Source organism: Momordica charantia (assembly GCF_013281855.1).
Source record: "Momordica charantia cultivar OHB3-1 chromosome 1 unlocalized genomic scaffold, Mcharantia_2.0 BLBB01000001.1, whole genome shotgun sequence".
Lineage (NCBI taxonomy): Eukaryota > Viridiplantae > Streptophyta > Magnoliopsida > Cucurbitales > Cucurbitaceae > Momordica > Momordica charantia.
In genome coordinates, this window is record NW_028275157.1 from 19419259 (window position 1) to 19478798 (window position 59540).

The following is a 59540-nucleotide window of genomic DNA, read 5'->3' on the forward strand; positions in this document are numbered from 1 at the left end:
AAAACCAACTTTTAGGTTTTACCATTTTTTTTCTCTCTTTTTTTACCCTTTAATTAAAAGGTCCCATCTCCCCTTCGATTCGGTCTGCATCACATTTCAGCTTTTTTTTTTCTCCTTTTCCTTTTTGTGAAAATGACTAAATGGTAAATATGTATCTATATATATATAAAAGGAAAATGATAATTTATATATAATCTTTGATTCAACGAATTAATGTACCTAGAAGGTGGGAAGTTCAGTTCGAATCGTTCTATATATTGTAATAATAATAATAATAATAAATAATAATAATAATAATCTTTTTTATTTATTGAAAAGCTCATATTCTGTTTGCATTCATTCAATTTTAAATTAGAAATTGAGTCATTGCAATTAGACAATTCTTTAGAAAGCAAAATCTAATATTATTGTTTGCTGGACTTATAATAACCTTATTCATAAAGGTAAATGATAAAAATGCGAAATACAAATTATAATTGATATCTTAATTTGGCTCCCAAGGGACGGTTTCTCCGTTGACAATACATTGAGGTCTTTTGATTATATCGACTTAGATGTTTCAAGTTCGAACCTTTACATGAGATTAATCCAAAAATATTTCGAGTTCAAGCCTTGAGGCAGGTATGGGTGCTTCGGATATAGGGGAGCAAAACTCCGACTCTCAATTATAAAAAGAAAAAAAAATCTTAATTTCATATATTGATAGCTTAATTAATTCCATGATATGATGAAAGAAATAAAATAATGAAAATTTTTAATGAGTAGAAATTTATATTGCCCGATGAATATAGCAAGATGGTTATGTTAAGAATTGTATAGTCTATCACTGAGATAGTTTGTAAATGTATAGACATATAAACATTCCAGAGCTATTTTAATGTTTTTGTGGATGGATATGGGTTGGATTTTTTTTTTTTTTTACTATATTTACAAATTTAAAATATTGTTGTTATGTTTACAAATAACTGAATTTGTGTTGTAAAAAAAGAAAAAAAAAAAAGACGTGTGTTTGGCGCCCCTAAAATAAAAAATGTTGTCATGCCAATATATTGATTTGAATACAAATCTTTGATATTTTTTAAGGGGTCACCAGTAACCCTTTTCTTTTCTTTTCTTTTCTTTTTTTTTTCTCTCTTTACATTCTTATTTTATATTCTTGGAAAACTTTGGGGTGTTTTATATTGTTTTTCTTATGTTCTTAAAAAAAAACAATTTGCTAAACTATTTAATAACTATTTAATTTTAAATTTTACAAAAAAAAAGGAAATTAATATAACAAATATGGGGTAGGAAAATTTAAACCTTCTAATTTAAGGAAATGAGTCTATGTTAAGCTAGGCTCCTTTTGACTTTAAGTTTTACAAATTAAACTAAACTTTTATATTGTGAAAAATTGACTTATTGGAAATTGTTCAGGAAATTATGCTCAAAAGTCCAATGCTATCAATGTCCAAAGCTTATCAACTACTCTTTAGACTCAAAAGTTTATATATTCAAAGAAAATAAAAAATTAGTCAATATTTTGGAAATATTCACTAAATTTTAAAAACTAAAACATAAATTTGGAAACTAGTTTTTTTTTATTTTCAAAATTTAACTAGAGTTTTAAAAATATTTTTAAGAAATAAATGGTTGAACAAAAAAGAGCCAACTAAACTTGATTGTCATTAAAGAAACAATTAAAAAAAAAAAAAACATGCTCATATTTCTAAGTCAGTCTAAAAATTCAATTTTAAGAATTTAAGAAACAAACAACTAAATTGGGAATTAAGCTACACAACTTTAATTTTCTTATCACGTATTCAAACATCAATTAAAATATTGTTTTATAAATTTACCCATAAAAATACATATTGAATATTGAAAGATTAAAAAGAACACATCAATTTCAAATATTTTATTCCAGAAATTATTTTCAAATAAAGTTTTCGTTTTCTTTACTTCGTAAATTTACCGAATAAGTAAGATTAATTATCAAACATATTTTTATTTTGTATTTAAAAAAGAAAACCGAGTCGACATCTTTTGATGGAAACTGTATAGTGACGTGAGGTGAGGGCGCGTGAGGTGGGTTACAATAAAACGAATGGAGATTCCAGTTACGTCGACCGTTGTGGGGCCCATTCTGCCTTTTTTTTTTTAATATTTTAAAATTTTGGGCTACGCATTTGGTTGCTCTCGAGCCATGTGCTATGGGGCCCAGTGGGCACAGTTGCATGTGATTTGCTGCAGCATACAAAACCCCCATCAAACGACACGTGTACATTACCTTCTAGAAGCCTACTTTCCGATTCTACACCAACTCCCTCCTTCCCCCCGGACATTCCTGGACAATTTAAGAAATTTCCTTTCTCATCGTTTTAATTTCTTGGGTTTTTTTCTTTTCCTTTTTCTTTTTACTTTCACTCCAATTTTAATTTCTCAAATTAAAATAAAATTTGATATTAGTATGGTTTTTTTCAAATTAGTATGTTTTTTCCTTTGAATTTATGCTAGGTTCTATTAAGGAAAAGATTGATGTATTAGTAATTAACACGTGAGATTGTCTAATATAAACTACATATTTTTAATAATTGTCATTTTGTTCATGATATTCAATAATTAGAAACTCTTTTTTCATTGCGAACATGTTTTTCTTCCTTTGCTACTATTATGTTGACCTACTGTATGAGAGAGATTTCCCTATTTAACAACACAAAATATTCTAACTAAAATGGAAAGGCTTACATTCAACACGAATTAAAGGGGGTGACCTATAGAAACCCCCACTTCACAAGTATTAGTGTAGCATGTCAGTTCATGGTATCAAATCAAGACTATCAAAATTGGTTGATGAAAATTATATGGTTTGAAAACAAGTACTGGAAATATTGGAAAACACATGAATTACCAAAAGCAACTTTGAAGGAATGAGGGATGATAGAATCAAATACTTATATAGTTTATAGATTCATTTTGTGAGTGTTTTGATTATAATAATTGTGATAAATGTTCCTTTTAGTAGTTTTAAGTTAATTTCATTGAGGTATTGAGTTCTCTCTTCTTCAATTTTATTTGAAGAGTGCTTGAAATTTGTTAAATTGTTACGCATAATCTTCTCACGAGTATTTTCCTATCTTCACTATTCGTTCTTCAATACCGTTGTTTGCAGAGATTAGGTTGTAAAAGTCTGGAGTGGTCTAGAGCCACGAAATTAACTAACAATAACATGAATTAAATTTCATGTCTAAAGGTCTAAGGAATGATTGAGGTTGATATCTAATAGAAAATACAATTATCGTCCACTTTTCTAAAGTTAGATGCCTCATTGTACTAGATAATTAATCTATAATATAGGTAGCTACCTTTCAAAAATATTAGATATACCTTGTAATTTAAGATATAAGAGTTTTTTACAATTAAATATCAAAATATTTCAATGTGTACAAATCCCACATCTCAATTCTTTAAAAAACTCTCATTTCGCATTGTCCCTAAAACTTAAAAAAGAAAAAACAAATAAAATTATATATAGAGAGAGTGGACACATTCTCTCCTTTTAACATCACTACCCTACTCCTACTCCTCAGGTTAAAATATATAAATTTAAAAACAAAAAATGATGCAAAAGGATTCTCAATCTTTTAAAATAACATACAAATTAAACCCTACATTATAGTAACAATTAAACTGTCCAATCGTTGCTTGCGAGCTCATTTTAATTGAAGCGACACGTCACAGGAATTTAAATTAATGGGATTAGGATTACTCAATTAATAATTAATTAACGTGAAGCTCGAGACGTCTCCATTTCCTAATAATTAAATAATTTCTTTCTCCCTCCCAGGAGGGAAGGGGAAAAAAACTAGGCTACTGCTAGTGATCAAATAGACCCCTAGAGCATATCTCCCGATGCCCTCAAATATTCTACTGCTTATTCGGTGGTTTATAGTTTTTAATCACTAAATTAATCCTCTTAATAATTGCAAATTTACCTACGTCATCCTTATGATTTTTATACAGGAAATAAAATAAAATTCAGGTTATCCACTAGGTTTACGTGTTCATTTAGCACTCAGAATTTTGTAGGGGCTCGGATCCCAGCACTCGGATTCGATGAAACAGCTTTTCATGCAACCAACCAACACTTACCACGTCATCACCTTCAAATGCTCAACTTTTGTGGGAATTATTTAAAAATTATAACGAATCAACTACTTTTATTTCATAGTCTCTCTTTCTTTTTGTTTTTTTATGTTATTAATAAGAGACTTATTATTACTAATTAGAATAGGATGATATGAGGTGAGTTAAGTTTTTACTAACATCAAACACCACTTAAATTAGAAAGTTCTAAGTTAAATATAAATGCACGTGGAGGTGGAGGATTGTCAATTGGGGCGGGGACAAGGAATAATGTTCTTCCTATATCTTCATTATCATGAAATTTATTATATTAAAAATACACATTTTATGGGAAAAAAACACAAATAATAATAAGTTGTGGTTGTGAAAAGATGGTTTGAACCAGTTCTTTGGGTCGTGGAATTTAATCTTGAGCTGTAAAGTTGTATTTTAGCAGTACGAAACCGTGGCGTAAGGGAAACAATTGAAAGGGAAAAAGGGAATCTTGTTCAAATGCACGTAACCAAAAAGTCCACCAAATATTCATCAATTCACTTCTGACTTTTATTTGTTTTTTGAGATTTTTATTTATAGCTGCCCATATATTTATTTATATATATATTTAAGATATTATAGCTGTCTATTAGTGATAGCTCGATTCACAATACTCTCTCTCATCTCCATTTATATTTTCATCAAAAAATAAAAAAGTGCTTCATAATTATTTTTTTCATTTTCTGTCTCTATGTTATCATCCACTTCAAGAATAATAATAATTCTTTTTCTTTTCATTAATAAAGAGAAATGGTAATGGATTTTCTTTTTTTTTTTTAATGGAGAAATGGTAATGGATTACTTATCTATAAAAACACATCATAAATAATTTAATTCTCAATTCTGAAATCATAACATTTTTGGTAGATAAATATGCTACGGGCGACGGTATTAACTATTCTTTAGAAAAAGTGAATAAATTACTATATATGCATTTTCCCATTGCTTTATTATTTATTCGATTCTACATCATTTGTCAACATAATGATTAAAAAAGATATATTATAATACATTGGTTAATTAAAATCATTATTTAAAATCATTTGTCAAATGCAATAGAGGATTTTTTTAAAATCAAAACATAAATAATTAATGGCAAAACGAGCATAGGAGTTATAATTGATATATATTTCCAACCAAGAGATGTGTGTTCAATTCCCTACCCACATGTTGTATTAAAAGAAAACATAAATAATTAATTATTTAGATGATTACATGAAGGTTGAAATTTCTCTTTTTTATTTATATTATAACAAATCTAAAAAGCTTCATAAAATAAACTTTTATCATTAAAAGCAAACAGCGATAATATTTAACAATTGTTAATTGTTTTCTACGAAATAGAGAGTAAAAATTTGGGAGAAGAAGAAGGAAAGGAAACCCAAATACATAAGAAAAATATTGAGAAAAATCTTAAACTTACTAAATTTGGATTTAGAAGAGAGCTCTGAAGTCTGATCTACTTCTAAATTTTTATTTTATTTTAGTTTCCCTTTCTCCGGATAATAAGAAGATCTTATGACAGAAACCTTGATTTGATTTGGTTATTAGAAATTAAAATTAAATTAATGGATTAGAAATTTAATTGCATATATATATATATATAAGAGAAATGGAAATGGAAAATGGGGGGCCGGCGCTACTTCAACTTTATTGAAAATTGAGTTTTATTTTTGTCTTTTTCATTCGTGGTGACAAAACCTTATAATAAAGGCAATCAAAGCTAAATTTTATTTTTAAAAATAAAATTATGAATTAATTATAAAAGAAGTTTCACTAGTCAGCTTATCTATTAGGCTCGGCATAGTAGCCAGCTGTTTCAGTTTGCTTTTTAACTCTAAATAAATATATGTCAGTATTAATTAACGAAAATGTTATTATTTTTATATTATATTATATACCCTTCAATATTCAGTGTTATGATATTATATCACAAAGTTTCACTAGATTTTACATTTATCACGTGCATTTTATTCCATCTTCTTGACAATGATTAGTTTACTTACTTTGTACTACCTACGTTACATAATTTAATAATGTCTAATTAACCCTCGTTAAACACAAACATTTTCAACTTTTATTGCATTTAAAATTATATTAAATAGTTTATTGCCCAGATTTATTGGGTCATAAAAATCAAAATGAATGTTTGGGAATATTATACTTATTTATGTCAACATAATATTACAAAATAAACATATGATTTGATATATAAATACACTGTTAGGGATAGCTTAACCGATGAAGTTATTTTGTTAACAAAAATATATAAGATTTTTTAAAGAATAATTTGATTTGCAAATGAGGAATTCCAAATTACCTGTAACTGTCTAAATCGAAAAATGAGGCAGAAATAATGGAAAATAAAAATATCTACAAGGACGAAAATAGGAAAATCACCCCAACTCTACTATGCTAGGTTGGCACTACAATTGTATGTAAAAATGTGAATAATAGGTGTGTTTTTGGAGAGAATAATAATGAGAATGAATATTTGTAATTTATTGATGGCAGAGGTATTGTTTCTCTGTGTCTGGTTTTCCCTTTGTGCTTCGCCATTCTGGTTTATGAGAAAAAGGACAGAGAATATTTGTGAAAAATAATGTCACAAAAAACCTAAATAGTTGTTTACTCGGACAGACAGCATATATGAGATAAATCTATTTTCTTTTTCTTTTATGGTATTTTTGGTGCGAACTAACCGAGAAAGGACCACGAGGAGGGTAAACCGAGAAAATGAAGTAAAATCAAAATATGTACTCTATTCCATTATTTTATTTTTTTTTATATATTTTTGTTTACAATGTGTAGGTTGGAGAATCGAACTCACAATCTCTTGATTGAAGATATATGTCAATTACTGTTGTATTGTATTTGCTTTGGCATACTATATTCCACGTCTAAAAGTAGATTGCTTTTAGTCTCAAAGCAAGTTGAATGAATTATAAATAAATTGATAAATATATGATTGCTAAGTTAAGTTAGGATTGGATAGATGTAGGTTTTTTTAAGTTGAACAATATGGAGTGGAGATTCGAACATCTGTGGAGAATGGGTCGAGAGAAATAGAGAGGAGAATGAGATAAAGAAAGAGTATAGTAAATAGTTGAATGACTATCTAAACCAAAACTATGGAGTGAAGTTTCAGAAAGTGGATAAATCGATGTAAATATTAGGTAGGTCGATCATCGCTTTGCTCATCGCCCACGTGTTCTCTCCCATGAACTGATTAATTTGGGTATGCAATCGTTATGGGAAAGACAGTATTTCGATCGGAGGAAATTTCAATTAATGATCCATTCTGTCTCTCCATATAGCCAAAATACATCCAAATGAAAATATCAAAGTAACTAATCACTTATTTGGAAGACTATTTGTAGTTGAAAAGTTAAAGATAAACTCACTATTAACTAATCACACTTCAATTATTCAAACATGTTTTGCCCTCTAGCTAATGTCAATGCTAAAAACAATATTATTTTTGAAAACAGTCTCTCCTGACAAAGTCCCTCAAACCCAACAAACGACATTAAGTTAACAACCCAACTAATAATCAATCAATATACAAACCCATTGAATAGAGCTTTGACCTAAACGAATTAAGGACCTCTCTCCTTCAGTTTCTATAGAGGGCTAAAAATCTTGCCACAACATACATCAAAGACTTTTGGGGACTAGGATTTAAGATGCCATGGCCCAAACTTCACCCACCCAAAAATAATATATTCAACTTTTTGAAAACACAAAGAAACTCCTCTTCACTTGTATATTTTTGTTGTATGATAAATTAATGATGGAACAATGAATGAAAGAAAGTTAGTTGTTGAAAAACAAGTTGCAGAAAACAAAGTGGGTTAAAAGTTTGAAGACGACAATGGACCAAACAATGCGTAGAGGTGATAATTAAGAGAGTATGCCCCATTGGTTTGGTAAGAAAAGTGGAGCCCATGAGGCTCCCGTCCACAAAAATATTGAAAATTCTAAGAGATGAGATGGCCAATGGGGTCTGTATCTGAACACCATATGAAGTTGCTGTCTATTTGTTTGAGTTTTAGAGTCATGGAATAAATTATGAGATTGAGAGAGGTTTCAATTTCAACTCTCTCTCACTACTCATCATATTGCACTGCACCCACCCCTCTCCTTTATGCAACTAGCAGTTCTTTTGGTGCCCATTTTCATGCTCAAAACTGTAACATAAAATCTCACTTTTTGCACATTCCTCGAGCGAATAACTTTCATATATGCCTGTTAAAATGGAGAAAAAAAAAAAGCAATGCTTATTTTAGGTTCAATTACGAGTTTCAATTCTTGAACTTTTGAAGTTGTGTTTAGTACTTAAGTCTCTATATAATTTGAAAACCTTCTTGAATTTTCAAGGGTGTATCATCAACTTTCAATTTTGTATCAAATACCTTTCTATCACAAATTTTATTAATTTAATATTGATAGGCATGATGACTAGGAATATACGAAGATGGGTTAATTTGAAACAAGTACAAGTATATGTTTGGTAGGACAAATGTACACAAAGGATATTGAGTTCTAAATGGCAGTGTGGCTTCTCAATGGTACTACTATTTCTTTCAATTTGAGCGTTTTTATCGAGATCTTTTTTAGGTATATTTCTCACATACTTGATGAAATGATAGAAACCTCTTAGAAACAATTTTTTTTTTTTGAGTCAAAAGTTTACTTCTAGATACAAAATTGAAAGTTTGAGAGTATATTTATTTAATTACAAGTTTAATCCATAAAATTCTTGGGTTGTATCTAATAGGTTCATAAACTTTTAAAAATAAGTCCTTGAACTTTAATTTTGTGTCCAATAGATCCTTAAATTTTAAAAAATGTGTTTCTTGAACTTTTAATTTTACGCCTAATAGGTTCTTATCATATTCGAAAATTTTTAAAATCCTAATAGACAAAAAGATTGAAAGGTCGTGGTTTTATTTTTGTGTCTAATATAGATCCATGAATTTTATAAAATGACAAATATGACAGGGATCTATTAGATACAAAATTGAAAAGTCAATGACTTAGTACACACTTTTAAATTAGATCTATTATATATCAAATTAAAAATTAAAAAAATTATTAGATACTTTTTAAATTTTAAGTACTTTATTAGTGTAGAGACTAAGGTCGGAGAGAATCCAATGTTAGTCTCTACATGGTATCAGAGCTCTAGGTTTCTTGTGCCCATTAGGGTTTTGATGCCCATTAGGGTTTTGTGCCCATTAGGGTTTTGTGCCTTAGGGTTTTGTTCATTGTTATCCAACACAACTCACCGCCGATCACCGCCGCCCGCCACCGACCACCACCGCCGCCGCCGGTCGCCGCCGTTTGCTGATTCGCCAACGCTGCTGTTTTCCAATTGCTATTCGTGGGTTTCGTCTCGCCGTTCTTCGCACCTTCGTCGCCGCTAGTTGCCGTGCGCTTCCGTCACCGCCAATCGCCTTTGCCCCTCTGGTTGTCGTGGGGTAGCAGTTAGGGTTTCTGGTTCTAGAAAATACTTGATCCGGTTCAAGTGGTCCAGTTCAACCGGTTTGGTTTCAAGTGGTTTGGTTCATCAGGCTCAAGTTCGGTTCGATCTGATTTGGTTTGGTCTGGTTCTGTCGTTTTATTCAAATAAGTTTGTTTGTTTGTTATGGCTGAGAAGAAATCAATCGTGACTTCTGAGGTGATCCCAATGATGTTAAAAATCACAGAACACAAGTTGATTATTTGTCTAACAAGTTGGGCATGACTAACATATATACACCAACTTGAGGGGAGTGTTAGAGTATAGATATTAGTATATTTTATATTCTTATATTAATATTAATTTGTCTTTTACCTTCTCCTTATAGGATTAGGTCAACCTTGTATATTTGTCTATAGACTTTAATAATGAGAATATAACATTGGATTCTCTCCAACCTTAGTCTCTACGTGGTATCAGAGCGGGAGGTCCTGTGTTCGAACCCCTGCGTTGTCGTTTCCTCCCCATTTATTATAATTTCCACTTGTTTTCCAAGCCCACAAGTGAGGGGGAGTGTTAGAATCTATATAAATGAATTAAATTTACCCAAGCTTTTGGATTGAGTGGTGGTTTGTTTCATCCTTAAGAATTAGAAAGGTGGGGAATACTAAATTATTAGTCAAGACCTACACTTATATTTTTAAAATATGAATACTAAATTAGACACCATCACAAAGATTAGAGGTCTATTAAAAACTTTTTCAAATACACGAAAACAAAATTATTAGTTATATTCAGATTTAGACTAACTGTGGTTAGTTGTAATTAGCTGTAAACACCTTAAGTTAATTAGTTAAATATGGTATTAATTGGGTAAATTCAGTTAGTTAATAACTATAGAGAGGTGACCTCATTATGAGGTGAGATTGCGAGGGAATAATATTGACTTACTTTTCCTCTCACATTACATAATTCTTCTAAAATCCGGAAAACAAACTTGTAATTGTTTCGACCACATGCTACATTATTAATAAAGCCAGATATTATTTGGATGTAGAAAAGATCCTGTCTGTTTTTGCTGACAGAAAGTTTTAGGTTAAAATTAAAAATGATGTCTTTGATAAAATTTAAGTCACTACTCACTACTACTACTGCCACTAGCAGTCCACAGCCATGCTTCTGTGTATGCACAGATCCCTAGAAGCATCTTCACCTTTTTTTTTTCTTTTTGTTCATGGAAATGCGTGCAGTTAGCGTGGAGTATGGGGTGCAACCAAAAAGTTGTCCCAGTTGGGCAGTGAATTAATATGACGACAGATTTGGGTGAATCCGAGGACTTGGGGTTTCTTATCTTTTTCATTATGGGGAGAAGAGCAGTAATTGAAGAGAAAGGAAGAGTTTTTATTGATGGGTTTTGAAAGAAGGGGAAATTATGAATCTTTGTTTGTGTGTGACTGTGAGTGTTGATGGTTGATAGGTGAATTTGAAAGTGGATTGGAGATGTGGATTGGTGTGGTTGGGGGATGGGCCCAGCTTGATAAATATGCACGAGGGAGGGGGAGGCTCTGCTTCTGCTTCTGCTTCTGCTTTTTGGGTCATTTCAAAGGTTTTGTCCATTTCTGTGTCGGGTCGCTGTACCTCTTATCACTGCCCTTTCACAACTCATGTCAACAGTTTCTTTCATATCCTTAGCAACTGCAAGATGCCACCCAATCCAATTTCTTCTCACTTTTTCTTTTTCTTTTTTTTTTCTTTTCTTTTGTGCTGATCTAGTGTTTATATCAAATGATGAGTGAATTATCAGAGATGGTTTATCTTAGCTTGCAAAGTTCTTTTTGGTTTTGCACTTTCTAAAGTGTTTGAACCAATAATTATATGGCTGTTTCTATTTTTAATATGGAAATTTTGACGGTTTTTAGTTATGTAGTGAGTTGTGAGTTGTGCATATGGCGGCTGTGGCAGATTGAGGGTTAAAAAAACGCTCTTCTTTGTTTCTTCTCTTTCTCTCTGTTTTTATTGCACTGCTTTTTACACTTGTATGCAGTTATTTTTTCTGTTTTTAGCTTTAATTTTTCTTTTTAGTTTTTAATTATTCGGTGTTCTTTCTTTTTTGTCTCATCTTTTTAGATTTTCTTTCTTTTTTAATTTTTACTTTACTTTATATATCTGTATTTTAATTGTTTCGGTTTCTCATATTTGGGTTACTATTTCTCTCTCCTGCGATCTTGAAGTTTTCTCTTCCTTCCAAGTTTTGAACTTTGTTAACCTTTCCCTTTTTAGTATTGGCTTCTTTGTTTCTTTATTCTCTTCCTTGGGCGGTTCTCAATTCTTCCAGTAAAATTATTTTTCAAGATTCTTTTCGTCTCCCCGCATTTTAAAAATATTTCTGGACCTGAGTTCCCAATTCTAATCATTTAATTTTGTTTTTAACTTTAAAAATATAAGTTATAATTCACTCTACCTCTCCTAGGCCGTGTATATATTCCTCTATTTGTAAAATTTGACTAAGAATTCAAAAATGGTTTTAAGAAAGGTGAAAAGCATACAAAAAATATAACATAATTTTCAGAGGTGGGAAAAAAAAGTTATCAAACCGAGAGTAACTTTGTTACATAGAAAAATGAATAAGAGAATTTGGTGAACATTTTATGGACCTCCTTGGCTACCGTCGCCCCCTAATTTTCGGCATTCTAAGAAATCTCTTCCACGAACTGCGAAGAGAGTTTCATATTCGTGCAGAGAATCCAAAAGACGATCACACAAAAAATATCTAAGAGATCCTTTGCCAGTGGCTGACTTATTTAATGGGTCATCGTCAATTATATGAAAGATATCCAACACAATCGAGAACATTCATATCAAGTTCTTTCGTTGTCTAGAATTTCAACCTACATTTCCTAAAACACGACTTCTTTCAATTACATTCAGACATCAATGTCAAAATATCAGAAAGAGATATACAATATAATAGTACTGTTGTATGGCATCTGAGTTCTGAACCAAAACTTGTGAATCAAAATCAATGCTGATGCAGCCAAGACATAAACCTTTGCAGTTGCAATCTCTGATTTTCGGGACCATGGTTGTTTTACTGGTCCGGGAGCGCACCTCTATGCTCTAGTATTCTTCCAAAATAGTTGCTTATATACGAATGTGTCAGTATAGTAGGATAGTGTCACAACTATCTGTTCATCAGGATATGATCCAACTGCAAGTAAAGAACTCAACCGGTACCATGGAACTGTACAGCATTCTTTAATTCTGAAACCTAAAGGGAAAAAAAATGGTGTCATCTAGTTCTCAATCGCTCAATTCCTATTCCATCCTTGGAACTCTTCATTTCCGTCCCATCCTCCTCGTCGCTATAACCCCCGTGATCTGATGGCCGTTTCAATCTTTGAAATATCTCATCAAGAGACTGAGATGAATCATGCCGAGAGAGAGTATTTGTTTCTGGAGATTGTTGCATGGGAAGAAACTTTTTGGTTCCTATATTAGCCTTGAAATTTTGGAAACCCATCTTCATTGATTCCCACTTCGAGGCCAAAACAGAACTTGTCCTATCATTAGTGTTGCTAGACTCACCTTCGACTGCATCAAGTAAGGTAACCTGGGCAGAAGCAATGTTCGCCACCGGCTTTGTGTTTAATGATGATTGTCTGATTTGTTCTCTAATTACAGCATACTTGTTGCTCATGGCTTCTCTGCTAGAACCATATTTCCGACCATCATCAGTAGAAGAAGATTTTGACGAATTTCCATTCATATCTTCATTTATTACACTGTTTGTCGCCCTCGTTTTGACATCAACCAAATCCTGAATATTTAACTTCTTGATTAGAAAAAAGATTAGACCAAATTAAGAATTCTTCAAAAGAAGATGCATTTACAGAAAGAGAGATCACCAACGAAAATAAACTGCCTATATTAAATAATGTGAGGGTTTCAGTTTCTCCTAAACATAGCATCACAATGACATCAAAATATAGTTCACAAATTTACATGAAGAATGCCTCGAGAAAAAATATGTAAATGTACGTACTTTGCTATTGCTGCCAGACTCCAAGTCTATGCTGTTGAAATTCCTAGCTAATGGAATAACGTGCTCACCAACCATGCGCCCTTGTTCAAGCCAGGATCGTTCTGAGGCAATTAGATGGGAAGATTAACTTTCAAGAATGAAATAACGAGAAAATAAGGATCTGACAAAGCAAAACAGACAAAAAAATCACAGCTCATCAAAAAAAGTATATCACCAACAATATTCAATGACTACCTTTCTCCAATATGATGACTCCTGAAGGATCAAAACCATTCATATCATCTACCTCCGACTGAAATCTAAATCTCTTCCAGCTTCCGAGAAAATCAATAACCCGGTTAAAGAAATTGCTGGCGACCAAAAGGGTGTAGATAACCATTATAAGCGGGTAGATCCTGTTAAAATCTTTTCCAAAGAAAGGGACAGCGTCATCAATTTTCCCCATCCTCTGCCATTATAATTGCACAATATATCAGGTAAACTAGTGAATATGATCAAGGACACAACAGAACAACGCCACAGTCACAAAGATTTTATTGATTAAACGTTACAATTACTAAGCACCCAAACTAGTAAGTGACGAAGATGATAATTAGGTGAGACCTCACGTCCCAATATTAAATCACAACTGCAAAAAAAAACGTTGCAGTAACAAAAACATAAAACGGTGATTACCTTTTCAAAAACAGTTTCCACATTCCCACCAAGGCGAATGAGATTGAGAAAGTTGAAGGAAACTGGTGGAGCATACCTGGCAACCATCCTAGCAGAGGAATAAACATAACTTGAGTGCTTACTCTGTCATAAAGACGAATAGAAAATTTTCCAAAATGACTTAAAAGCTAAAGAGAAACACTCACGAACAAATCAGTAGCAAGTTCACAGAGCTCGTTTGCCTGGGTGTTAATGAATAAAACATCAAAGTTCCAAACTTGAATAAAGAATAATAAGTGCAAACGCACATATACATCAATGGAACAAAAGCAAAGGCCTGAAAAAAGAAAATAGGTTTACAGATTAGCAGATAAGTCCCATAGAAGCAAAAAGGAATCCGCTGCATATCTACAAAATTATGGTAGGGAGAAAATGAACAGGTAGCAGTCAGGTCAGATGATGAGGATACGGATCCTCGACTGAGTCTTAAATAAAATTTCAGGAAAACTGACGAAAGAAGTTTGTTTCCAAAAACTACCGTAGGAAGATTGCAACTTGCAAGAAAATACACACAAAAAAACTGGAAATCCGAAAAATATTCCATTTTGTTCTTATCATAAATATGTCTGCGGATATATGTTCCAGATAGATTCGTCTACATCATACTGAGAAATGTCAAAATAGTTTAAGTTTCCATCCAGTTTAGAGATCATTTAACCTACTGTTCTCTAATGTATTTAGAGGTCATAACAGGTAGGTTGTAATTGTAACTTGTAATTAGATAACGTTGCTGCAAGTCAAAGATAACAACAGTCAAAGTCGTATTTTTTTTATTTCAGTTTCTATCACCAGTTTGAAAATCAGATAAGGAAAATGAATCATGCCTCTTTTCATTTTCTTCTCACAAATACCCCCAAGGAAAATCACTTTGACACACTGCACTTAATAAAAGAGCTCCATGCGACTCGACTATACATAATAAACAAAATGTGCATAAATATTGATTCGCATATCCTATTTAACTGCATGTCCTGTCAATCACACAATGAAAAATATGCACACAGTAAAAGTAAATGCACTGCTAAGGATGATGATCTACCTGCACAAGCACCTCCTCCCGTCCTACTGATTTAATGAGCATTGAGAAGAGAGACAAATCCACACTTGGTAATAGGGTTGCCTCGGCTAAAAGAATTGCAGCAGACATGATACCAAGTATAACAGCCAAGACTTTCTCAAGATGCTTTCTTAGGATGCATCGCCACATAAACTCTGCAGATCACCACCTTACTATAACTATTCATTATTTAGAATTTAGAGTATAAAATATAATCATTTACTGTTGCATGATATCCAATGAAAACAGACTGGCGAATAGTACAAGCCAGCAAGCATGGAGACTACTTTTAAGTTTGAGTATGTCAAACAATTCCACACTAATTTGCAAATTTGAAATGTTGAGTTATTTGTATTCATTTTTTAAAAATTTGGATGTACAGGGATGCATTTTTGTGGTAATGCAAAACAATCTTCGTCGAGCCTTTCCTTTAATGGTTGGGGGAAGCATTTCCTTATCTGAACTTGGCGGCCAAAAAACGATCCTTTTGAAAGGTCCAGAAGTTTCTCTTTTGTCATTTTTTCATCAATGCTGGCCCAGTCAAGGAAATCCACAAAAGAAAACAAAATTGAAATACATCTAGGAATTACTAGAGCTCGCCACTGAGAGGAAACTCTAGCAGTGAGAATAACTAGAACTCCAGTACTCACTCCCATTAGCTACCAGATGCAAACTAATCTTTTCCTCCCATCAAACCTCTCATTTATTTACATTTCAGGTATAGCCTAGCTAACCCCACCTTGTATATCTACCGCACAACATTGCATGCAACAACTCACAGCACTAACATGGTTAAAAGTACCAAAATGCCGTCTACGCATATTCTCCACGTGCTTCTCCAATGCTTCTTCCATTGCACATACATCAAGCACATTATAGGTTTATCATTGCGTCCGGCCCAAAGTCACACTATGTTCTAAAGGTGAAGAGATGAAAACCATCTAGGTCAAAGCATCAAAAGACCCCCATTAGCATCAGAGTGGGACAACCTCTTCAACTTGACTAGCATTTCCGCCCCATTTGATTGAGATGCATTGCACTGAAGGATGTCTACTTTTTTAAGGTTAGACAAGCACAAAATCATTCTTATCTTTCCCCACCTAGTGAGAAGCCCCAATGGAGCTATGTCAATGATTTATTCCACTGGTAGATCTCACATAGTTGCACAAATGTGGTGATATCTCTTCACATTTCATCCCAAAAATAATCCATGGCTAGCTGTTTGCAAGTCTTGAATACCCGCTCATGGATGGTAAGTGCCCAGGAGCTTAGCAATACAAGATGCCCCTCTAGATACCACCAAGCATCGTTTTCAAGCAATAAAAATTCCATCCCACTAGGATTTCAGATAGGCTAAAGGATGAGTTTAGATTTCAAATTTGATGTTAGATAAAAATGTCTGTTGTAAATTGTAATGCTCCATTATAGTTCTTCTCCGTTGAAAGAATTCTCAATTTGCAAAAAAGCACAAGCTGGAGAACCATCTAAACGAGAAAGGCCACCACCTTATTCTCAATCCAAGATTTGTATTGAATCTCAATTTTCATAACCAAGGAGTTTGAAGATCCATTTAGAGGCATCCAACAATTTCTAACCCAGCAAAAATTTTACACTTAGTACAAACCCCTGCCCTAATAAGAGCACCAATACTGGAAGGCAAGTACCATTGTCATTTTTTTCCTTTCATAAACCAAGCCTTTCCTTGCTCATTGACTGAACTTCATACATATGCCATGGAACATTGTGCCCAAGACCACCCTGGTTCCCACTCCTGAGGTCTCAGCCACCACAATAAATGTTTGCCTAAAATGGCAAAGCAAATGTAACTCTCATGTTTATCTAAAAGGATACCTCAACCTTAGTGTCCAATGAAACTGCTCTCTTTTTAACCATTCTGAGTGCCCACACAATACACCCATTTTCAAACTTCCGATGATGCCCCTATTCAAAGTAAGAAATCACTCTAATTTCTTCAAGGTTCTTAGGGTAGGCAGCTAACCTGTAAACAGCCTTAAAAAATGGAACTCTAACATATCTCAACAACAAACAAGAACACACAGTTCATGGTCTCCACGACCAAGGCCAAATGGCCAATACTTATGAAGGACGACCCACTAGAAAACGGGTTATGTCAACATTTAATGATGCTGCATAATTCTATAAAGATGACATCCACACGCATTCTGAAATGGCATTACTATCTCATGTGATGTGAAAGAAAACACTAAAGAAAGAATGAAGTTGATGCATTTTGTATTTACCAATTGTATCAAAGATCAACCCTAACTTCCCACTTCGAGCAGGCCTGTGAGTTGAAACATATTTCCTGAAAAAATAACATGGCCATTATGGAGGTTAAGATCTGAATCCTCTGTTGAACAGCAGACAGGCTAAAATAAAAAAACCAAAGTTCGTAATAAGGGGCAAACCATCCAGTTGACGAGCGCCGCTCATAATTCTTTATGGTGTCTTCAAGTTCAAGAGCCTTCATAACATAGGCCATATATTGGCTACAAAAAAACAAATAAGATCAGGAAAATATGAAACTAATTGGTGATATCTATCAAGCAAAGTCTTGTCAAATAAATAAATAAAACTATCGAGCAATCAATAATAACAGTTCTTGCTCTTTCAAAAACAAGTCATTATGCAGAGGAAGCTAGAATCCAAACTCCAAGAATGACCGTCATGGTAAGCATACCAATAATTATCAAACTAGAATCTAAACCCCTATCCAAAATAATAATAAAAATTTTAAACCATTATGTGCAGAAATAACTACATCCAAAAAGGGTAAATATCCAAATCAACAATTTATGGTATGCTGCATATATAAATTAATAAAAAGAAGTTGCAATGCTACGGGTGGTTGATAGTAAGATTTATTTCATTTTTAAGATATCTCACACATAAAGTAGTAAAATGGAAGGAACCAAATTGATATTTGTGCTGAAATGACTAACAAATTACAAAATTGGAAGAGAAATTTTTAAGCCACTCCTAACTCTCTCAATTCCAAGCTACATGAAATACTCTTCCAACACTTGTGCAACCTCCTACCTCTAACATACTCTAATTATAATTATATCCGTTCTATCAAAGCCCTTACACCTTCCCTCTAACTAACAATATTCCTAGGGCCCACACAAAAACCCCCCTCCTTATTGCTTACATGGTCCCTCCTGTCTCACACGCTTACACGTGTATGGTATTTAGTGATTTGAAAATCACTTTCATGCAACCATGACCCATTCTTATGAAAATGGAAGGCCTACAAACTATAAGGCTAAAAGGCACTGACTAAGCAATGAGAGATACAATAAAGCTTCACTCATACTTTTCTTTTTTTTCTGGAAACAAGTACGGAGCTTTTCATTTTATTATTATTATTATTTTTTTTTTTTATAAAAACAATTTCATTGATGGTATGAAATTAAAAAAAGGTGGGGAAAAGCCTGGTCAGAGCTTTTCATTAAGGAATTTTTTAGTTGTTTTGGTATTTTTCTTGATGCATGCTTTAACATTTTAATTTCCTAAAGAGCTTTTCATTAAGAAATTAAAATGTTAATGCATGCATCAAAAGAAATACCAAAACAACTCAAAACCCTCCTAATTTCCCAAAATGCAAATCACTCACCCACCGTGAAGAATCAACAAACCTTCCCAATTTTAAACAATAACTGAAAAGGAGTAAGTGGTCAATATACCTTTTATAACGGTAATACTCCTCCCTTGCTCTGCGAAGATGACGCCTGAGTGTTGCCATTGATTTCTCATCTGTATCGTAGTCCATATCATTTTCTCCTAATCTTCCACCTTGTGGTTTGAAAGATGGATCTTCCCTAAACTGAGTTACGGATAGAAGAAAATAGTGTAAGGAAAACGCTGGTTAAGATACTGACATATTTGGAGTGAATAAAATAATGAATTAGATTTTACCATTTGAGTTAACATGTTGTCAATAACATTCATGTACGGTCTCAGGGGATCACGTTTAGACATCTGTTTAGATGTTGCTTGAGCAACCTATTACATAAATGGAAGATCAAAAAGAGAAAAAAAAATAACGTTGTACCTTGCAAATACACCAAATAAATAAAATAATACGATCTAGTTGCAAATTGCTATCTATGGGTACTGCATCTGAATGTATTTACATAGGCAGCCCACATTCCATCCACCCAAAGTCTCCATGATAGATGTTATGTTACTTTTTCCAAGTACCAATTTCAATTACTTGCTCCCCAGTCCCCACAACGGAAATGCGCAGCCAATTGATATATGGATCATTCATTTTACAACATTTTTCTTGCAACATAAGAGAGAGAAGAAGAAAATAAACTTCTTCTGTAGATCTACAGCTCAGTAAATTACAAGCCAAATTTTAGAAAAAAATAGAAAATAATTAGAAAAAGAAAAAGGACCAGCTATAGAAATGACTTTGAAAATAAAATCGTAAAATCAGATATCCAACAGGGAAAGCAAAAATGAAACTTATTAAATTAGAACATCAACAGTAAGTTACGGCCACCATATTAATGAAATAAAAAAAAGTAAATCAGAAAAAATCTTAGTACAAAACGAGAATAAAACCTAAAATCAAATAAATATTAAGGAAAACAATAGATATATTGGTGTATGTCTCTATGGGTGCCTTTGCATGCCTCAGTGTGTGCACGTGTGAAAGAGAGAAAAAGAGCTGTCTGATTTGGAAGTCTTTGTTCAGTTAAATTTTATCTTTCTGTCCATCTGCGAAAGTCATGGGGAGTGGGAGGAGGGTACAACTTACAACAATAGCATTTGAGAGTTCTTGATGAGCATCATCAAGTTTAACGGCCATCTTGGAAATTTTATGGGAAAGAACTTTTTGGCGTGTAGTCCAATCAGCATTTCTCCAAATACTCTTGGGGATTTCGCTCAAACCAAAGCCAAGAAGAAATGCACCTGTTACCAGTCCAAATGTATTTGAACACGCCATAGCGAAACCCAGAATACCACCCATCCTATTAACAGAGAGGCAAAAGAATTTATCCCATGAAACTTTTCATGAATATAACAATTCACAAATTTGTGAGAGCACAAGGTACCCACTTGTAAAACCAAAACACGTAATATAACAAGAGTATTTGACTATTATAAAGGTCAGAATATTTAACTTTGTGGAGAAGACTCAAATTTACTTTCTAGTTTGTTATGTAAAGTTCATGAACCTTGTGGCAAAACAGATATGGTTGTTTGCATTTTAATTCTTGCCTTTTCTGTAGATTAACTTTTGCTGTTTTGTTATTTAAATTTGCATTTTTAAATCAATTATGAAGTATGTTAGAAATGTGTTAATACATAAACATATATATAAATTTAAAAAAGAGCATGTACCGCCACGCTGTCCTTGTCGTAATCTTTTTTTACAATTTATCGTCCCACTATGTCCCTACTTCTTAGTTAGCATTGTCACCCATTCATGTGGTTGAACCAAACTGAAAACTCCCTTGGGGCCCGATCATATAAAAGTTATGATACATTTGCCATGAAGAAAGAAATAAATGAAACAAAAGTACGTAAAAGCCAAAATTAAGCAATAACTAACCAAATCTTGTGCATCATAATGAGGAGAATAAGTCCAAAAAGACCGATTGATCCAACAACCAAATAAAAGACCAAGTTAACATGGATGCTAGTCTTCAGTCTTTCTTTCACAGTAAAGTCTCCAGCATCTTCAAAACCCTGGATAAGCGGCACCACAGCCCTGGTTGAAGATGTGAATTTGGAAGTATGAGGATTACTCTACAATTTTTAAGCGAAAAAAGTGTATATCGACTATGAGTGTGGTACCAGGTAAGTAAAAATGTACTCCAATAGGACCAGCTCCAAAAGAAAGAAATAACTCCAGTCTCTGGCAGATGGCTTATGGTCTGTACACAAATAAGTTATGCCAATAGCAAGAACATGATCATTTTTTGAATCAACTACAACTTCCTCAGAGGAGAAAACTTGTGCAAACAAGAGGATGCAAAATGAATTCAAGTTATCTTTTTGCATGAATAATCGGCAATGCTCTTAATGCAGGAAAGGGGAACCGGTAACACTGAGGACACAACAACCAGCTAAAGGGAAGTACGACCGCCAAAAATTAATAGCGCTAAATAGTTGGTCAAATAAACTAAATACGTTTCTTATCTGTCTGTCTACCTATATACATATATTTGTTACCAATGACGAGGAAAGTAAAGATCTGGAGCTATAATATAACGTTCGTTATAAATTAAAAGCCATCAAATTGATCCTTCAAAACTGCGCCATGAATTCTGTCCGAATAGATGCAAATTTGTAGCCTACAAATCGAGACCTACCATCCAAAACTCCATCAAATGAATTAATTAAGATAATTGCGCAAAACCTAATCACTTCAGCTAATTCCCAAATCTTCTTTAAAGGGCAAATTAAAATTTCCTTAAACCAATTTTCAGATTCATATGAAACGCATCGACATGCCTCAAACTAAATTGCGCCCAATTAAACAATTAACATCGACAAGAAACGATTAAAAGCATACCGTCCAGATGTCCGCCGGGACGAGAATAATGACGGAGAGGGAACAAAACCAGGTATATCCAACAGTGAGAAAGACGTAGCGAGGCACCCATGGGCCAGCAAAGTACTTGAGCGTGACGATCACCATGCCCAAAGTTAAAGGCAACGAGATCAGATAGAACACCCACATGTTTCCCTCCCGAAAATCCTCCCCTCCCCGATGAGTTTTTGTAAATTGAAACAGAAGGGAGAAGACCGGGCGAGACGATGCGAATGCCCGAACCAATTCACAATCACGGCGACATTGTAAGACGAAAGAGCGGAAGCGTGCAGCAGTTGGCGTTGAGTTTCTATGGCGCGCGCGAAAATGGAAGAGTTGAGCTCTCGTCACGTACGGACGGAATCAAAGAGAGAAAACTGGTCAAGGGATCCGAGACACGCTTCCTTCCGGTTTTTTTAAAATGAAAATGAAAAATAAAACAGGAAGAGTTGAACTCCACCTGACAACTCAACAACAAAAATGTGCCACAAACCCCAAAAAAGAAACCCATATGCAATTAATAAATTCCATGTTGCCAATTACATTTTCTTAAGAAAAATAAGAACTGTACTAAAAAAAAAGAATAATATAAATAATAATTAGTTTTTTAACCTTTTAAGTTTTACCTTACCTACTCTAATTATTTTCCTTTTCGTTTTTTTTTCCTCTAGCGCCTTTGAGAAACGGAGTTGGAGTACGCGGCCACGGGTAACCGTCCTTCCAAGTTCCAACCCGTAATTTAGAACTACCCCGATGGGTCGGGCCGGCCATATTTGTTTCATGGCCCATTTACGCCCCGGCCCATCTAAGAAAGTTATCGGCATAAATGGTAACAAATGACCTGCAAATAAGATGTGGGGGATTTTAATTCGATTTATTTACCTTAAATTAATTGGTATCTTTTTATGAAATTAAATTACTTTGTATGCATGTCAAGTTCTTGATACTTACATAATTATGTCATTTTGCAAGTAATTACAAAACTGTAAATAGACTATGGTCAACGTCAAGTATGATACTTTTTGTTCTATAGTATTTACAATTTACTATATTGACAGGCCAAAATTGAGCATAGCTCAAATGGTTAAGACATCTATCTCTAATCAAAATGTCATGAGTTCGGAAAGTTGAACTACACCAATGAAATTGGATAATAGAAATTTGAAAGTAATAAATAAAATCTTAAATGATACTTGAGACCAATCTTATAAAAATTAATGTGCATGTACGCAATGGGTTTATTGATTCTTGAACTATCCTAACCACAACCATGACATGTTATTTAATCATCAACTAGTCTATTACCACAACCATAACACGTTATTTAAACATCAACTAGTCTATTGCTTGCACAAACATTAAAAAAATAATATAGAATTATGCACTTTTTGGTGTTGGCGCAGTGGCAAGATGTTTAGGTGTTGACCCCCAAAACCCAAATTTGAGGTTTCCTATGTCCAGAAGTAAAAAAAAAAACATTAAAAATATTATTAACAAATATACCATTAAGATTTGAACTCAACTTTTTAATATGAGACATAAATATTGTGCTATCAAATCAGTAACAACTCTTAGGATATGATTTGAATCTGAGGAACATAGTCTATTAGAAATAGAGATAATATAATAGAAATTGTGTTTTTTTTGGAACAACAATAGAAATTATGTTCTTATCTCTAAAAATTCAGGTATTTCATTAGTTGATTGGTTATCCTAAATTTCCAATACAGATAAGATGTTAGCATCACCCCATCTAATACTTTTTCTATATGTATACACAGAATTAGTGGCCATTTTTTATCTTACTATTCAACTACATGATTCCAGATGTTATATTGAAAAAGTCCACTTGTAGTTTAGGTTAATATAGATTATCGATTAAATTAATCAAACCTATTGAATTGGTATTTTTGTTCCCATTCGATTTAATAATGTGTACAGTGATGTGGTTTGTTTCCTAAATGCCCAAGATTGGGACCTGCGTTGCTTGCCTTGCCTCTGCGCCACCTTCATAAAGCAACAACTGCATTTATCGTCGTTTCCCCTGAATTTCCATGGCCAAGTGGCAATGTAAATTGGATATATATTTTTCATTAGCTTAGTCAGACTTCACAAGTTATTTTTTCTATCGTTACTATATTAACATTTTTTTCTCATGTGGCGAATTAATAATTTATGTTCAGGCAATGGTATTATATGATGTTTAGAGTTGAGTGTAAGAAAGAATAAATAGATCTATCAAGTAGATAAAATGAAAATGGAACGAAGTGGCGTTGTTGTCAGGTTTAACCAAATTATATAAACTAAATTAAAATTTTTAAAATTATAGAAGAAACTTGAAATTATACCCAACTATTGCACCAAGTTTAATCTGCTTTAAAGAGAAAAAAAAAAAAGAAAATATTTAATTTGTTCTTTCCCGCATACAAATATGAGAAGATATTGGGAATACTTTTCTAGAGTCCTAAAAACTGCACAAACCCTCTCTTCAAAATTGCTGCTTCCAAGAAAGCGAAAGCACCACGCGACACGCATACGTTGGTAAACCTTACACGCATTCTGTATATAATATATTAATATAAGTTGAATAAATATCTTTTCGTCATCTGGTTTCGCCATTTTCCTTAATAGCGTATGATTATTATTATTTTTTTTTAAGACGAGTTAAATGTACGTCGGCATTTCGTTTTTATGTATCTGTCACGAATGCAGTGCACAAGAAGGGTCGGGTTTTCTCGTGAATTAAATTTAGATTCAATTATAATACGACAATTGTAACATACATGGTTTCGTAAACTATAAGATCAAAAAAGAAGTATTACGTGTCACTTCCAAAAGCGTGGCGAAGGGAAAGACTTTCCCCATTCATGTACACTAATCATGTAATTGATGTGGGATAACTCAACGACTATCTATTACATGGCGGTCAAGAATTAGAGTTGAATTAAATTTTATCATAAGTCAGAGATGCATCTCTATCTTAAGTCCCATTTGGGATGGAGCCCCTGAGAATTAATTATTGTTATTGTTTCTAATTCACTTTCGTGGGACTTTGCTACTGGAGTTTTTTTTGTCGTCCTAGCTAGTAATTACTTGGATTTAGGAGACTACTTTCCATCGGCTTGGATTACGTTAAGAAAGTATTTGATGACTCCAAAAACACTATCAACTCATTGTGATCTCAACTGTCTGGATGGGTTACGTTTAAAATATCGAAAGTATGTTGATTTATATATTGGTTCATGAATTTCATTAATAATTCAGTTTTTTTTTTCTTTTATTCGTTTTTTAATTCAACGTAAGATGATCATTTGGATCTCCGACCATTTTAAGTAATTGAGTTATACTCATTTGATTGAACTAAAATAACTCAAATATCCTTTTACTTACCATGAAATAAAATGTTTGTATATATAGTTACTGTTGGTTCTATTTTATTTGATAAATCCTTTTAAATGTCCCTGGAAGGATTGCATAGAGTGAAGGAAAGGCTTTGAACTATATGGTACATCATCTATCACGGAATCTTTAGTTCAAGTCTCATGTTGCTCAACCTGGACAAACGAACTTCGATTATAGAAATCTACCGCGTAAGCCACACGACATCAATTTTTGTTAGGTTCTTGATTTTTTTAATTTGGGATCATTAATATGCCCCCTTAATAAATTGACTACGATATTCTACTATTTTTAACAAAAATATTAAAAATATATAATAGCTTAATACCTACTCTTTCTACCTACACTATAATTTCACCTTTATAAATCATTGTTTAATGGAAGTATATCCTGCATCATATTTGAACAGTGCCATGATTGCTTGAATTGGACAAATTTATGACCCTCCCAATTAAATTGTCCTACCTTCCATCATTACTTACAAGTCAAAATCTAACATTTTCCACAATCAATATAGTAGGATGACTCAACAATAGTGGCAAGGAAAGAGACTGGAGATCCAAGCATTATAATCCATCCCGTCTTCCTTGTATGATTGTCTTTCGTTAGAAATTATTGGGAAATTGAGAACGAAAGAGCACGATTTCTTCTTCAATCAATCATATATTTTAAAATTAGAGATTTTAATTACATAAACTTGCAAGTGAAGTAATGAAACATGAATTTCCAACGCAGCTGTTCCCCTCGTTAAGGGCAAAAGTAAAATCGACAACTTTTTTTAAGAATCGTAAAATGTGGAGGAAGCGCTGGGCATGGGCGTTGTGGACAGTTAAAAGTGAAAAGCGGTGTCGCGCCAAGAAAGCGCCACTTGCAGTCGCAATTCGCAAGTCGCAACCCCCGGGGGTGGGGCCCACCCCCATTCTTTTTGTTTGTCCCGATGCCTTTTTCGCTTTCTTCCAATCCTTATTTAAGAAAAAGGGAGCCACCACACTCAATCCCCCCTCCAATTCGGTGGACCCCACCACCCCACCTCTCTCTCCGCCGCCCACGTCACCTTTTTCTCTGACAACCGCATACATTAATTCCCAGGCCATACCCCATCTTATTTATTTCCCAATAATTTTTCAGTTTCCTATGACGTAAATCAATTTACATTTCTAAAATTTAATTTGTCAAAAAGAAGTCTATATGTTATATGCATTTCTAAAATTTATATATATGTATATATATTTTATTTGTTTGTGCTCAAAATCAGATTCAATAAGTGTAGGCTTTGGAGTAATGGTATTATAAAACGGATCATCAACATCTGTCGGCCTGATCCATATCAAGCTTAGATAAAGAAAGATACATCCATCGACTTGAGGAGTCTGACCACCGACTTGGGAGCCCGACAACCGTAACCACCGGTCGTAACAGTCCAACTACTTTGTCTCCCATGTCTGCCTATAAAAGGGCACTCCACTCCATTGATCAGGTACTGTGCAGATAGAGGTTATGCCAATTACTGCTGAGCTAAGATCGTTTTGATAATATTAGTATATTGATATACATACATGTTACCCCTTTGTTAAATAATAAATTTATTATATTAAAATAAATATTAATTTTAAAAATTAAAGAGCTCAAATGAGTTTAAACTATTTTTTCTCCTAACCACATATCACTTCATCCGTTCCTGTCTTGTTCATTTTCATTTTTCTTCCTTGTCGTTTTGCGAAAATTAAGGAAAATTCTTCCAATGAATTTAGAAAATTAGCTTCATAGGTGGAGTGGTGCCACCAAAAATCATTGTACAATTCTCTATTTTTTTTCTTGTCCATATAATTTGCTTTCATAAATTATTGAATGAAAACCTAATTCCAAGTAACGTTCCCATCAAAATGGGATGGGAGAATTTGTTTTTCCTTAAAAACATTAAATGTTTTAAATGCGTTCAAGTCCAAATTATCCGGTATATTCAGAGTAACATCACAACATTTACATTATAGAATTTTATAATTGTCAACCTTAACCTGACTATTGATAAAACATTTATCTTTAACAAATAAGTGGGAAGGTATTATTCACATTTTCTTACCCAAAAAAAAAAACCTTCCAAAATTTTAAACGAACTTTTAGAAATTCTAAAAATGTAGTTTCAGATAAAGAAATCAAACTTGCATGCTCAGTTAATTAATATTTTTGGCATTATTTCTAAACAGTTGCGCGCGGTATATTTTAGCAATATTTTCCCGCAGAAACCTAGGCGCAAGCATACAGACAAACAACAAATATGTTACTATTTTGTTTTTTTACTCAGTACTAGTGATTTTACGTATAGAGATGAGAGAATACAGGCGCAATATCGCAATGTTTCCACACTAAAAACATACTCACGCGCTCGAGTAGAGAATATTTGTACTCGCCCAAATAAGGATCATATATTGATTAATATCTCGGCGATGGGTACAGGTACCCTGCATATCGGAGCGAGTGTTGGGAACGCGGAAGCACCGGGCAGCCTTCAAATTCCACAGCCACGTTTGGCAGAGGTAGCTCCGGTTCGCTGAAACTTTGAGCCTATAGAAAAGTGCCACGTGTATTTCCTTAATCGACTTGTCGTCTTCTCTCCCGCCCTCGGAGTCAGGCCTCATGGCCATGGGGACCTTAAAGACTTTTGGATATTGGCATTGATCGGAGTGCTGAGTGCTGAGCCCAACCAATATTCCTCCATAAGCCCTCCTTGCTTTCCATGTCTTTATACATACACACCATATGCTTGATAAATTGCCCAACTGAAAAAGCAGACGCCAACCAAATTGAATCATCAGAACACCTCCACTGCTCTGCTGCTGCTGCTCTGAGATTGCTAAAACTTTTCACTCTGCTGCTAATTCGAAGCTGAACTCAAGGCCAATGGAACGCTATGAGATACTGAAGGATATTGGGTCTGGCAATTTTGGCGTTGCCAAACTTGTGAGAGATAAATGGAGTGGCGAGCTTTATGCTGTCAAGTATATAGAGAGGGGTCAAAAGGTAGTGTTCTATCATCTTCAATAACTTCATTCCCAGTTCATCTCGCTCCCTTCCCAACTCAAAGCTCTAGTGATTTGGGATTTTTGCTGTGTAATATGCTGGCGAAGTTTCTATTGATTCTGCGGAAGCTTTTGGTTCGATGGAAGGGTTGATGGTTGTTCTGTTTTTTTTTTTCCTTGTTTTATTTTTGCAGATCGATGAGCATGTTCAGAGGGAGATAATGAATCACCGGTCTCTGAAGCACCCCAATATCATAAGGTTTAAGGAGGTATGTGATTGGAGGTTGTGGAATTGGTTTTTGATGGTTGTTCGATTCTCCACTGTCGTCAAATTTTTCTGGGTTCACATCAGAACGTGTTCATAGTCATTTGACCACCTACCTCCACATTAAATATTCACGGATTCTTTTATTTTTAATCATTGATGGGTCGGATGCAGTAGTGTATTATGGTTTTGAAGAATATGAAAGAACCAGAGTACTTTTGTTATTAAGAAGAAGTTCTAGTACATTTCGTTTTCATTTTACTTTTTGTGAAATTGTGTACTTTTTTTGAGTTGCCTCCCAGGAAGCATTTTTTGATTCTGTGTTTCAGCTCACTTTTTTTTTAGTCATTTTTCTGCTTTGTATGACTGTCATTGGATCTCTTCTTTCTTCTAAACCTTCCTTTCTTGGCTAAGACTTTGTAATAGTTGATTAAATGTTGTGCTGATTATCTCATTTTGTTATGGAACTTTTCTTTCCTTTATAAAATACATGTTTTTGTTAAATTTTTGTTCAATGGCCTTCTTAAAAAAATGCAGGTCCTACTCACTCCCACACATCTGGCCATAGTCATGGAATATGCAGCTGGGGGAGAACTTTTCGAAAGAATATGCAACGCCGGAAGATTCAGTGAAGATGAGGTAAATTAGGTTGCTACCTGACAACTATCCCTTTTCTTCTTTTCCATATTTGGTTCAATAACTTTCTTAATTAAACAAAGCATTTTTTTTATGTTCTAAGCTTGCCATGATTTCTATAAATTGATGAGAAACTGAATTTCTGTGGATTGTAGAGGGTTTACTTTGGATCTGTTGTTTAGCCTAGAATTAAACTTCAAGACGATTTTTTATGCTGTCCCCAATTTACGTAAATTTGGTTTCTTACCCAGATCTTTGGTTTGTTCTCCTTCTCTTTCTTAAATTTGTACAGGCAAGATACTTTTTTCAGCAACTTATTTCAGGAGTCAGTTACTGTCATTCAATGGTACTGGGCTCTACTTGTCTGCCTGGTTTGTTTTCTGATTAGCGGTTTGCCAAAGTCACATTTCAGGCTAATTTTCTTTTCTTTTCTCTTCCTCTTTATTTGCAGCAAATCTGCCACAGAGATCTTAAGCTAGAGAACACACTTTTAGATGGAAGCTCAGCCCCGCGTCTCAAAATTTGCGATTTTGGCTATTCCAAAGTATGAACTTCAAAACAGTTAACTCGTCCAAATTTACATTTGTTAGATAGTTCACTGTTTCTAACAGATTGGTTTCACTTTATAGTCATCGGTGTTGCATTCCCAACCAAAATCTACTGTTGGAACGCCAGCCTACATTGCACCAGAAGTTTTGTCTAGAAGAGAATATGATGGGAAGGTAATGCCAATGCACTATCTCCACCCCAGCCGACCGCCCCCTGTCTTCTTCTCTTGTCTATATTTATTGCTTTCCCACCACCAACTGTGGTCTCCAGCCATTTCTGATCTCCTTTTTAATATTGTGAGTTGCAGATTGCAGATGTTTGGTCTTGTGGGGTTACTTTATATGTGATGCTGGTTGGAGCTTATCCTTTTGAAGATCCCGAAGATCCGAAAAACTTCCGAAAGACACTCCAAGTTAGTCATTGCCTTTCTTTTTCTTACTCTTCTGATTATGTTCTATTTTCTTTGGTTTATAATGTCTTAACAAGCAAGATATCATTTTTTTTCTTACATTACAAGCAGAGGATTCTTAATGTCCATTACTCAATACCACACTATGTTAGAATTTCACTGGAATGCAAGCACCTTCTATCTCGAATATTCGTAGCCGATCCCGAAACGGTATTCGAACTCATCCGCTGTTCATTTTCTATAAACACCCACATCTTTACAGTTTTTCCACCTTTGAGATATCAACCGAGTATGCATTGTTTGTAGAGAATAACAATCCCAGAAATCAAGAAGCACCCATGGTTCTTGAAGAACTTGCCTGTGGAGTTCACAGATGAAGTGTTGGGAGGCATCCAAAGCAATGGGGAAGATGATGCATCACAGAATATAGAAGAGACCTTGTCCATAGTTCAAGAGGCCAGAAATCCAGGGGAGGGGCTCAAAGTTGGAGGGCAAGGGCAGTTTGTTGGGGGCAGCCTGGACCTGGATGAAATGGACACAGACATTGACATAGATGATTTGGAGGCAAGTGGTGATTTTGTTTGTGCCTTGGAGTGCTAGTCCTTGTCAAGAAGGCCAGGCCAAGTTTGGCCAAACAAATAAAAATGGAATTTATGTTGGGTTGGGGAATCAAATTCTCTCACTTAGTGGGATGAGATGATATCATGTGTATTGCTTGCTGTTCATGGAAAGTTTCTATCTTTGTCTCTTTAAGATTGTGCAGAGTCCATTAGAATAGAAACACTGTAAATTCATGTAGCAGCTCTAATAATCCTAATTATTTCATCTTTCAGCATATAACTTATAAAATTTCTTTCATAAAGAGTTCCAAATCAGTATTAAAGAACGCCATGTGACCAACTGTCATAAGTTGCATTTTGATTCTTAAACTTGTACCCTTAATCCATGTTTACTTGAAAAGGAAATGGAAATGAGTGGTTGAGAATCGTTCTTTCATTTTCAAAGATCCCAACACTTTAAAGTGGAGAGCCAGGAATGTCGTTGTCATTCTCTTATTTTGATGGCTACAATTTAATGTCAATAATAATTCTAAACTAAAGTAAACCATACCAATGATCCCCTTTATTCCAATTCTGGTTGTAGAGTATTATTAAACACATTTTCTAAATTTTTATCACCATCACATGATTTTTCTTCTTATTTAATTTATTTTTCCATGGCGGCCAAGCATTTCCACAATACCAATTATAATTTAATATGGGATACGCATCCACTTTACTTGTACCTATACAATACAATTGCCAATTTTCTATTGTTGCAGTTAAAATAAGCGACTGTGACAGTGACACATTGTTTTGACAAACAAATGGGAAGAGAAATTTTCTATCAAAGAGATAAACTTCATTATTTTATATATGTATATAATTTATATAAATGTGTTTAGAACTTATCAAACCACCTAGCATCCCTTATCTCTCATTAATTAATAGTAGTGGCCCCAAGCCCCAAAGCCATTGACTGATCTCAAGACTGAAAAAAGCATCAACAGGATTCCCAACTGCGCAGACACAACGAAGGATGTATATCTTAAAAAGAAAAAGGTTTATTTTTTAAAATTCATCATTTTGATCTGTTGGCAAAATTTTATCACAAACTTACGTACAATGAATATCCTTTAATATATGGTTATAAATATATTGAGTGTTCGTGTTGTGTTGAAATTGTAATAAAAAACAAGATAAAAAGATAAGATGAAGAGGCCAAAAATATAACTTTTTATTTTTTATTTTTAATACGGAAAGGTCAAAGAACGAATTATAGGTATAGTGACTAAAATAACATTTTGAGTAACAGCTATAAGTTAAACCATTAAACCATAAGCAGCATAAGCAGGATAAATAAAGTTGAAGAGAGATCCTTAAGATTAGATCAGCTGCTAAGTGAGCATGAAAATGTGGTTTTGATATGCAACAGCAATACCTTTCTTCCAGATTAGGGAATGATGATTTGAAAATGCAGAATCAAATCAATGCAAATTTATGCTGTTTTTTCTGTTGTTGAGATCTCAATCTTATCTGACATTGTAATAAGATTTAATGAAGTAGGGTTCTGATTAACCACCTCTGGTTCAAACATAAAATAATGACTGGTAGATTGTATTCGATGAGCATATATCTCTTTAATATTATTTTTTCGTCGAAATAACTCAAAAATATTATTTAAATTGAAAGTCAACGTGAACTTAATTCAGTGTAATTGGTACATGTATTTAACTAAGAAGTCACGAATTTGACTCCCACACTCTCAATCATTGTACAATGTATTTGTTGATGCTGTAAATTTAGCCTCCTCGATTCTCGTCAAATGTGCACCAAGCTCGATAATCACGGGACCGAATACCTGTAAAATCGAATAACCCTAACCAGGTGTGACTTCAGTCACACTGGCACTGATGTCAGCGATGAGAGAATTACTAAGTGAAGTACTTAAGGTTTATTTGCCTACCTTGAGGGTTTATCTAGTGGTTTCATTTGTAGGAGTCTCGCCTTCTGGAATCTTCTCATTGAGCTCATCTATCTGTCATCACTGAATCACAGGAATTCGTGGATCGGGACACCTTTCCCAATGGGAGAGGAGAGAAAGTGTGCTCGGCCCGATCAGCGCTGAATCGGGGTCGGGACCGAACCCCAACTCGCTCGATCTGTCGTTGGGTTCGGACCTCTCTGATCTATAGAGGCCCATTTCCTTACCGGATACAATCCCATAACATTATTCAAAAAAGTTAATTAAATTGGAAGAACTATGAAAGACTAATTATCTAGCTTGACACTAATTTTTTTAATTTAAAAATTTTCAATTTTGTAATTTGTATTTTAGTAAATTGTAATTCCATATATTTTTTTCTGTCCGTAAATATTAAGATTTGCGGACTATGAAGATACTTAATTAGTTGACTGAAAATTGAAGAAAAAAATTAGGTCACCTCGAAAATTTTATTAACTTTTTTTTTTCTTGAAATTGGGAGTGAGATTCAAAATTTTATTATCTTTTTTTTACAACCAATGAGATAGGGAATTCGAACTCATGACTACTTGATACAAATACCAATTATCGTTGAATTAAGTTCATCGGGCAAAAACTTTATTCTAATAAAAAATAGTATAATTTGCCGTCACAATTCATGCTTCTTCAGCTAAATATCTTGTTCAGTAGACTTATTACTAACCAATTTTGACATTCAATGACATAAATGATATAATTGGAAAGAATAAAAAATAAAATATGAGAAAAAGTAGAGGCTGAGTTTGGGAAACAAAAAATATATAAACATAAAAGCATATAGTCGATTGAAGTTTAACAAAGTATGTGTTTGGTTTTCCAGAAAGGTATTTGTACAACCTTAACCAAAAAAATAAAAATAAAAATTGTTTATTTGTTCGGTAACCTACCCTTTAAATTTGTAAAAACAGTCTTCGAATCTTTAAAAAAAAAAAAAGCTCAGATTTTAAAAATTGTTTCAAACACAAGAAAAATGCAATAAATAACATTAATTTTGTGCAAATAGAAAACAAGGGTGAACAAAAAAAAAAAAAAAAAAATATATATATATATATATATATAAATTTTTACTATTAAACTCGCTAAAATGAATCAAAACCCACCTTAAACATTATACTTTCAATTTTATATTGAATCAGATTTGAACTTAGAGAAGCCTTGTAATTTTTACCTAGTTCAATTTATGCTAATCTCCTAATCGTTTTAATTTAAAAAAAAGTAATATAAAAATATTTAAAAATTCAAATTTCAATAACATAGTCAAAATTTTCAGAAAAGTAAGTTTATCAACAAAATCAATTATTGAATAACTCTATTAAAAAAAAATCCAACTACAATATTCTTTTTATTTTAAATTGTGAAATTCCACCAAGTTGATATTAAACATAAATTTTATAATTTATTGAACACACGATAATATAGTATTTAGTGTAATCAAACAGAAAATAATTATAAGTAAAAATTACCATGCATATTCAATTTTTAGATAAATATTGCAACAGTAGTTTGAATTTAAGATGCAATTTGATAAAATTGAAAATTTAAGTTAAAAATTGGACCGTTTTACCGAGTTGAAGGTGAAAGTTGAAATTTTTATAACACTCAAAATTATTTTCTAGTAACCACATATTTTGATACCATTTAACGATTTTTTTTAGTACGTCAAATCTTGAAAATGAAAGAAAGAGAAATCAAATATCTTGATCAACTAAGATATAGTTGATAGATAAGTGATAATTATAAAAACATTTTTTTAATATAACATGTCGGTGTGGAGATCAAACTCATAACCTGATTGAAAGTATATGCGAATTATAAAAATATTTTAAAGCTTAAATTGCGAATATAAAAGATTATAAAACAATATAACAAGAACTAAAATTATTGTAAAACTGATCTCAAATGTCACACCCAAATTTGAACGTTGGCGAGGTAGCGGTACAGTAATCCATCCCCCATTTCATGGGAAGCCGAACTTTGATGGACCATTAAAACGGAAAGGGTTAGGAATTCGATTTGACACTTCTTCCAGTGGACATGGATTATAGCCAATCAACACCGTCCTTGAATTAATTCACTCTATTATTATTATTTTCTTTTTCTGGACACACTCTTATTTTAATTATTATTTAAATATTATTTTAGCATGCGTATATTTTTTTATCATCAATTTTAGAATAACGTTATTTACAAATGTTTGTATCCGGAGTTGATTGTTTTGATCATTTCATTTTTCTTATCTAATAATTTTCGATCATAATTTCAACACTACATTATAATTAATAATTTACTGAATTTCAACATGACATTATAATTAATAATTTATTGAAATAAAACTATAAATTTGTATCAAAAAATTTTCATTGTAAATAGAATCTTGTGTTAAAACTTTATAAATAATGACAAAAATTGTATGTTTTTAGAAGTACATGAACCAAACAACTACATGCTAAAATGAATAAAAGTTTAAAGTGTAACGATAGAAATGGACATCTTAATATTATATAGACCAAAATGAAACAAAATTGAAAGCATAAAAACTAAATTAGAATTTAAAATTTAAATCGGTAACTTTATTAATAATAAATGTAGGGAGGAGAGATTGTACGTCCAATCTCCAAGAAAATTAAAATGCCTTAAAAGCTACTATTTAAATATGGGCTGAAATTATAATTTTCAACAATTAATTATTTTTTGTTTGTTGATTTAAGTCCATCTAAGTGAAATATAAATCTTCATAATTCAAACACTCTTCGACAAGTAGTAATGGTCTTGCTTAAATGATTAGAATGGTTTTTTTTTTTTTTCTTTTACTAATTTGTCGTAAACATACATTTTTATAAAGTAGAATGTCATTACAGTTATTTTCAACGAAAAAGAAGTAGTACAGTATTCTCGTACTATTTTTAAGAGGCTTATCACAAATTTTATGTGTTTAATCAGATTTTAACTTATGGGGTCCGTAATTTTCACACAAATGGGTTCGGCCCAGTTTTGGAATCTGTGCCTATCCTGTCATGGCCCAAGGCCCATACACCCAATGGGTGATGTAAAGCAATTGACAGAAATGTCTCCGGTTTAAATGAAACAACATTCCCCATCAACTTATATTTAATACCCTACCTTTGGCTCAAAAACCCTAATTTGCTGCAAGAGAGCCGGAGCAGGACTGGCATTCTTCGGTTGTAGCGAAGATGAAGGTTTGTTTGGATCTATATTCTGATATTACATGCCATTGAAGCGCTGAATTTTACGGTATTAGTATAGACTCATGTTTTCCCCTTCTTTGTTTTCAGTTCAACATTGCAAATCCCACTACTGGGTGCCAGAAAAAGCTCGAAATCGATGACGATGCCAAACTGTACGAAATTTTCTCTATCTACTGTACTGTTATCTTCTCATTCTTAATTCCATTCTGTTGCTGGAAGTGTGAATTTGATAGACTACGTTAACGAGGGCTTGGAGATTACTTTTGTTGGGTGCATTTGGAATTTCGGATGCTTATAGCTGAAAGAATTTCCTAATAGTTTTGAGCATTAGAATTTAACTCTCTACAGTACTCGGGCGTGAATTGTTATATGTTATCGCACTGAAGTTTTAGTTTGTCACATAAAAATGAAAATTTCTCCTGCTAGCGACTATCAACTGAAAGAAGTGGTCCAAACATGTATTTTTTTTTATATGAAACAGACATACATGGAAACACAAAAAGGGAGCAACAGCCTGAGGGCCGGGGTAGCTGGAACCCCCGCCCAAAGAACCTACAAAAACTAGCCTTTTCATTAGAAGTTGTCCAAATATCTATTTATTGTTCAGGACACTAGCTTTATCATTTATGTTCTAATTTTTCCTTATGACTTTAAGCGCAAGTTTTCAGCCCTTGATAGATCCAGAGATTTCCAAACCAATCATTTTGTGTTCATTGATGAATCTTTCTTAACACGTGTTCTGTGATTTGTGAGTTTACAAACTTTACCAAGTTTTCAAATTGATGTAAGGCGAGTCTATTATGTACCTTGAAGGATAAGGAGGCAAGCTGTCTTAATTTGATTTATTTTGTCTACAGTAGTCTGTAATTTTTCTATTGTTATGCACTCATGCTTGATATCGTTTGGGGAATTTCTTGTTATATGCTGAGTTAGCCTGTAAACTGGAGCTTTTTTCTATTGCTGACCATTTTGTCTTCACATTATCCTAAATTGTCAAGCATGCTAATGTTCTTCCCGTTTTTGTAAGTAGGAGTTTGTCCAATTTCCCAAAATGTTGTTATAGGATGTAATTTTTCTGCTTACAGAATATATGGAAGAACTTATAAACCCAAACAAAGCTCAATTGTGATATCTGGCTCACTGTATTGCTTATGGCTTCCAAGCCTTGTGGCTCTATTAGTTTCAAGTCTCTAACGTAGTATTTGCATAGGTGGATGGCTAGACTAGTCATATTAGGACAAGATGATCTCTAAGATAGAATTCTCTATGCCGAAATATCCATTGTAGTTCAAAAAAATTTGTAGAGTCTCATTCTGGTAATTTTTAATGCAGCCGAGCATTTTGGGACAAGAGGATCTCCCAAGAAGTTAGTGGAGATGCACTTGGTGAGGTGAGTTTTCTGTTTCTCCCCTTTTTATTTAAATTATGACCAGGTATTTTGCCTTTCATTCTGTCATGTTCTCAACTTGGAGGATCCTTTGGCAGGAGTTCAATGGTTATGTTTTCAAAATAATGGGGGGTTGCGACAAGCAAGGTTTTCCAATGAAGCAAGGTGTTTTGACCCCTGGTCGTGTTCGTCTTTTGCTCCACAGAGGTAGAATTCTCATCTTACTGGTTCATGTCATAGAGAGAACTGAGTTTGGTTTGTATATGGAAAATGAAATAAAAGTTTGAGTCCTCGGAACAGGTACTCCTTGTTTCCGTGGGCATGGTAGGAGGAATGGAGAGAGAAGAAGGAAGTCTGTCCGGGGTTGCATTGTCAGTCCAGACCTCTCTGTTTTGAATTTGGTGATTGTCAAGAAGGGTGAGAATGATCTACCTGGCTTGACAGATATTGAGAAGCCAAGGATGCGAGGTCCAAAAAGGGCATCCAAGATCCGGAAGCTCTTCAACCTCTCCAAGGATGACGATGTTCGGAAGTATGTTAACACTTACCGCAGGACCTTCACAACTAAATCTGGTGGGTTTGCTTACTAATATTCAGATCCATAATTATCTAGAGGATATGTAGAAACCATATCATTGTCTTATAGTGTGAATTCCTTTTTTTTGTTGTTCATAAAATTTTGATTGGTTTTCTTCTGACTGGCAGGTAAAAAATGCAGTAAAGCCCCCAAAATCCAGAGGCTAGTCACCCCCTTGACTCTACAAAGGAAGCGAGGAAGGATCGCTGAAAAGAAGAAGAGAATTGCCAAGGCCAAGTCTGAAGCAGCCGAGTATCAGAAGCTTCTTGCATCACGTTTGAAGGAACAACGGGAACGCCGCAGTGAGAGCTTAGCAAAGAGAAGATCCAAACTCTCTGGTGCCTCCAAGCCTTCTACCGCTGCTTAGATCTAGTTCTCCGGAATTTTGTCCCGAGTTAGTTGAGCATTTAGCGTCCATGGATCAAGGAAATTTTGTTTGTGGGCTATCATAGGAGATCGATTTGATCATTTACTTCAATTTTGGGTTTGCTTGTTCGACTTTGTGACATTTTATTATTCTAAAGGTTAATAGACTTATTCCGTGAATTGAGTTATATTTGTTATAGACTTCTCCGACTGAAATATAGTGTTCTTTAAATTTTGAATATCTGGATGTTCCATTGATATCATCTGACTTCTTGATTAGATTTCAAACTTCGTTTAGAAAGATGATTAGTAATATTGTACTAACATTAATGCATGGCTTGTATATTTAAAAAGGGATAATATTAGTTGAAACATAACGTTCGTAATATGAAAATTCAATTAGAGTGTGTAATAAGATGCAAAATCCACTCATTTGTCATTAAACCATGGCTGCTCAGCTTTATACTCTGAAATCTAAGATTTGACGCTAACTATCAACCTTAGGAATAATAATGTGTCCACTCGAAATATGCACAGATGAACTTATTTTAGTTGCGATTGATTTTTTTCTTTTTGGTCTGTTATTGGCAAGCAGTCGTGCCAGCTTTTATGATTATAATGTTTATATAATGTTTGCTTTAATTTCTGCAAACCCTTTTTTAACAATTTTACAAATGTGTTGAAATGGTTCTTGTTCATATTCTTTTTTTTTTCTTGCCAATTAGTCTGTTTTTAGGACTAACAAGTTGGAATATGACAATTGAAACTTCCCTAGATTGACTGTATAATTAAAGAACCTATAGTTGTCACACCTACTCACGATGCTATGATTTTACAGGTTTAAAACAAACAATTGTGACTCTGATTTTTCTCAATTTCTAACATTGTTTCTAACAAATTTTAATGTTAATAAGATCTTGTTTATTCTAAAAAATGAGGATTATTCTCCAAGTATTGTCTTCTATAAGCCAGTAAAGAATGAAAACTACTGTTAAAATGTACACAACTCAATTGACTGATGTATTACTTAGTTTCTTTAATGTTGTTAGGTTCATATCCCTTGCCTCTTGTTGAACTAAACAAATAAACAAACAAAAAATGAGGACTCCTAAATTTCTTCTCTCCTATCAAATATGACAGTTGATCTAATTAATTCATTCCCCATAATGTTGTGAGCATGGATTTAGTTAGTGACACAAATTGATGTAATGCCTTAGAGTTGAATACTATATAAGGATAAAAAATCGTAAAAAAGAGGGAGGAGAGAAGATGAAAAAGGGGAAGAGAAAGGAAAATGACTGATTTGAGAAGAAGGGTAAAATATAATTTCGTAAGAGAATGACATAAGCAAATGTCTAAAAAAACATAGATTTTGAAAAGGTTGATTAAAAAAATATTGTCGGTTTAAAGTGCCTATTCCCTCAAATTTTTCGAGAAAAATGAGTGATTTGAGAGGAAGGGTAAATATATAATTTCACCGAGAAAATGATATAAGTAAATATCTAGAAAATATAGATTTTGAAAAGGTCGATTAAAAAACAATATCGTTGGTTGAGTGTATTCCCTCAAATTTCCCCCATTTTTGGGTATAAAATGACGTATATAGTCACAACTCACAAAGTTGGACAGATATCCTTCCGTGTCCCATGCGTCAGCCCATACCATATCCAGAAGAGGGAGTGGCCCAAACGATAGGCCCATTGAACGACGCTTTAGTAAGGTCCGCTCATGTTAGGCCCACCAGCGGACGGTTAGAAATCTAAACCCACTAACCATCGGGCAAAGTGGGCAGAAAACATCGGAATCAGGACCAAAACCCCAAATCGCAGCTCTCCCCGCCGGTTTGATGTTCATGAACGTGTAGTCTTGCTTGCAGCTGCATTCAGAGAGCACAACAGAGCGAGCTTTGTTGAACATGGGAGGTAAGGGCAGAGGTGGCAGAGCTCGTACTCAGAGAAAGCATTTTCGAGAGAACAGAGAGAACGTTTGGAAGCGTCCAAGACCCGATCCTAACTCTGGAAATGACAACAAGGATGGCAATGGCAATACCAATCCGTGGGAACCCTTCGATTCTCAAAGCCCCGCGTTCAACGAGTACTACAAGGTCTGAATTTCTTACACTTTTTTTTAGTTCTATTTGTACTTCCCTTTGTCAAGAAAGCAGTGTCTACGAGTTCGATGTTGAACTTTACTTATTGATCTGCTCTGAAATTTCCGTCGCTTTTATGCCGATACGATTTGTAACCGTGTATGCTTGTTTGAGCTTTCAATTTGAGGTTTTGGAAATCGTAGGAGCAAGGAATAGTTACCGCGGAAGAATGGGACACCTTTATCGAGGTTCTTCGTAAGCCATTGCCCGCCGCTTTTAGAATCAATTCTAGGTAAGACATTAGAGTTTCCTCATTTCATTATTAATTATTCCCCTCCATTCATTAAAAATAAATAAATAAGATAAAACACTCCGCCGCCTGTGAATGCTTAAGTTATAAACGACGGTAGATATCGAGAAATAATATGCTGATAATTTATTTATTTATTTTTCCGCTTAACATGAAATCCATTGGTTCTCTTACCCACCTTATTTGTTCTGTTAACGTTTCATTTCATCTTTGTAATTTTGTGTTGTCGTTATTGTTAACATTTAAATTTCAGTGGACAGTTCTGTGGGGAAATACGAGCCCAGTTGCAAAATGACTTCATGAAATCTCTTAAAGCTGAGGTAGGCGCTGTAATATTTTTGCTTTTCAATAATAATGTGATTTCCTCAAAAAAAAAAAAAAAAAAAAAAAAGAAGAAGAAGAAATAATGTGACGAATAATTTATTTATGATCCGTTATTGTCCCTTTTCCTTCTCTCTCCTGTTCAGGTCGCTGATGGTGACGAAGCTGAGGCTATTAGACCATTGCCTTGGTACCCTGAGAATCTTGCGTGGCATTCAAATTTCTCAAGAATGCAACTGAGGAAGAATCAAGCTCTTGAGAGGTAATATTGTATTTTTATAGTGATCATTTTTTAAAATTTTAATGGAATGGAAAAGAACTGATTTTTCTCTATACATGTGTGCTTCAATTGAACTAATCTCATTGCATAACTGATTGTCCATAAGATGTTGGACGTTGAAAATATTTTAGGTTGCTTATATCATAAAACAGTGACTGCCATGATATGAATCTATAATCAAAGTCATGGATTTTCATTTTGTCTTTTAACCATTGGGTCTGCATATGGCGGTTGCATCAAGTGTTTTGTTTGAGTATGATTTTACTTATTAATGGCTTGAAAGCCGAAGAGGTTTAATTTCTTTATTATATGGCTCATGTGTTTCCAGGAATATCCTTATTGGTTATATATTTAATCTCAAACTCTAGAATAGGTAGTTTTCATGAAGTGGAAGTGAAATGGCTCGTGTTTCCAGGAACTCTTTTGAAAAGATGATTATAAGAAATTTGTATATTATCATAAAATCAGTATTTGTATAAAAATTATTCTGGATAAGTTATTGATTAATGGCTACTCTTCATGGTTCTTATTTTTTCTTGAGCAGTATCATGTATATTTGTTAAAGTAATTTTTAATTTTTGTATATTGGATGTGACCCCCAAGAGGCATCCCGATTGGCAAGGGCTTGTGGTCTCTTGGTCATATTGGTTTATAGGTCTCAAGTTCGAATCTTCTGGTGAGCTTAGTGGAAAAAACTCTTGATGTCTCTTGGGTCTGGGTCTTAGGGCGGGTGCGGGTGCCCTTGCATACAGGGGAGCAAAGCTCCGACTCCCGGTTCTCAAAAAAAAAAAAAATTGTATATATTGGATGTGGTGAAGAACATCAACTTTATGTATGGGGTCATAAAATTGTTTTTGACCAAATGAAAAAATTTCAAAATAGAAATGCATTTCACAATAAATTTTTGATATGGTCAATTATTCATCTGTGAGAATTGACCTTCGAGAAACTCTCTTGATTGAGCCCCAGGATATGCAGGAAACTTCATATGAAAAATTTGTTGAATTTACAATGGGCTGCTGACTTCATATAATTGCTATTGATCAATTTAAAGTTTATAAACCACACATACACATGCTGCTGTGTTGCTGGTTGCTACTTGTTTTTAACTGCTTTAGCTTCACAGGTTCCATGAGTTCTTGAAGCTAGAAAATGAAATTGGGAACATTACAAGGCAGGAGGCCGTTAGCATGGTATGCAACACATCTACACTCCTCTAAGACATCTATCGATTACTTGATATATTAATTGGGAATATTATTGCAACTTTTAATCTTCATTTAAATATCTTATGTATTCTGAACAACTTTATTGCGGCTTCAGGTACCTCCTCTTTTTCTGGATGTACATCCAAGTCACTATGTACTTGACAGTAAGCAATTTATGCTGATTTAAATGGTCATTTTCTTTATTTATATATTGTAGTATTATGATCTCAAATTTATATTGTTCTTGCCTATTTTCCCTAACTGTTTCTTTGCTTTTACTCAGTGTGTGCTGCTCCGGGCTCCAAAACATTTCAATTACTTGAGATCATACACCTGTCCAGCAAACCTGGAGGTCTACCTGAGGGATTGGTTCGTGCCCTCTTTCATTTTTATACTCCTCCACAAGTTTCTAAATTGAGGTTTCTTTAGAAGCCTGCTTGCAACTTTTTTCATTTGTTTGGTTGTTTAACTTTCAACTTATGCTACTTTCTTGTGCTGCCGATTCTTTATGTAAAATTGATCCTTATCCATCTTGATTAGGTAGTGGCAAATGATTTAGATGTCCAAAGATGTAATCTTCTCATCCACCAGACTAAAAGAATGTGCACTGCCAACCTCATTGTTACAAATCACGAAGCACAACATTTTCCTGGATGTCGAGCAAATATCAATTTCTTCAATGCTTCTGCAGCAGGGAATGAATTAAAACCTCAAAATAGTCAACTTAGCTTTGATCGTGTTCTATGTGATGTTCCTTGTAGTGGAGATGGTACTCTTCGCAAGGCTCCAGATATATGGAGGAAGTGGTAGGCTTTAGAATTTCTTCTCCTGTTATTTTTCTGGGATGGTGGATAAAACTCTGTATTGCTTTCAGGAATGCTGGGATGGGTAATGGTTTACATGGCTTACAAGTGCAGATAGGCATGCGAGGTACTCAACTGCAACTTTGAATTGCAAAGTCCATGGTGTTGTTTAATTTTTAGTCTTTGGCTGTATCATCTTTTTGGCATTCCCTTCTGGTTACCACATGTTCAACATGATTCTGAGTTGTTTATTCGAAACTGTGATTGTACTACGAGTAAAATTTGTTGAAACTGAACTTCTGATATAGTCTCTTATCATCAATCAGTTTTTATGGTAATGTAGATTCTACCTTGATTTTTTGTTTTCCCTGGAAGCAATTGTTTCTGATATTTCTCCTTTGTCCAGTTCTATTTAGAGAATTGAAATTTCTTGATGATCTGGATGTTGGAAATCTGATGAGTGATTAACTTAACTTGAAATGATTGCTTGTCATGAAATTGTGTTGATACGTTGATAGCACCAACTTTTCCCACACTTTCATCACTTAGAGTATGATTGTAGCTGCTGTGTGTTTCTCACCCTTCTCCACCAGGCCACCACTAATGTTTATTGTTTTGCTTCTAACTCATAGAAAATCAAAATCTTTTGATCAATTCTTGCAGGTGCCTCTTTGCTTAAAGTTGGTGGAAGAATGGTTTACTCAACCTGCTCAATGAATCCTGTGGAAAATGAGGCTGTTGTTGCGGAGGTAATGTGAGGGAAGACTGAAATCCTTGGGAACATTGTTCTTTTGGATTCTAGAAATCCTTTTCTAAGATATCTTTACTACTCAGATCAGTTAGCTTTTACATGATTTTTGTAATGCAATCTAATATCTGAGTTGGAAAAATATTGATTATAACATGTGATTTGTCCTTGGGTATTTGTAAATTAACATCATGAATTTATGACATGGGATGCACAGGGAAATTACTTCTCGCTGGAGGTATACCAGTGGTAGGTCATAGACAAATAAGAAAATTTTCTAGATTGACGTGATTTATTGAACAACTTTTTAGGTTAAATTTTGTTTAACAATGAAGCAACTTATTCTTCTAAAAGTTAATTGTACTCTTTCTACCTGTCTTCTGTGGCCAAGCATCTGCTGCATGCATATCAGGTTAATTAAGATTTTCTCCTTTCTTTTAGTTGATTCATCTTATTGCAGCTTTTACGGAAATCTCAAGGCTCTCTTGAACTTGTTGATGTCTCAAATGAACTTCCACAACTTGTTCGCCGGTCTGGTCTTAAGAAATGGAGGGTGAGCCCTTATTGTCTTGGTATCTGTTTTCTCGATTGAAACTTAGATCGTTCATAACATATGCATGTACTTTTTCTTGTTCTATAGTTTACATTTTGAATTATTACTTGATAGTTAATCTGTCATTCTTCATACATTAACTTGTAAATTAAAACGTGAAGTGCACTAAACTATTAATGGGGTTCTTGATGCATTAAATCGTGTAGAACTGACTGGTCACCTTCTAATGTCTTAATGGTTTGCTGGATAAATGAAATGAAAATGCCTATTGATTTAATTTAGTGAGGGTGCTGCTGGAAGTTTGCATTAAGATTTGTGGTACTTCCTCCCTTCCCTTTTGCCGGCCTTTTTTTTTGGAAAAGTGAAGGGAGGAAAAAGGAATCCTGATGAAGTGCTTGTGTCTTGTACCCTTATTTAAATTAAACAAGGATTACAAATGGAAATTAATTTCTTGTCAATTTCCAGAGAAGGCTGAATTATGCTTCAAAGTGTCCTTTCGAATTCTACTAGCAGGGACGTTTTGTTTGACCCCTTGTTGGGAATAGGGATGTCTTCTCGTTTTATCCTTTAGGTTGTTTTGTTGGCTAGCTTCTTCCTTGACTGAAAAGTTTCGATCTGTCTCTTATATATATAAAAAAAAGGTTTCTAGTAGTGCTGGTAGGTACGCAAAGATGTTGATTTAGCAAATTCTCTCTCGTTTAGGCATGGAATTGTTATTTTGCTTCTTGTTGAACTCGTGATAGTGAATACTTTGAGTTTTTGCAGCTGTAAACTAATATTTTGGTTTTTCTGTGCCAAGTAATAATTTCCAAATTCACGCCCCCTTGTATATTTTAGTCTATATTTCTTCTTTTTTTTTTTTAATAAGAAACTTTTTTTTCTCTTCATTATTAAGAAACCAAGTTTTCATTGAAAAACTGAAAGAATACCTTTTGTTACCATTTGTTATTTTGCTTGTATAGGTGCGTGATAAGGGTGTTTGGTTAGCATCCTACAAACAAGTTAACGAATGTCGCCAGAGTGTGGTAATACCCAGCATGTTTCCTTCTGGCAGAAGCCGTAAGAACCAAGCTGAAGATAATCATAACTCAGAATTGGGGGAAACTCGTTTGGATGGTTCTACCGGAAGTTCTGTTGATGTAGCTGATGCAGCAGTGGATCCTCTACACGAGTTCGATGAGGAGGTTTGTGAATTTCCACTTGAGCGTTGCATGAGGATAGTGCCTCATGATCAAAATAGTGGAGCCTTCTTCATTGCAGTATTACACAAAGTTTCCCCACTGCCTGGTATGTTGAATTGTCCTACATCTGGTCAAGGCCAGCTTAGACGCACCTGTCCTAAACCTTTCCGGAAATGTTTATTGATCATGCCTTGTCCTGGTCTTTATATTTTCAAGTACTTGATAATTGCTCCATGCATATCTTCTTGTTATTATTTGGCTTTGTGTAATATACTTTTCGTTCATACTTAGTTACTTATGATTACTACCCCAAGTGTGGTTAAGGCCTTTCCCTATGAATTTATATTTTTTTTTATCCCTCCTTGGGGGTTTTTTCAGCTGCTACGGAGAAACCTATTAACCAAAAATCGAAGTCTGCAAATGACCGGTCTCATTGCAAACTTCCACAGGCTATTACAGATGTGGATAGTGTGGACATTAATGCAATAGATGGGATGGACGAAAGCCCATCAGAAGTTGAGATTGATTTGAATAAGCAAGGGGATTACAATTCTGCAGATGAAAAGTCACCTAGCAAACGTCCGGTTGAGGATGTTAAAGATGACGATGGTTTGGACAGCAGTGCAGCAGATGGAATGGATAAGCAGTTGTCAGAAGCCGGTTTGGAGGACAATTTGATTGATAATGAAGTGAGTGAAAATAATTTGGAAATTACTGCAATAAAGGATAAGGCAGAGGAGTCTAAAGAGGCTGATGATGGTGGAACAGATCCCAACAAGAGCACTGTGAAGAGAAAGTTACAGATTCAGGGCAAGTGGAAGGGTGTTGACCCTGTTGTATTATTCAAAGATGAAACCGTTATTGATAGCATAAAGACATTCTATGGTATTAATGAGTCCTTCCCATTGATTGGCCACCTTGTGACTCGAAACAGTGACACTAATCATGTGAAGAGAATCTATTACATTTCTAAGTCAGTTAAGGATGTTCTCGAGCTGAATTTTTCAGTCGGACAGCAACTTAAGATAACATCCATTGGTCTGAAGATGTTTGTAAGTATCTCTGGCATCCATTTAATTTGTTATTCAATTTTTAGATCATTGCTGCTTCACAATGATCACTAGCAGCTGATCAATTTCTTACGTTAAGGCTTACCAAATAGCATAACCATTTTCAAAATAAACTTGTTGAACTTAACATGTTTTGTTTTTGTTTTACTAGTTGCTAGAGGTCATCTGATTATAAGTGCTCGTCTTATGATCGGCCCTTCAGTGCCAAAACCATTTATTCTTTTGTTCTTTTATTTTTAATAATTTGATGAAGTGCCATATCTCTTGTAATTGCAATAAATAGGAGAGGCAATCATCAAGAGAAGGTAGCTCTGCACCTTGTTCATTCCGGATATCATCAGAAGGATTGCCTGTGATTCTCCCATACATCACCAAGCAAATCCTAACTATATCTCCGGTGGATTTCAAGCATCTATTGATATATGAAAGTATAAAATATGCTGATTTTGTTGATGCTGCGTTTGGTGAGAAGGCATCAAACCTAATGCTAGGTTGCTGTGTTATAGTTTTGGGTAAAGGTTTGTAGCCTCCATGCTGTGTAGATTATCATTTTGTTAACACATCTGGGTCCTTGCTAAGTACATCTTTCTCTTTCAGGAAGTAATCCCTCCTCGGACGTTATCAAAGTTGACGAGTCGACTATAGCCATTGGATGCTGGAAAGGGAGGGCAAGTCTGAGTGTTATGCTTACAGCGATTGATCGCCAGGAACTACTTGGAAGGCTTTCAAATCGGCTTGAACATGATTTGTAATGCAGGAAAGGGAAGTTTTCTGATGTTGAATCTAATCTAAATCCTGGATGAAAATGATAGGAGGTGATAGTATTAGGTGGGGTTACTTTAGCAACTTCAATTCAACTGTATAATCTAGAAAAATTAAGCCTTACCATTGTTTCTAGTGTATTCGATATCTAGTTGCAGCATTTCTGTTGATTTTTTTTAGACTTCTGTGATATTTTTAGGTAGGATTTGTAATGCAAAAAAGAGAATGTCGTATGGAGGAAATCCTATAAATTTTTTTGCTATTGTTTTTAATTTCAGGTTCTTTATATTTTTCTGAAAGAATATATAGTCTGTATAGGAGTATTGGCCTTCAGGCTGCACCTTCATCACCCAGTTCTATTATGAAATGGAATGAAGTAATAATATTATGAGGACGATCTCGAATGGATGAAAACTTTCCATACAACTTTGAAATAATCGAAGATGTCTTTTTTGGGAAATAATCTAATTACTTGGAATGTAAGTTTTGTTTTGGTTATGCTTTTTTACGAAAGAAATGCTGGAAAATTAGTTATTATTAACATTAGTCATGATATGCGAATTAATGTTTGGATTTTGTTGAAAGGTTTAAATTGGATTTTGAAATACCATCATCAATTAATTTTTGGGTCATGTATTCATTTGTTTGTTTCAAAACGTGCTAAATTGTGTGTGTTTTTTTTTCTTTTCATGAAACAAATTCAGAAATTGTGCCGGATAGTTTTAAATTTAATGGATGCATATTTTTCATAATGATAAATATCTATTATTTATCGTGTAGAAATTCCACAAATTATTTAGAAATTTTCATTTGTGGACTTCGGCATGACACTAAGATATTGTTATTTGACTAATTTATTTGTCCTTGATTTGCTCTTTCTAATTTATATCATAGATATTAGATTCTACTTTTATTTATATTAATTATGATATAAATGTTATTGAATTTGGTACCAAATTTAAAAACAAGTAATTTAAGATTCAACGAGTATTAATAAACATTTTGGAGACTAAATATAGGATATTTGATGGTATAATAAGAACCAAAAATACAATAAAAATTCATAGACCAAAGTATAATTTAAAAGTAATTATGTTTATCATTTTATCCTCAATTTATTTTCTGTTTTTAAAAATGTTTTCCAAATCAAATGTTATTAAAAAAAAAAAAAACGTTTGTTTTTGTGAACACTCAAATTTTATAAATAAACCTCTTATTTGAAAGTGAATTTGATAAAAACCCTAAATCATATATTTTTTTCTAAAGTTTCCTCAGAAGTACCACTTTATGTTAATTAACTTGGAGCACCCACTACAAAAGTCAGAATAGGCAGAAAACAAAAAGAGAGAATTTGTGCATAAACACAGAAAAAGAATATACATTGTATACCATATTAAAACTTGACCTACGTGAAGCGGTTTCCAGAGGCATGTCAGAGACATTAATGCAATATCGAAACGATCAGATTTTTTTGGTGATCACAGTAACAACTTTTTTTTACCGTTGGAAGGGCGCGCAGCAGTGTGATTACGATCTCAAGACGCGCCGATCGGATTCTTCACCTTCGCCGATCAACTTTGATTTCCCCTTCCCCAAGACAGCTTCCTTATAAGAATATTTCCCCCTCCCCAAACACAGCGTTTATTTCCGACCACTCCGATCATTCTCCTCCCCTTTATTTCCGATCAACTTTGATTTCCTCCGATCGATCTACTCTTCCTTTCTTTTCCTATCGTCCTAGCTTAACTTAAGGGATTTCATGATCGGACCATGGCCAACTACTTGAATCGAAGTGAGGGAATCAATCGAGGCAAAGTGGCCAAGGTGAGTTTTCTACACTTCGGTTTTCTTTTTCCGGCGACTTCGATTAATTCCTCCTATTTACACTCTTTTCCCCCCTTCCTATCGTCCTCAACTTTGGGTTCTTCGTTAGAAATTTCAAGAATCGGACCCGAATCGAAGCGATCGAGAGAGAAACCGGCCACATGAGAAGGGATTTGAATGTTCCGTGAGGATTAATATGGATTATTGGCTTGTTTGGCGGGAGAGTGTGGTACACGAATCTGGCGTTTTCGATCGGTTCAGATCTAGCTCTAGAAGAAGGTATATGTTACATTGTGTTTAGTTCGTTGTTTGGATCATGCAATTGCATGGACTAACGTAGAATATATCTAAAAATAATAAAATTATTCCGAGGTCTTGACGGGGTTTTGTACTTAAGAAGTGATTCTAATCTTTTTCAGTGTTTGCGGTCCAGATTTTAGTGTGAAAAGATGCAGGGGAAGGGGGGAGTGACCAGCTTTTGGTAAGTTCTCTAACTCCTAATTGATTAGGCTTTACATATGAATTTGGTTGATGAAACTTTATGCACCTAAATACATATGAATTTCGTTTTTTATTCTGTAACATTTTTCAGTCACTTTTTAGTTTTTCCAAAATTTTTGTCTCATAAACATTTTATTCTCTAAAAAATTCTTGTTCCTCTATCTTATTTTCTCTCTCTCTCTCTCTCTTTCTAAGTTTTTTCCCTAAAAAATCTGTCCAAATTATTTTAACTTTTTTGTCTTAAAGATTTTATCTATCTTTTTTTAGCTATTTTCACATTTAAAAAATTTGCTCTTGTACTGCTCTGCAATTCTTGGGCGTCTAAATGTTTTGTTTTTAAAATGACTTGCAGTTAATTTTTAAAAAATAGTTCAATTTTCTCCATTTACTCGTCTTTAATTAAAAAAATATATATATTTAAACGTCAATTTCATCCTTTTATCTCTTTAAAGTTTTTATTTCTCAAAATTTTTCTTCTATGTTACTTTTATATATATATATATATTTCCAAATGTTGTGTTTAAAATTTCTGTTTTTTTAATTTTATATCTCAATTTCAAACTTTTTTCTCTTTAGCTTCTTTTTCTTGAAAATTTGTATTTCTAACTTTATGACTCTTTTACTATCTTTCTAAATCTTGTTTAATGATAAAAAAAAATATTTTTAAAAGTTCACATTTTTAAATTTTATCTCCAAAATTTATCTGTTAAATATTTTTGAAAATTTTTTATTTCTCACTTTCAAACTATTTTCTTTTACTTATGAAAAATTTCTCTTTCCAACTTCTTTTCTCTCCAAAATTTATCCAAACTTTTTCCCTCCTAAAAAATTAGTCTACCTTTCCTGATCTTTTTCAAAATTTATACTTCGCGGACCTTTTTTTTTCTCTTTTAAATTAAAATTTGTCATTGACTTACGTTCTCAATTTTTTGTTTTCTAAATTTACTTATAATTTTGAAAATTTAAAGTTGTTTGGAAAAGTTATATTACATTAAAATTTATTTTTATAGTGGTAGATTTAAGGTGATTTTAGAATAATTGATTGTCTGGGAATCAGATATTCATTTCACTTTTTCCTACCCCTAAAACTTAAAAGTTTTTTTAGTACAAATTTTGATCCTCTCCTTGAATTTTTGTTTTTTAAATTTATTTCTTGATTTCAAACTTGTTTCTTATCCAAATCATTTCTAAATTTTTTTGCTTGAAAAATTCTCTTTCGTTTTCTAACTTTTCCTTCCAAAATTATTCTCTATTTCTAAAATATTTTTTGTCTTCCAGCATATTTTCCTTCACTCTCAGATTTCTCTATCTCCCGAACTTTTTTTTCCTTTAATTTTTTATCCCTAACCGACTTTCTATTTTGGTTTCGTTTTTTTTTTTAAATACTTGATACAAAAAACATTTGTAAAATTTTATATTATTTTTTTCAGAGAACTTTAATTTTCACCTGGAAACTATTTTCTCTTTAAAAAAATTTCTTACTAATATTTTACTCTCTAAAATTTATGTCCAATTTTTTTGTCAGAAGTTTTGATTTATTTCTTTTAACTTTTTCAGTCTTTAAATTTTGGAATCTTAAGTAGGTTACAAAAAATTATTCAGAAATTTCACTCTTTTTTCTCTTCAAAATTTTTACCTCTCCTTGGAATGATTTTTTCTAACTTGATTTTCGTTTTTAAACTTTTTTCTGTATATATCTTTCGACATTTTTTGTTGTTTCAACTCTTTTTGCTTCAAAATTTTCATCTTTTCTCGCTTTTCAAGTTTTCCCTTCAAATCATTTTCCTGTCCTCTTAACGTTTTCCACTGATCTTAATTTTTTGTAATATTTTTCTTAAGCCTCTTTAATTACTTATATTCAAAGAAACAATTTTTAAAAAGGTTTATGTTCTTATTTATTTACATTTTTTGTTAAACTAAAAGTCAAATCTTAGATTAGACAAAAAGTCAAATCATCATGTGATTCAAAACTTTTCGCTAAATGCTTTAGCAAGTGCTGTCTTAAAAATAGTTCACCAATTGTTAATTGTTCACTCAATTGTATTACATAGTATCAAGTGTTTTAGTTTAAGTTCTAAGTTTTGTATAAACAAAGATTTTCATTATTCACATAAAATTTGAATTAATAATTTAACAGGAAGTCAAATTCATCATGTGATTGATAACTTTTTTTTTTCCTTAATGGATACATCTTAGTCAAACATTCATTAAGAAAGACAAATGTTTTTATATGCTATGTTCATAGGCTAAAAAGTATTTGAAAATTCATGAATCCAAAATGAAATAAGCAAGCAACTTCAAATAAAAAATTAAATATGAAAACTCATTTTTACCTGTGAGTATTCGAGTCAATTTGTGCGCAACTCGTGAAGATTATATAGAAAATACATAGGTATTGATTGGTCGGGCCTCCATAACAAGAGATAGACATTAAAAAATATAGAGTTCTTACACAAAAACAAGCTAACCATTAAAAACAAGCTATCGAATTTTTAATGGTCGCCAATCAAGATATATGTGCTCATAAACATGGCTGAAATTAGATATGTACGTATTAAAGGAGCTTTAATCCAACAAATTCAACAAATTTAGCTCTAAAAAAATACCTCCCTAGTGTTATATGGATTTGACATGGCTCATCCAATCTTAGAAGAAATAAAGAACCTGCTTGATGAAGATAACAGGTAATAAACTCGTATGGTACACACGGTGTTAAACTTCAGGTTTTCTCACATTCCCATAAATAAAGACAACCTCATTCGTCGTCCATTCAAGTGTATATAAACTTCAGCCGCTAGCAGACTAAAGCATATACATAAAATATACAAATGACCTCAGAAAAAACATCACACCAGTCAAAAAAAATTGCTATAATCAAGGAATGCACCAACCTAGATTGCACCATTTCAGCGTTCATCCAAACAATTCATGTTGAAGTACAGCACATCTTGCTCTTGGCCGGGATTTCTTGCGCTGGGCCCGGGATAACGATCTTCTTACCACTCGCGAGCGATGCAGAGTTGCCATTGCCTTGGTTTTCACCAGCTGTTAAGTTCTTTTTGTTCATGATGTTGAAGATCTCAGTTAGGACAGTCATGAAGGCGCTCTCCACGTTGGTCGATTCCAACGCCGATGTCTCCAAGAAAAACAATCCTTCTTTCTCGGCGAATTCCTTGGCGTCCTCGGTGGGAACTGCACGCTGGTCTTCAAGATCACTTTTGTTTCCTATTAAGATGATCACAATGTTCTTGTCCGCATGGCTCCGCAACTCCTCGAGCCAACGCGGTATGTGATCGAAGGTCTGCCGTTTTGTAATATCGTACACAAGCATTGCCCCGAGAGCTCCTCTGTAATACGCACTTGTAACTGCTCTGTATCTGTTCAATTACTCATTTGGGTTACAACATATAGCTGTTCTATTGCATATTCTCTGCTATTTTTATAAAATCTTAACATAAACTCGAATAGCCAGCTAAAAGATTCATTCTCAGGATCAGATTGCATCAGGGATCCAATCCAAAAGACCAAATAAGAATATGCAAAAAAAGATCCACAGGACAATGTTTATCAACAACACTTCATCAAGAAAACCAATTTTAAGCTAATCTGCTCAATCACATTCTCTTAAGCTAATCTTTAATGTCATAAATCCTCTTAAGAGTACAGACAAACAACATTTCACCAAACAAGTTCTGATTCCATGCAAAGCAAGGGAAAAGCCAGAATAATTTGCCTTTTATCCCACTCCCAACTATTAGACACAGGAAATCCAAAAAGTAGAAAGGGCACCGAATCCAGCCCTAATAAAGATCTAGCGAAACCCTAAAACCCCAACAAGAGGGCAAGAGAAGGGAAGAAAAAAGAAAATACCTCTCCTGGCCCGCAGTATCCCAGATCTGAGCTTTAACACTCTTGTGCTGAATAACGAGCGTCCTGGTCTGAAACTCGACTCCGATTGTGGCCTTTGAATCCAAGCTGAACTCGTTGCGTGCAAACCGCGCCAGAATCTGAGATTTCCCCACCGCAGAGTCCCCGATCAACACCACTTTGAACACATAATCTATCTTCTGATTGACATCCCCATATCCGCCGCCGCTCGCCATTTTCCTATTCTCAGCTCAGCCCAACTCAGCTCACAGCTCCCTCTCTCTCTAAAAACTAAGGAGAAGCTCGAAATCGATCGAGAGAGAAGAAAGAGAGCAGCAGATCTCGCGAGTCCTTTAATAGTCCCCCCCGACTGAAGTACAGAGATCTCCAGCCAGCACCAGCAGGCAGCGGAGTTATTTGAAAGCTAAGGCATCTCCATTACAATAATTGCTAATTATCTCCCAATTTCGGGCTGCGACAATTACTGTGTGGTGTAAAATCGTTGGTTTAAAAGCTCAGCAGCCGTGTGATGGTGCCACGTTTGATGGTGACGCGGATATTGGAGGAAGTGAGACCCACTAGTGTGGGTTCGTACACACCTGATCTCGGCTCCATAATAATAAAAAACAGTGGGAAGGTAAAGAACGGCTTTTTGTAATGATCAAAAAAACCGCAGTCGGCGCGTATGTCTCGCGAATCTTGTCTCGGTTCTTCTTCTTCTTCCTTTATTTGACCATCGAGTCTCTTGTAATTACCCTTCCACAAAAAATGTGTTTTTTTTCTCTCTCTTTTTTTTTTTTTCATTTTTAAAAAAGGAAAAAACTCTCCTCTTAATAATTACTCATGAATTTCCCTCCTAAAAATTATTCCTGATTTCCTATGTGGTCCAGTAATATATAGACAAGTGGATCATATATGAATTATGCAAGGTAAAAAAGAATCTATTTGTTTATATGTCACTGTACCATGCATGATAAAAAAATCCATTTGTTAATATGTTATTGAACCATGCATGAATTTAGGAAGAAAGTTTTGTCCAAGAGTAAGGGATCCGAACTCACATCATATTGGTTAGAGAGGTGCCAATTACCACTAAATAAAACTCATGTTTGGAAGAATAACTTAACATTCCTGCTATAATTGAGTTAAATATAGTTTTGGTTTAAACCGCTTTTAGAAGAATTTGTTAATGTTATTGTAATTGAGTTAAATATAGTTTTGATTTAGATCCGGTTTAAAATGTTTAAAATGTAACTATGTGTATATAATTCTCAAAATTGAAATTGATTAAAAAAAACACTTTTGATCACATAAATTTAGGTAAGTGATTTTTCTGTGGTCCATAAGGTCTAAACTTGACTTTTCCACTTCTAAAATTTAACAAATGTACAAATTTGATCCCTAGACAAGCTTTTTATGGATCTTTGCTAAACTAAAGTATGTAATTAGCTAGGTAAAATTTTACTGGTAGTTGGTGGAGTGGGTCGAAGATTGGCTGAGCCCAGACATGAGATCTAGTGGGCCGGCCCATGTGATTAACCCGAGTACATAGGCCCAGCACAGGCCTGAACCTCGTGATCGCACCGCCTCATCCAAATTGATCACGAAAACGCAGTTGTAGGGTGAAAGCGCTGTCTCATCAGTCATCAGACTGAAATAATTCTGCTATTCGGGTCGAAGTATTTGGGCTTCAGAGAGGGAGTCCTCTGCTGGACTTCGGTTGACACGCGTTGGGATCCGAACGACTACGTGTGAAATGAGTCCTTCTCTGATTCACTGTTGTATATAAAATGGTCCACGCTTCAGATTTCCGGATTACCCTATATCGTGTTGCGACTTGCGACGCTGGTTCAGGCACAGGCTGAGGTAGGTAGCAAGTGAAGAACAGTAATGGAGGAAGAGGAGCACGAGGTTTACGGCGGAGAGATTCCGGTAGAGGAGGCGGATGTTGACATGTCTGCCGCCGATGACGACGCCATCAAGGTCCCCACATCACTCTCTCACAAGCAAATAGATCGATGATCGATGATCGATGTGGTTGTGTAATAAGTAGTTTGTTTTTGTGGTATCTCTGAATTTATGGTGGATGCTGCAGGAGCTGGACGAGATGAAGAAGCGGTTGAAGGAGATGGAGGAGGAAGCAGCTGCTCTTCGCGAAATGCAAGCCAAGGTTGAAAAGGAAATGGGCGCTGTTCAAGGTTTAACCTCGTCTTGGAGTACCTTGGACCATACGATTTGAAATGAAATTTCATATAAAGCTACTCTAGCACCCGCCAGTGTGCCTAATGTCAATAATTTTTTACAGATCCTGCGGGTGCTGCTGTAAGCCAAGAAAACAAGGAGGAGACAGATTCACGATCCGTGTTTGTTGGCAACGTGAGATGAGAACTATGGTCTTGATATAAATTTTTTACATTATTCTTCACATGCTGCACTTTTCAATTGATCAAATTAACTAACTTGTTGATCTTGATCATATTTGTGTTGCGGCCTGATAAATACACCTATAGTACTAGCTATATTGTTTTATTGTTAATTTATGTTGGTGAGCATATCCTAGGCGAAGATTGGGTATATTTAGGTGTAAGTTAATTCTGCATAACTGCTGCTACGTTTTATTTTTACCTTTTATGCATCTCAAAAGTAAATCTGTTTAGTGATTGATAAAGTGATTTAGATTCCTCTTCCTTTCTATCGGTATTGGAAGTTCCATTCCAACTCAAGTCAAAGATATTGCAAACACATATTATTTAAGGCTTATTAGTGAAAACTTTAAGTACAGTTTTAACAAGTGTATTGTTGATGTATCCATTTTACTGGAAATCTTGTCCTGTATTTGTCTTTTTTCTTTATTCCACTGTTGTGTGTGGATGCGATGTGCATCTTCACATTGTCAGAGTAGATTTTTAACTTATCTGTCTCCCTATGATCGCAGGGTCATTCATTTTACCTGAAGTTCTCAGTATTTGCGCTCTGTTAGGCAATATTACTTATTGTGTCGTTAGGATTGTGTTCAAGCTGTAAAAGAAAAATATTCTGTATGTTTGAAACAAATTGAAGGAAAAAGTTTCAAAAAGAATGAAAAGAAGTATCCCAAATGTTTACAAAAAAGAAATATTCCAAAAAAGAACAAGATGAAAAAAAAAGAAAAGAAAAACCCTATGTATAAAAGGAAACTGAATGGCAAGAAAAAAAACAAAAAAAAAGAAGGAAAAGGAATGTGAAGATTGGGAAAATGACAAGGGTTGATGTAGTTCATTTGGTGCAAAAAAAGTATGTGAAAGTATGAACTTAGGTAGGGATGGATGGGAATGTGAATTAAAGATGCTTCAACTTCGTTTCGTGAGAGCATGATCACATCTATGGAGACAGATCATTTGCATGCAATGTTAGTTGCAGAGCATTGTTGCTGCTGGGAATGATGGTAACTTGTGCTTCAGAAATGAGGGCTATTTAACTGACCTTGATGAGGGTACATAATTTTGCTTTTCTCGTGGCTTTGATATCGATATTCTTGATTTTATTTATCTCTCTGTCAGGTATTGCTTACTGGAAAGTTTTTGCTGGCAATTAACGATCCTTAGTGGATCAGTTTCTGCCCCTCGGGTAGCTTTACCATCACTTTACTTTCTCTTCTTTGATTCTTATATTGCAAGGTTACGACTTCTGAGTGCCTTGTAATATGAGAGCGGATGCATTTCTTGCTTCTGACTTTGCTTCAAATTAAATAGCATATGTATGCAGAAGAGATATCGAGTTGCCATATATATAAGTATAAGTAGCCCTCTACAAGAATTGGGAATTTTGGCAGTTAGTGCTAATTAGATTATGACTTGAGGTGGAGAGTTTTAAGTGGAGATAGTACTAGGATTTATAGAGATGGGGAATGAGAATTGCCCATGTAGTTTGAACATTTTGGAAGGAGATATACTTGGTGGACGTGGACGAGTTGACAGTGCTTGAGGTGAGGTGCAAAGTACCACTCATGCACTAAAATTAACTCTCAGAACAGCACTATGAGTTCATAGATGAGAAACAAGTCCCAAACAGATGTTAGATTGTTGCTTGCTTAAATTGTTTTAGTTGGCTGACTTGCCTTCTCTTGACGTCATTAAATAATAGAGTTGAGCGTATATTCATTTGATAATTTACATGTCTGGAACTAAGTATACAAAATTAAAAGAGCCTTTTGTGGTTGGCACGAGCCATGATGCTTACAGAAATTAACTAAAAATATCCTTTGAAGAAATATGGTCAGTGGTTACTGATGTTGAAGGGAGTAAACATCGTATACTATTCACTAATGTTTTACTGATATTGGTTGGTTCATCTTATTTTCTAGTTTTAAGGCTAAGGATCACGTCACGTGATCCTTTGATCAATTTAAAGAAGAATCAATCTTTAGCTATTTATTACCTTTGAGTGTAATGGAATATGCATAATTTTCGGGATGGTACTCTTTGGGGTATTACACTTTATTTTATTTGTTTATTTTTCCAAAGCTTCTCTTAGGATGTACTTTCTGTTTTATGGCAAATTCCGTCTTCGATTAAAAAAATTCTTTGGGATGGAACTGGAATTGCAGGTTGATTATGCATGTACACCTGAAGAAGTGCAGCAGCACTTCCAATCATGTGGTACTGTCAACAGGGTGACTATTCTTACAGATAAATTTGGCCATCCGAAGGGCTTTGCATATGTCGAGTTCCTCGAAGCTGAAGCTGTTCAGGAGGCACTCCTTTTAAATGAGTCAGAGTTGCATGGAAGACAATTAAAGGTAGCTACTTGGAGAAGAATTTGTGCTTCTGTGAAGTTTTGGACATTGCCATACTAATTATACATTGTATAACTAGCACAGTTGTCCATAGCGTGATTCAAAGTTCTAATAATTCTAATATCATTCTATTAATCTCAGGTTCAACAAAAGCGGACTAACGTCCCTGGGATGAAGCAGTATTTTCCTCAGCGTTACAATCCTTACATGGGTTATCGGTCCCGGAGGCCTTATGTGCCGCCTTATTTTTACTCACCATATGGATATGGGTGAGTTCTCCTACAGAACATGTTTGTTCAAATTTATTGCCGGTTAGATATTCATAGATTATTTTCCTTGTCCTGCTGCAGGAAGGCACCCCGTTTCCGAAGGTCTATGCAATACATGCCATACTACTAGGAGGGTTTTGCCCATAATTTGAATATCATGTGAAACAATATATATAGATGACTTTACCCTGATTTAGAATGGATAGAACTATGGATTTGATTATCTTCAGCCTTGCCTGTTGCAATTGCATAATGATCTAATGTATGAGATATGATAGATAGTTCGTCAGGTCAGGAACCTATTTCTTTACCATGCTTCTGCTGTATGATGTTTTGGAAATGGGATTTCAAACTTTTTAGCAGTTTAAAGCCTTATGGGTAGTAGTTTTGCTGGAACTTCGATTTGCTATTTGCTGCTGTCTTCTGTAACTTTTGTACAGGTACTTCCGAGGAGAGATGCTAATGGTTTATGATGTCAAATTTAATTTTACTGACGAGAGATAAGTTAAAATTAGGAACCACAAAGCAACTACCTAGACATATAAGGGTGCAAGTAAAAAGACCAATTGTTTGATTGAATATAAATTTGAAATTTTGTTGG

General features: G+C 34.1%; 6 protein-coding genes and 1 long non-coding RNA gene across 8 annotated transcripts; 5 read left to right on the plus strand and 2 right to left on the minus strand.

Moving 5' to 3' along the window:
• Positions 1 to 12419: 12419 nt before the first annotated feature.
• Positions 12420 to 22436, minus strand: LOC111005520 (LMBR1-like membrane protein). Its single transcript, XM_022277030.2, has 14 exons — positions 21989 to 22436; positions 21268 to 21347; positions 21023 to 21181; positions 20225 to 20438; positions 19375 to 19461; positions 19143 to 19282; positions 17865 to 17945; positions 17697 to 17761; positions 15418 to 15590; positions 14525 to 14655; positions 14340 to 14427; positions 13899 to 14112; positions 13665 to 13765; positions 12420 to 13439 (listed from the first exon to the last, which is right to left on the minus strand). Exons 1-14 carry the CDS (start codon positions 22154 to 22156, stop codon positions 12912 to 12914), a joined length of 2229 nt encoding a protein of 742 aa, XP_022132722.1. The 5' UTR covers positions 22157 to 22436; the 3' UTR covers positions 12420 to 12911.
• A 5621-nt stretch (positions 22437 to 28057) lies between these two features.
• On the plus strand, positions 28058 to 31156 carry SNRK2.7 (SNF1-related protein kinase 2.7). Its single transcript, XM_022277545.2, has 9 exons — positions 28058 to 28423; positions 28617 to 28691; positions 29225 to 29326; positions 29616 to 29669; positions 29775 to 29867; positions 29953 to 30045; positions 30180 to 30284; positions 30393 to 30491; positions 30588 to 31156. The coding sequence occupies exons 1-9, from the start codon at positions 28304 to 28306 to the stop codon at positions 30879 to 30881; spliced, it is 1035 nt and encodes a 344-aa protein (XP_022133237.1). The 5' UTR covers positions 28058 to 28303; the 3' UTR covers positions 30882 to 31156.
• Positions 31157 to 35904: 4748 nt separating this feature from the next.
• Positions 35905 to 38620, plus strand: LOC111005938 (small ribosomal subunit protein eS6). Its single transcript, XM_022277638.2, has 6 exons — positions 35905 to 36040; positions 36137 to 36201; positions 37382 to 37439; positions 37535 to 37643; positions 37737 to 38009; positions 38142 to 38620. The coding sequence occupies exons 1-6, from the start codon at positions 36035 to 36037 to the stop codon at positions 38378 to 38380; spliced, it is 750 nt and encodes a 249-aa protein (XP_022133330.1). The 5' UTR covers positions 35905 to 36034; the 3' UTR covers positions 38381 to 38620.
• Positions 38621 to 40154: 1534 nt separating this feature from the next.
• Positions 40155 to 47976, plus strand: LOC111005554 (uncharacterized). Of its 2 annotated transcripts, none has more exons than XM_088124629.1 (15): positions 40155 to 40483; positions 40672 to 40760; positions 41032 to 41098; positions 41246 to 41361; positions 42506 to 42572; positions 42703 to 42751; positions 42871 to 42956; positions 43128 to 43393; positions 43462 to 43517; positions 44054 to 44139; positions 44599 to 44691; positions 45654 to 45978; positions 46251 to 46924; positions 47226 to 47454; positions 47540 to 47976. In XM_088124629.1, the coding sequence occupies exons 1-15, from the start codon at positions 40295 to 40297 to the stop codon at positions 47692 to 47694; spliced, it is 2547 nt and encodes an 848-aa protein (XP_087980755.1). In that variant the 5' UTR covers positions 40155 to 40294; the 3' UTR covers positions 47695 to 47976. The 2 variants fall into 2 exon arrangements, with proteins under 2 accessions (XP_087980755.1, XP_022132778.1); XM_022277086.2 differs by having other exon boundaries at positions 40156 to 40483; positions 47226 to 47460.
• Positions 47977 to 49038: 1062 nt separating this feature from the next.
• LOC148213400 (uncharacterized) lies at positions 49039 to 50445 on the plus strand. Its single transcript, XR_015789824.1, has 3 exons — positions 49039 to 49528; positions 49638 to 49807; positions 49948 to 50445. It is a non-coding gene; the product is annotated as an uncharacterized LOC148213400 (long non-coding RNA).
• Positions 50446 to 52741: 2296 nt separating this feature from the next.
• Positions 52742 to 54357, minus strand: RABA4A (RAB GTPase homolog A4A). Its single transcript, XM_022277536.2, has 2 exons — positions 53900 to 54357; positions 52742 to 53406 (listed from the first exon to the last, which is right to left on the minus strand). Exons 1-2 carry the CDS (start codon positions 54130 to 54132, stop codon positions 52956 to 52958), a joined length of 684 nt encoding a protein of 227 aa, XP_022133228.1. The 5' UTR covers positions 54133 to 54357; the 3' UTR covers positions 52742 to 52955.
• Positions 54358 to 55690: 1333 nt separating this feature from the next.
• On the plus strand, positions 55691 to 59335 carry LOC111005528 (polyadenylate-binding protein 3). Its single transcript, XM_022277042.2, has 6 exons — positions 55691 to 55879; positions 55992 to 56094; positions 56202 to 56272; positions 58482 to 58673; positions 58812 to 58939; positions 59021 to 59335. The coding sequence occupies exons 1-6, from the start codon at positions 55787 to 55789 to the stop codon at positions 59067 to 59069; spliced, it is 636 nt and encodes a 211-aa protein (XP_022132734.1). The 5' UTR covers positions 55691 to 55786; the 3' UTR covers positions 59070 to 59335.
• The last annotated feature ends 205 nt before the right edge of the window (positions 59336 to 59540 follow it).

Coding starts and splice junctions, on each gene's coding strand:
- LOC111005520 (XM_022277030.2), bottom strand. CDS start 22,156: ATGTGGGTGTTCTATCTGATCTCGTTGCCTTTAACTTTGGGCATGGTG. Junction 21,182..21,267: donor AGTACATTTTTACTTACCTG/GTACCACACTCA, acceptor ATCTTCAACCAG/GGCTGTGGTGCCGCTTATCC. Junction 13,766..13,898: donor AGTCATCATATTGGAGAAAG/GTAGTCATTGAA, acceptor TAATTGCCTCAG/AACGATCCTGGCTTGAACAA.
- SNRK2.7 (XM_022277545.2), top strand. CDS start 28,304: ATGGAACGCTATGAGATACTGAAGGATATTGGGTCTGGCAATTTTGGC. Junction 30,046..30,179: donor GAAGAGAATATGATGGGAAG/GTAATGCCAATG, acceptor TGTGAGTTGCAG/ATTGCAGATGTTTGGTCTTG. Junction 30,285..30,392: donor ACTTCCGAAAGACACTCCAA/GTTAGTCATTGC, acceptor CATTACAAGCAG/AGGATTCTTAATGTCCATTA.
- LOC111005938 (XM_022277638.2), top strand. Junction 36,202..37,381: donor ATCGATGACGATGCCAAACT/GTACGAAATTTT, acceptor TTTTTAATGCAG/CCGAGCATTTTGGGACAAGA. Junction 38,010..38,141: donor GACCTTCACAACTAAATCTG/GTGGGTTTGCTT, acceptor TCTGACTGGCAG/GTAAAAAATGCAGTAAAGCC.
- LOC111005554 (XM_022277086.2), top strand. CDS start 40,295: ATGGGAGGTAAGGGCAGAGGTGGCAGAGCTCGTACTCAGAGAAAGCAT. Junction 41,362..42,505: donor AAGAATCAAGCTCTTGAGAG/GTAATATTGTAT, acceptor TTAGCTTCACAG/GTTCCATGAGTTCTTGAAGC. Junction 43,518..44,053: donor AGTGCAGATAGGCATGCGAG/GTACTCAACTGC, acceptor CAATTCTTGCAG/GTGCCTCTTTGCTTAAAGTT.
- RABA4A (XM_022277536.2), bottom strand. CDS start 54,132: ATGGCGAGCGGCGGCGGATATGGGGATGTCAATCAGAAGATAGATTAT. Junction 53,407..53,899: donor GATACTGCGGGCCAGGAGAG/GTATTTTCTTTT, acceptor GTAATTGAACAG/ATACAGAGCAGTTACAAGTG.
- LOC111005528 (XM_022277042.2), top strand. CDS start 55,787: ATGGAGGAAGAGGAGCACGAGGTTTACGGCGGAGAGATTCCGGTAGAG. Junction 56,095..56,201: donor GGAAATGGGCGCTGTTCAAG/GTTTAACCTCGT, acceptor AATTTTTTACAG/ATCCTGCGGGTGCTGCTGTA. Junction 58,940..59,020: donor TACTCACCATATGGATATGG/GTGAGTTCTCCT, acceptor GTCCTGCTGCAG/GAAGGCACCCCGTTTCCGAA.